General features: G+C 41.3%; 2 protein-coding genes across 4 annotated transcripts; one reads left to right on the top strand and one right to left on the bottom strand.

Moving 5' to 3' along the window:
* Positions 1-20,182: 20,182 nt before the first annotated feature.
* Positions 20,183-61,812, bottom strand: G2484-1 (protein). Of its 3 annotated transcripts, none has more exons than XM_087673907.1 (13): positions 61,310-61,812; positions 61,163-61,220; positions 35,282-37,587; positions 34,258-35,144; positions 25,613-26,160; positions 25,466-25,524; positions 23,297-25,374; positions 23,074-23,182; positions 22,807-22,987; positions 22,647-22,714; positions 22,316-22,452; positions 21,320-22,189; positions 20,183-20,988 (listed from the first exon to the last, which is right to left on the bottom strand). In XM_087673907.1, exons 3-13 carry the CDS (start codon positions 37,563-37,565, stop codon positions 20,881-20,883), a joined length of 7,329 nt encoding a protein of 2,442 aa, XP_087530033.1. In that variant the 5' UTR covers positions 37,566-37,587; positions 61,163-61,220; positions 61,310-61,812; the 3' UTR covers positions 20,183-20,880. The 3 variants fall into 3 exon arrangements, with proteins under 3 accessions (XP_087530033.1, XP_087530026.1, XP_087530018.1); XM_087673900.1 differs by having other exon boundaries at positions 61,163-61,283; positions 61,380-61,812; XM_087673892.1 differs by having other exon boundaries at positions 61,163-61,812.
* LOC148038637 (uncharacterized) lies at positions 53,847-54,652 on the top strand. The gene has a single exon (XM_087675454.1). The coding sequence runs from the start codon at positions 53,847-53,849 to the stop codon at positions 54,426-54,428; it is 582 nt and encodes a 193-aa protein (XP_087531580.1). The 3' UTR covers positions 54,429-54,652.
* Positions 61,813-72,089: the final 10,277 nt, after the last annotated feature.

The following is a 72,089-nucleotide window of genomic DNA, read 5'->3' as shown; positions in this document are numbered from 1 at the left end:
TTCACCAACTCCAATTCCTAACTTATGAGCTCTAAAATATCGAGGCCTTTTTATATCGATGATTGCAACATGGAATCTCCTTTACTCAAGATTACTTTAGCAACAAGTTGAATGCCTCCAACACAATTTGGCCAAAGTAACCCAAGTCCTTCAAGGACATGACCACCAAAATCAAGCATATCAAGTGAAGACAATCACATCAATCGCATCTTACAAGGTGTCTTCAATGCTCAATAAGCAAGGAAGAATCAAAAGGTAAGCCATATTCTTTCCATTTTACTAAATTTGATGGAAAAGGCAATGGAAAACTTGTCGTGTCTTGGTTGAGCTAGTTTAATGATTACTTTGACACAGAATCCTTCTCTAAGAAAACTGCATCAAGGTGTAACAAATTACATGAAGACAAGGCTTTGCTTTGGTGGAATGTCCTGCCATATAGCTCCAAATATCCTACTATTTGGGATGAGTTCCAAGTGAAGGTTCAAAAATATTTTTTCTACCTCTTCAATTTCATTTTCATCTAAGGTGCAATCGGGCCAATTTTTATTGGAAAGATGGTGATTCCATGGCATCTATACAAAGGTATTCTCATAAACACTTCTTTTATTGAGGACGCTAGATTGAGTTCCCTTCAAAGAAATACAAGTCAACAAGGCATCTAAGCAAAGCTTAGCATGCTCTAGCGTTATTCTCTTTATAATGCCATATTCTATGCTCATGATGTTGGAAAGGAGATCCATAATATCACACAGCTAATTGAAATCAATAGTCAAATAGCCAAGGTTGATTGTACCAAAGTGTAAGTAACAATTGTAACCTAAAAAGTCATTTCAATTCTTTGCACGCTAGTACTTTTCTAACTTCATGTACACCTGAATTCCCACCTAAAAATGGAGTTGAACAAAAATTTACAAAAGCCAAAGGAAATCCAAAAGCTACTGATATCGATGCACAACATAAAAGTATCAAGATCACTTTTTATTTGATGTGGTAAGCTTGAGCATATTCATGTCACCCAATAAGACTACCACGACTAAGATTCACAACATTAAGGAGCTATCAAACTACACATCCAATTGGACCACTTATTCTTTACAACAAGAAGTAGCTACAAAGAAAATCAATTATTAGGTACATCTATTTCTATACATACATTTCTTGGTTGTGCATGTGGTAGGTTTGCATATTTGACAAAATGTCATGTGTAGAGGAAAGTTGAGTGCATAATTGTTATTGTGCATTGATGATAATGATTTATATTTTCAAGTCTTTGCTTTAATATGGTATTGAGTAATGAGTGTCCTAGCCTTGTTTGCAATTACATTATGATGGTAGGCTTGGCCTTTTGGAAGGACTTTGGGAAATAATCTCTCCTATGAAAGAATTATTTCATATAAAAGAGTTTTCCCACTAATCAATTGCATAATCTAATATGATAATCCATGTATTTGCTTACGTGTTTCCATATTATATCTTGTATTTTTGGGGGCCATTGTATAATAGTCCTATATTTCATGTATTCTAATAATCTTGTATCTATATTGATGGAACCTAGACTATCACATAAAACTTAGTCTTGGAAAGTTAGCAGAAAAGGTAGTATGGAAGATACTAAAAAAGAGTATTGCAATGTGATTCAAAATCTACACAATGAATCACTATGTTTACTTCATACTAAAGGTTTTTGTTAAAGATTCAAAAGTTAATATACTACATGGTGATGGTAGTTTACATGACTTTATCTCAAAGAACATATTTTTTTATGACTGGCACGGCAGTAGCAATTATCTCATCTCAAAAATATTGTGGTCAGCATACTTGACTAAGTATACTACATACTCTTTCTTGAATAGTCATGTTCATGCACTTTGCAATACCATTCTTGGGTGGGTGTATGGATGGTCACTAACACTTAATACTATGTTCATCACAAAACTACTCAAATGCCTTAAAGACATATTCACCCCATTTTGAGGCCTTAAGGTATTTTAGACTATACCTAGATTGGTTCTCAACAAGAGTAATAAGCATTGAAATATAGCCATAACATTTGATTTTTACTTAATAGGATAAGCCCAAACCTTACGCAGATAATAATCAATAAATGTCACAAGGTACTTCTTCAAGCCACTCAATGATTGATAGGGCATGGAAATATATATATTGGAATGCATATGAGACAAAGGCTCATCCATGCATGTAGAGTTAGACTTTTTAGTGAATCACGAGTCTACTTGCCACAAAGACAATGATCACATGAATCAAAGCCTACTAGCCTTGGCACCTCGAGCAAAAGTAAGGCGATCATGAATAATCTTCCATGTAGAATCACCACAAGAGACATGATGTCCTGCATCATCCAAGTGTCCAATAGAGAGTAGGCTTTTGGTCAAAGCTAGTACATGACATACATTATGCAAAACAAAAGGGCTATCTAAATCAAATTTCTATCTAATATTCCCAATACCAATGATATACAATGCAATATCATTATTCAATCTCACATAACTTGTAATGTTGTGATAGGTATGAAACCAATCCCAATGGAGTAATATGGAAAGAATCCTCGAATCAAGCAACCAACACTAAGAGTAAGTAGATGAAGCATTGGTCAACCAAGTAGCATCAAGATATGAAGCATCCAAGATATAGTCATCATCATAGTTAGGTTGCATGACATTTATCTCTTCAATCTTACATTTGTATTATCCTACATTTTCCCCTTGTTTTTCTCATTGTGCATTTTATGGCACTACGGCCTAATATGATCCTTATGCCCACCAAAGGAGGAGAAGAAGGAGGAGGAGTAGCAGAAGAAGAAGATGTGTTTCATTTTTTGAAGACAAAGAACAAAATAAACCCTAGCTTGGAAGAAGATAATTAGCTACACACACTTGGCTACACAACCATCACAACTTTTCATTGGTTTTATACCCTCAACCTAACCACCATCACATTGCATGCATGTTAATAGCTCAACCACTAATGGCCTTGCCTCATCCACATAGATGCTCTAGGCACCTTGGGTACTCCATGTTATTCAGCCTTGCTTGCTTTGTGAGCTTAGGTCCGAACCACGCCCCTATCACATTAGCATACCACCCTCTCTACTAGCTCCTTTATACACTCTTTAGTGTCAGCCACCTTCTATCTAGTGGCTTCAAAGACATGATTCTGCGCGCGCGCGCGCGCACACACACACACACACACGCACGCACACATGCACGCACACACGCACACATTTACAAAAGATTAGGTTGGTGATCAATATAAGCACCATTGCTGTTTATTAATTATTTTGCTTCATCCCTCGAGTGTTACTTCCCACCGGTAACTTAGCTAAAACTATGATGGCTAGGGATCCCACAGTTGCTCCTCCTGTTAGGATTCCCTCTTGGCCACAATATTATTAGTGATAGCTCATACTACTAGAGGATTGGTGAAGGAGAAGGATGAGGAGGCAAAGGAGGCTCCTACTTTGCTAGAGGAGTGGCAAAGGAGGAGGAGGTGAAGGAGGAGGATGATGAAGAAGAGAGTTTGGGTGACTTGATGGTGATGGTAGCCTTGAGCTCCATCTAGGAGCAACATTCGAAGGAGAGGACCATGGCTGGGGATGGTATATTAATGCTTCCATCATAAATAGACCCTCGCAATAGTATCCAAGGATTAGAGAGAGAGAGAGAGAGAGAGAGCTTTGGGAAGAAGAAAAAGAAGAACATATCTAAGTACAAAAATGTTGCTAAGCACAACTACCATGTGGAGAGAGAGTGTGTGTCTGCGAATGTATTTACGTCTTAGTTGACCTTGAATGTTATTAACCCTAGTGCAAGAAAGCAAAAAATAAAAGTAAAAATACGTTGGGCAAAGCAGAAAAAGGTGGCTCAACTAAAGAAATAGGAGGAAAAAAGGCCAAAAGTGCAAGGTCAACCTTAAAAGTTTAGGGCGAGCATAAAGGAGGAAACACACATTTTAAATGCAAAGGTGCACCCTAAATTTTTGTAAGAGAGCATCAGGCTCCCTCTTGTGCAATTTGTAAATGTAGATAGGCATGGGTGAAGGCACAATGCAAATAGGAAGGGAATAGTAAAAGATGACCTAGGCTAAAATGGCTGGGCATGTAAAAAAGGGATGGGTGCCCAAAGGGAATTAGGGTTTTGTATAAAAGGCAAAAAGTGAATGAAGAAGCGATTCTTATGTGAGGCCAAAACTAGCTCTTCTCTTCTTTTTCTTCTTCTTGTTCTTGCTTGCTTGAGCTTGTGCTTGAGAGAGGGAGTGAGGGAGTGAATGTGTGAGGGTGAGGAATCGTGGTGGAGAAGCTCTCCATATTCTCCTCTCTTCTTATTCTCTTCTCTTGTCTCACGTGTAGCATCGGAGCATGGAACTTGGAGCTCAAGGATTGAGATTGCTTGTGCTTGCACCTTGGATCATGGAGCTACCAGAGTGCTTGAGGGAGGAGGCAACTCGATCAACCACAGAGGTAAGTTCACTATACTTGTAGGTGTGAGAGCACATACGACTATGTGAGAGGTAGCCATTGCACTTGGCTTGAAACGCTTGAAACAATAAGGGGTCCGTGGATCTTGGCATTGAGTGAGAAGCTCCCAATTTTTATTCTTGCCGAGACACACGGATTCAAGCTTTGAGTGCTTGCACGCTCCAAAGTGAGCATTAAAGTAGGGTTTTCCCCAAACTGGTGCTTGAGATAGATAGGAAGTGAGGGATTTGAGAGGTATTCGATCTCCTTTGCAAGTAATTTTTTCTAGTTTAGATTTAGGTAAGTAGGTGGGATTAGTGTAAGCAATTGCTTGTGATTTGGATGCATTTAGGTAAGGAAAAATTAGGAAAAATAGAGAAACAAACAAGAGGATTACTATTGTAAACAAAGCCAAACAGGGACTTCAATGCATTGAGAGAGGAAAGAGAGAAGAAGGGGAGTGGAAGAGTGAAGAACAAGGGGTTTTAGAGATAGAGAGAGCAAAGGAGAGCTCATTTCTATATTTAGAGTTGAGAGAGAGAGGGAGCTATTGGACAGGTTGTTTGCAGGGCAGCAGTCAAGTAAGGAGTGGTTTTATTCGTGTAATGGGATACATTCGCACACTATATCGATGAGTTGGTTTGATAGCTAACTTCTTGTTGTTTGATCTTGGAGCTTGCCAGGGACTAGAACAAGGCATCAAGATCATCACGATAGGTTCGTAGTTTTTGCCACCGCATTCCGACCATCTAACTGCCTCAAAGTCATCCGATTTTCAAAATCAGATGCAATCAGATTTTTCGATCAGATAAACCCTAACCATTTCAAAATTGGATGGTCTTTAAGAGAATCCTAGACACAGAGTGACCTAGCAAACAAGTAGTCTTCAGTGTGTTCATAAGCAAGATCTGAAGAAGCAAAGAGCTTTAGAAGGCCTTGGTGATCAACTCAACCCTGCAAAGGAATGTGTTAGCTAGGGTCTTCAAAGAAGCCATATGAGTGGATGACCTACTCAAGGAGAAGAGCTTGAGACCCACAACTTGAGACAACACTGTCTCTAGAACCTCAAAAAGGGCTCTACGACCATTGGTGAAAGATCTAACTAGAGCACCCAAGACAAGGGAAAGAGTGTTGACTAGAGCACAGGAGTTGGTGGACGTGAAGCAAGAGTAGGCTAGACTGCAAGAGATGATGAGAAGGCCCACACGATCTCACATGTCATGCATGCATTGTGGAGGAAACCACCTTCCGATTGAGTACTCAATTCCCAGATCCATACCTTTGAAAGGTGAGAAGGATCAAAGCTTGCACGCGAGCTATGGCGGGAGAGCAAGAGCAAGAAAAAAGAGAGACAAGAAATGGGAACTCCAACAGTCACAATGTGTGACTGGGCCTTCATTTATTCAAACTGTCACTAAAAGAATAAAGAATAAAGTGACGTGACGGGCGCCCGCCACCTGCAGTGTGCAGTGGCGGGTATTGTCAGTGTAGTAATACACGGGGCGGCACGGTGGAGGCACCTTTACCCCCAACAACCTCCCACTTAAAGGCGAATCTGCCCTAGTGAGAGAGAAAAGAAAAAGAAAAGACAGTACAAATGTACATAGGTACAAGGGATGAGGAAAGGCGACATCTCATCCAACGCCCATCAACCTCCTGAGGAAGGCAAAGCGCTCAGTAGTGAGGCTCTTCATGAGTAGATCTGTAGGATTCTCGTCAGTGGAGATCTTAACAAGGTCAACAGACTTGTCCTCCACGACACCACGTATGAAGTGATACCTCACCTCAATGTGTTTCGTCTTCGCATGGAAGATCAGATTCTTAGCCAACTGAATGGCACTCATAGAATCCGAATGCAGTGTAGGTGTAGCATCAATCCCAAGGCCAGCAACTAGACGGCCTAACCATATGGCCTCCTTGCAAGCCTCAGTGGCTGCAACATACTCGGCCTCAGTGGTAGACAAAGCCGTACACTTCTGAACCCTGGACATCCAAGAGACAGCCCCTCCAGCATAGGTGAATACATAGCCAGAAGTGGACTTCCTACTATCTGCATGTCCTGCATAATCGGAGTCAGTGTACCCCACGACCCATGTATCCTGGCTACCATAGCAAATACACATATCTGCTGTGCCCTTCAGGTACCTCATGATACCCTTCACGGCATCCCAATGTCTGCTGCCAGGTGTAGCCATATAGCGTGCCACAACACCAACTGCATGCGCAATATCTAGACGAGTGGCTATCATGGCATACATCAAACTACCCACGGCTGAAGCATAAGGGATCTTGGCCATCTCGGCCCTCTGCGGCCTGTGATACCTTCACATAAGAAGGTAATGGACAGCCAATAGGCTTTACGTCCTGCATGCGGAAGCGCTCAAGGACTTTATGAATGTACTCCCGCTGTGAGAGATACAAAAGCCCCTGATGTCTATCGCGCTTAATGCACATCCCAAGTATATGTGAGGCTTGTCCCAAATCCTTCATCTCAAAGCTCTTCTTCAGCTGAGATTTAAGAGCATCTAGCTCATCATGAGCTTTCCCTGCTATCAGCATATCATCAACATAGAGTACCAAGATAAGCAAACTTCCATCACGGGCTTTCTTCGTGTAAAGACACGGATCCATAGCACTCCTGTTGTAGCCCTGTGACTGCATAAAGGCATCAAACTTATGATACCATTCCCTAGGTGCCTGCTTCAAGCCATACAAGCTCTTCTTCAACTTGCACACTAGGTGCTCCCTGCCAGGTTCTGCAAAGCCCTTAGGCTGATCCATATAGATCTCATCATGCAAGTCCCCATGTAGAAAAGCCGTCTTGACATCCATCTGATATAGATCTAAGTCAAGCTGTGCAACCAAAGCCAAGACTAAGCGCAGGGTGGTCATCTTAACCACAGGAGAGAAGACCTCATCAAAGTCCACACCATGTTCCTGCTTAAAACCCTTTGCTACCAATCTAGCCTTGTATGCCGGCTTGGGGTGTCCAGGGGTACTTTTCAGCTTGTACACCCACTTGCATGGCAAGCCTTCTTGCCCTTAGGCAAGGCAACCAAATCCCAAGTCTCATTCTTATGCAGGGAGTCTATCTCAGACTACATAACCCTCTCCCAGGAGTGACTGTCACCCCTGCGCATAGCCTCATCATAAGTGAAAGACTCTCCTGCATCTGTAACCAAAACATAATGCATAGAGGGCTGAAATCTGTCAGGTGGACGTCTGTCTCTAGCAGACCGTCTTCACTGCAGGCTCTGCTGCCTATCTAACTGCCTGTCCAACACCCTGGCCCTGTGGAGGAACTGCTGCAGGCTGTACTACTGGCTGTGTTGGAGCTCTAGGCTCCTCCTGAACGATCACTCTGCGGATCTCAACCACCTTCTCAGGCTGCCTGTGCATCTTGTCTTCATGGAAGACGACATCATGGCTGCGTACTATTTTCCGCACCTGCGGATCCCATAGGCGATAGCCCATCTCTCCTGACTCACCATAGCCAAGGAATATGCATTTAATGCTCTTTGGATCCAATTTACTCCTCTTGTCCTTGGGCACATGGCAGAATGCCTCACATCCAAAGACATGAAGATGCACATAAGAGGGTGGCTTACCAACCCAAACTTCCTTTGCAACCTGGAAATCCAATCCACTGGAAGGCGATCGGTTTATGACATGCACTACCGTACTAACTACCTCAGCCCAAAAACTCTAGGGTAGGTCTGTATGGCTAAGCATAGAGCACACACGCTCCTGAATAGTCCTGTTCATGCGCTCAGCCAAACCATTCTGGGGTGGGGTGTAAGGGGCGGTCAACTGACGCTTAATACCCCTGTCATCACAAAACTGCTCAAAAACACATGAGACATATTCTCCCCCATTGTCAGTCCTAAGGCATTTCAGCCTATACCCAGTCTGGTTCTCAACAAGAGCAAGCCATCTCTGAAAAATTGCCAAGACATCCGACTTCTGCTTTATGGGATAAGCCCACACTTTCCTAGAAAAATCATCAATGAAGGTAACGAAGTACTTCGCGCCACCCATAGACATGCAAGGCATAGGCCCACAAACATCGGAATGCACCAATGCCAAGGGCTCACTCATGCGTGGCCTACCCGATTTGTTATGCGTAGACCTATTCTGCTTACCATAAAGACAATGATCACACGAGTCAAAACATGCATAATCCAAAGGCGAACGATACTGCAAACTAGATAACATTTTCATTACCTTCAAAGACATGTGCCCTAAACGAGCATGCCAAAGTGATACATGTGGGATAGAACCCACTGCCAAAACATGGTCAACTGAGGACCCAGATACAACAAGAGGATAGAGGCTACCAGACTTGGCGCCTCTAGCAAGCACAAGTCTGCCACGAGTAATCTTCCAAGCAGAATCCCCAAAACATACATGAAATACTGCATCATCCAGCTGTCCTGCAGACATAAGACTGCGCGTAAGCGCAGGTACATGACGTACATCCCTTAGCAAAAAGGAACTGCCAGTGGAAAACTGCAACTGAATATCTCCACAGCCCACAATATCAAGAGACCTGTCATCTCCAAGTCTAACTGATCCAGATACAGTACGGTAAGAGTGAAACCACTCACGGTAAGGCGTCACATGGAAGGATGTACCTGAATCCAATAACCAGCACTATGCATACATACTAGGTGTCTCAGTCAAGTGTGAAGCATCAGAAGAACTAGCTGCAAGTATAAACTCATCACCACCATCGGACTCCTCAGTCTGCGTGACATTAATTTCCTCAATCTTGACGCTAGACTTCGTAGGTACTATGCCGCGATCAGAGGACTTCTCCTGCACTTTATCTTTCCCCTTATCCTTGCACTTCTCATTGCGCAACTCATGACACTGTGGTCTAATATGGCCCTTTTTCCCACAATGATGACAAGTGACATTTGCATTGTGCCCACACGACTTACTACGCGACTTGCCACGAGATTTAGACCGACCCTTCTACGAGTCACAACCTCGGCCATTACCATCGTCATACCTGTCATTCCTGCCTCTAACTGTCAAAGCATGACTACCACGAGAGGCATCCAAGTTTTTGCAATTCACCTCTTCCTGAAGAAGAGCACTCTCAACATCTGCCAATTTTAGAGTAGCACTAGAGGCACATAGGGCAGCGCGGAATACATCTCATGACTCATTCAGAGTCCCAAGCAAGAAAAGAGGAGTTACTTCCTCTCCAAAGGTGATATCCTGTGAAGTCGGGTTCTTCAGTATAGCATGGAACTGGCTCAAGTGAGCAGACATAGTCGCATTATCCTTCATGCGCAGATCCATAAGCTGCTTCAACCAGTACATCTGACTTGCCAGACTTTTCTTATCATGAAGATTTTTTATCTTATTCCATAGATCCCATGCACTCTGTGCTTCCTCAAATACATTATAATGTACATGTTTAGTGAGAGACAATACAATCGTGGACTTGCATAGCTCATCAAGTTCAAGCCAGTCGTCATTGTCCATAGTTTCAGGCTGCTCCCCACTCAACCGAAGTGGCTTAATCTGAGATTTCTACACCAAGACCTGCCAAATTTGACTCTTCCAGTAAGAGTAGTTGGTACCATCCAACTTTGTAATGTTAAAGATGGCACTATCATGCGAAGATGACGCCATTATGCAGGCTGGAAATGCCCAAACAGTCCAAAAACTGCTTGCTGTTTTACTGCAGAAACTGCCCAAAAATGACCAAAACGAGGTCCAAAGGGCGAGCAAAGTGTGCCAAAAGTTGCTGCCCACTTAGTACTAGGTGCGGTACGCCAAATCAGGATATTTCAGCATGAAAAGTACACCTCAGTCCACCAATAACTGCTTGCTATAATAAATTGCAGGTATGCAATCTAGAGAGCAAACTGTCCCAAAATAGGATCTAATGTCAAGCAAACAATGCTAGGTCCAAAGCCGGCATGAAACGGACATAAGCAAGGCCAATGACAGTGAAAAGAACATGAGCTCAACACCGAAGCATGTCAAAATAACATCTGCCAGTGAAAGGCACACCCCCAGACACTCTAGGCAAAGTGTTCTTGTAACTGCCAAAACCTGACACAAATAGGTGTCTGCTCAAAGAGAAAGATCCAAATATGAGACTTAGCTCATAAGCATCCTGTGAACCAAGAGTACATCAATGCATATCCATAAAGATCGGAGTATGATCCCAAAGTCTCAATGCGTATATAGTTGCTCAAGACATAAACTGCTCCAAATACATGTAAGTGCTCCAATAGCATGCAACTGTCAAAGGTCAAGCAAGCATGTAAAATGCTCCCATTGGCACAAAAGGCGTACAAAGCAAGCTCAGAAGCTCAAATAACCCAAGAGAAAGTACCAGTGATAAGTGACCCTGTCAATGCATCAAGCGCATCCAAGAGAGCATGACATACATGAAGCACCGGTCATATTAACCATGAAGCAATACATAAGCCCAAATAAGCTCTCGGTCAACTCAATGACATCCAAATAGCAACCAAGATCAGTGATCAAGTAAGCCAGGAATGCTCAAATACATCCAAATCCAAGCTCCAAATGTCGGTATGGCATACACGAACCAAAGCATGTAATGCAAAAGCCTAACTGTCAAGCAGAGACATGAGGCATAGGCGGTCCACGAGCATGCCAAGTCGGTCCAAATGCCAGTGAAGACGGAGCTAATGTGAAGCTCAAAAGCATCCCATAATCTCATAAATATGCTCCAAGTCGTCCCCAAATGTCAGAGACATCATGCCAAAGCTCAAAGCATACATCCGGTATCGGTAGGTAAGTGCCAAAGCATGTAAAGTACCTTCAGCCCACTGTTATTCCAGCATGTATTTACTGTTCTAAACAGTAGATTTCAACCCTGAATTCAAGCTAAAATCATGGTCAAACCAAATGCATACATCCCCAATACATCCGGGTAGGAAGTAGACCGCATATGGGCATCAAATAAGGTAACCGGAGTAGAGTATAAGCATCAAATGCCAATGCCAAGTGTGGCTGCCCTGTTTCCAGCACTGTATAACAGTAAATAACAGTCCCAAATCAGCCAATATTTCAAGCCAAAATCATGGCATAATCATGTGCATACATTCCCAAGGCAGTAGGCATCATGTAGACCGCATAGGGGCATCAAATAGCACAACCGGAATGGAGTATAAGCAACAAATGCTAATGCCAATGGTGCTGCCCTATTTTCAGCTTGTTATGACAGTTTATGACAGTCCCAAATCTGAAGAAATCAACCCCGAATGATCAAGACCAATGCCCAAAGCTTGAATGACATCAAACATGAAGTCTATAGCCCTCTTGATCAAGGTAGAGAGCAAGAAGCAATGGCCAAGTGTGGAGCTGAAGTAGATGAGTGCTCACAGCCTGGAAAAAAATGATGCAATCTGCCCTGTTGGTGCTGAACTTGCTGCTACTCCACATGGGCTGAAAAGGGGGTAATGGAGGGCTCAAGAAGGGCCTATCAAAGGCCTATGACAAGCCTCTTTGAGCCTTGATAGGTGTAAGGCACAATATGAGGGGAATAAGCTTCAAGGGTTTGAAGCCATGGCTGCCCTTGCTGTTTGCAACCTGTAGACTGAAATAAAACCCTGAAAGAATGATCAAATACCTCAGTATCAATGCCTTGAAGGTGCCTCAATAGGCTGGGAAGGTGCTCGGGAAGCCGGGGAGTGACGGGAGCTCGGGGAGATCGGATATGGCTGCCGGGATGGAGACCCAATGCGTGAAGCGAGTCGATGCGAAGGTCGAGGAGCACCGAGTCGAGCTCGAGCAAGAGAATGCCAAGCTCTGATACCAGTTGAAAGGTGAGAAGGATCGAAGCTTGCACGCGAGCTATGGCGGGAGAGCAAGAGCAAGAAAAGAGAGAGACAAGAAATGGGAACTCCAACAGTCACAATGTGTGACCGGGCCTTCCTTTATTCAAACTGTCACTAAAAGAATAAAGAATAAAGTGACGTGACGGGCGCCCGCCATCTGCAGTGTGCAGTGGCGGGTACTGTTAGTGTAGTAATACACGGGGCGGCACGGCGGAGGCGCCTTTACCCCCAACAACCTTGTGCCAATTGTAGTAGGTTTGGCCATGATGCATTGCATTGATGACTACTGAGGTGATTGCCATACTATTCATAGCCATACAATCAGTCTTACTACCTAGGGAATAGACTACAAACTTTTGGGAGGGGGGCTCCACTAGCTCTCCCAGCACCCAATGATTCAAAGCTAGTCATCCCTAGGATGATGGACATCAACCCCACAGGGATACCCAGACCACCTAGACCCATCATGACCCATCCATCGAGTGATGCTCTTATACATTATGTAGAGGAGCCGAATGAAGAAGAAGCATACATAATCCCTTACGTCTCTTCGTACGTCCTTAGATAAATAAGTTTAGACAAATTCCTTAACTTATCTTCACGTTAATCTTTGTCTCTTGCTCATACAGGAGAAATTGTGTATCCCTTCTGTCCAACAAAAGTACTCGGTCCAAATCACATGGCACTATAATTTCCATCCAATATCTAGAATAGGATCTTCCAACACCCTAAACGTTGGGCTCACGACAGTCTACAACTCCGTTTGGGACTAGGCAAGGGGTGTCCAGAGCTCCACTAACCCCAAGCGACCTAAGAAGTGAGACACAACTTCTGTGGTTGGCCTTTTCACCACTCGACCTTCGGCCCGTGAATCGAGCAATGCCCTCTCAAGTTGAAACGCATTGTAACCTTGGAGATGATCCACCCTTGCAAAATATCCTTCCTTAATTAATCCAATTAAGAATCAAGCACAATCAAGGTATTCGGCCCTAATATCATTGTCCAAGAAAACATTCCTTTATTCCCATGGCAACTTGTCATCACAAACCCCTGCCATGCATTTACCATCAAACACAAGTACTTGGAATAATCATCCAAACCACAATCCAACAATCAGTTGATTGTAAAAGCATTTAGCGTGTTGTTCGATTAACCAACAAAAAAATGGTATTCTTTTCCAAGCATTGCAAGAATAGACACGATAACATTTCCATTGCACATTTGGCCTTCCCCTCGGGACCAAAGATTAAAATTTACTTAGCATTCCCTTCTTTCGGCTAAGGCATATGCTAAGGGTTCAAATACTTTACACGACATAAGTCATATCATTCCAATGCGAGTTAATCAATTTAGCAAGAGCATTTATGCCTCTTCTCTAAGTGACATTTATCTAAAGCCTTTCCCTACTATGCAGCATTTTATCTTGACTTTATCCTCCTTTCTCCTAAGGCAAGGAGTCATGTGTCATTGATGTAAAGTTCACATAATCTCTCCCATGTATGTATCGTCTATGTGCATCTGCAAACCTTAAACAATATTGTCCTAGGTAAAGATTAATCAAAGACTCATAGATACTTAATACTTTAGAGTCACATATGCTGCTTATGCTATGCATGGATTCATCGCATAGCAACTAGGTGCAATTAACTTCCCTTGATACAAGCACTTCACAAACTTCATCTTTGAATATTTGAGATGCAATTTATCCTTTTCAATGACCTACTCTAGCATGGCAAAGTATAGAGCCTAACGTATCTCATGCGAGAATCAAAGCAAGCATCTATCAAGTTGAAAATACATTACTTACGACTAGTACCGCAGTTGGATTGACAGTGATGCCTTCGCTCAAAGCTTCGTTGTTGGTTGTAGGATTGTTATCCATACGTGACATTCTTCGCTTGGGGGCCATTGTTCGCAAGTAGATTCCAGAGATAAGGAGGGAATGGATTTTGAGATGCAAGAGCGTAAGAGAAGATGGGTTGGTCAAAGACCAGGATAGGGGGGATTGAGCTAACTCTCTCCCTTGCAACCTCTCGGGGTAATTCCTCTCTCTCTCTCTCTCTCTCTCTCTCTCTCTCTCTCTCTCTCTCTCTCAAGCTCCTTCTTGCAATCTCTTGGAGGGGTATCCTTCTACCTCTCTCTCGCAGCCTCTCGGGGTCTCCTTGTGCTCCCTTGCGCCTCCCCATGCCTGATATTTATAGTGAATTAGAGAAGAGGGGATGTGGTGGCTGATCTCCATGTTCGAAGTGTTGTTTACTACCTGTAAACTGCGATCGCAGCACGCGTGCGATTTCGCCACTCTCTCTTTTTTTTCCTTTTTCTTAATAAAATCTGACATCCAGTTCTAGAAATCTCTATATCTTTTTAGGATAATATCTAAATTATCTAAAATATGCTAGTTTTTTCCCAAAAATCTAACATTTTTGGATCATCCATACTATACACATTAACACTAGTGATTAATATAGCTCATAACTCTCATTCACGTTGTAACTTCCATAAAGGGTGGCTACAATCCTTGTCAATCCGAGAATAATATCAAATTACGACTCTCATTTTTTAAACATATATTTAATTAAATAAAAATCGTTAATTATTAACATTAATTAGTTTTTACTTTACTTAGTCTTTAGTTAGTAATCTTACTAACTTATTAATTGACTAACTAACTTTCGAACTAACCAACTAATTTTTTATTGTGTGGAAATATTACAACAAGTAACATTCTAGAAAATCGATTTTTGGATATTATTTCTCTTTCGATTTAGGAATCTTCTCTTGGATTAGTAAGAAGCAACCAATAGTGGCATAATTTTCTAACAAAGTAGATTACAAGGCATCTTGTTTACTACATGTGAAGCAATATTGTTAAGGATATGAAAGTGCAAGATGAAGATCCAACTATGCTATGATGTGACAAAATCAGAGTTGCATTACCACATGTAAGAGTGCGCAATGGAAGAAGGATATCGAACACAAAGGAAGAGAGAGAGAATATGCAAGAGAATAAGAAAAGAAACCTGCACTAAACGAGAAACAAATGTTGAATACATAAGGAGGATTGATTAGTCCTTGCACACAACCCACAGCGTCAATGAGGGCATTAGATCAAGCTGATGATGATGGCAGCATCGAAGACGAAGGAAGATGACAGACTCAAAGTATGCATCTGCCAAGGAAGGAGGAAAGATGATAATCTAACTCATCACTACTAATTTGAAAATGGCTATAAATAGGTAAAAATCCCAAAAACTAGTTGACTTGAAATTTGGGGCTAAAAATATGTCGTCCGACCAGCATTTAATGTTGGTAAAAATATTAGAAATGCTCAGAAAAATATCAAAAAGGATGGAAAATGTCTGGTAGGTGAGGCATGCTGAAGAATGCAGAGACTGCCCCAAGAAATGCAATTAAAATCCTGATTGGAGGAGAAAATGCATTAAAAGACAATAAACTAAGTGATTTAGAATAAGCTACCTCCTCTGTAAAAATAAGTGATGGACAAGTTAGAGCTCCTAAAGTCCTCGTCTAACTCAGACTAAGGCTCACAGGGAGGAGATGACAAGGCATGACAAACATGACTGCTAACACCCCCCCCCCCCCCAGATCTTGGATATGGTGGAAGGCCAAGGAAGAAACTGATCCTGGGGTGGCAAGAGGAATGCCAATGTTGATGAAATCCCTCCATAAAGATTGCCGATGAAGAAACTCCTTGCGATCTTGGGAAGTCCCCCACTAAAACAATAGGGGCTAGAAAATCCACAGCTGCATCACCGAGATCGTCCCCCTCTAAAAGGGAATGAGGGTATGAGGAAACCATTGAAGAAGAGAGAGGGGGATGGGAAAGAACTTGTGGAAAAAAGGGTGCACAAGCGACAACGGGTGTAGCAATAGACAACTACCTCGAAGGACACTACATAAGAGAAGGTGAATGCAGTCTGTAAAACCCGCTCTCCTACCAACCTGTTGCAATAACAACCCCTATAGAAGAATCCTCAAGACAAATGGCCTACTCAGTGAAGACAACCCAGGTACCAAGTCTAGTAAGGCCATAAACTGAGAGGAGTGGAAAGCCCAAGTTTGGAGCAATAAGAGCTATGAAAGGGAGCTCGACGCAAGGTTGGAAAATAAAGGCAAAGTGCCAACACCACAAACAAGCACCGAAACAATGTCACCAATAGTGACTGAACCCTCAAAAGGACATAGATCCTACAACAAATCACCTCGTGGAGTCATATGACTAGAAGCTCCACTATCAACCAACCAAGGCCTCTCGGAATCTAAGGCAACCATGGAAGAGGGCTTCTCCAAGTCAACAATATGAAGGAACATTGACTCATGGGTAACCACCAAAGGAGAGGTAGAAGACTCAGATGTTTTAGCTCCATCCTTCGGTCCTAGACAAACGTGAGAGTACTTCTTCCAACATTTCTCCTTTGGATGTGTCCCCTTCCCACAATATGGGCATTTAGGCTTCTCCGAGTCAAAGTCAGAACCTGAAAAACTCTCCTGTCTTTTAGGCTATGATTTACCTTTCTTCTACGTCCCCCTCTCGAACTTGCAACGAAAGCTTTGGTGGAGGTGGATCCACTGGCTACCTCTTTGGCATGCTCATCATGCTCCAAAACAAGCAGGGCAAGCTTCTCCCATAGAAGCTTCTCATGGGTCCTCGATGTAAGAAGGCCGGTGTAAAAGACATCAAACCAGGGAGATGGCAATTGAGTCAAAAGAATCATGGCCATATCCTCTAAAGAGATCATCTTGCCAAGGGACGCAAGCTCATCCCTCATGCCCAACTTGTTGATATGGTCCTTCATGGAAGAAGAATCATCAACAATGAGCATCCGTAATTTCTTCTTGAGAGTAATCTGATGGGAAAATGTGGTACAAAGGAGCAAGCTTTGTCCACACTTCTATTGCTTTTTACAACCTGTGCACATGCACTAGGACAGAATCCTGTAAGCTCATAAAGAGGAAAGATCAAGCTCTTGAGTTGAGCCAATCCCATAAAGCCGCACGATCCATCGATGATCCAATGGTGGGATCCTCCACTGGATGGGGAACAGGGTGGGTAACAAACTCCCAAAGATCGAAGGTATCAAGGATACACTCCACCTTACATGACCAAAGTGAGTAGTTGGAACCATCAAGCTGGTCTTCTTTGGGAAAAGAAGGGAGTATGGGAACCTCTATAGAGGGTGCCATGGAAGGCATATGAAGGTCAGCAAAATGAGCCTTTTGTGAAACATGGAGAGAACGGGGAGGGATCTCGTACAAACAGGCTAGGTGACCTCCAGTCATCACGTAAAGAACTAGCACAAAAATCTATACGCCTCTAAAAGAAAGGAACATCTGAGTTAGCAAAGAATTGGTGATAAGACATATTCTTATATATCTGCAAAACACCTACAAAAAGTTGCATTTGGCTATGGACGCCCTGAGACAGGAGGAATCGGCTACACGATACAGAGAGCTCGATATAGAAGGTCTGCATGAGGTTGAAAATATTGTTGATTGCTCATGAAGGATGCAGAAGCACCAAAACACTGATGTGAATGCTATCGCTTGCTCCTAAAAGGTTACTTTTGATTGCACAAGGTAGTCATCTGGCCAGCAGACAATCAACTCCACCTAGTAGGTTCCAGATGATGATGCCTGAGTACCAGATGCAATCACCAACTACTAGAAGCTTGCATTTTCAACAAACACAGATGTGGATGGCCTCACGAAATCTGTGTTTCTCTCAGATACCATGCTCTTATACCATGTGAGAGTGTGCAATGGAAGAAAAAACTAGAACACAAAGAAAGAGAGAATTTACAAGAGAAGAAGAAAAGAAACCTGCACTGAACAAGGAACAAATGCTGAATACAAAAGGACTAATCAGTCCCTGCATGCAGCCCACAACGTCATTGAGGACACCAAATTAGGCTAATGATGAGGGCAACACCAAAGACAAAGGAAGATGATGGAGTCGAAGTATGCACCTACCAAGGAAGGAGAGAAGATGATAATTTGACTGATTGCCACTCCCAAAAACTAGCGAACCTGAAATTTGGGGCCAAAATATGTCCGATCAGCATTTAATGCTGGTAAAAATGCCAAAAATGCTCAGAAAAAACTCGAAAAGGGTGGACAATGTCCAATGGGAGGCATGCTGCTGAAGAATGTAGAAATTGCCCCAAGAAATGCACATAAAATCTCAACTTGAAGAGAAAATGCACTGAAATGCAATAAACTGAGTGATCTAGAAGAGCTACCTCCTCCGTAAAAACAAGTGATAGACAAGTCAAAGCTCCTAAAGTCCTAGTCCATTGAGGCTCATAGGCAAGAGATGACAAGGCATGACAAACATGACTACTAACATACCATTGCCAAAAATCTGGTATTTCATATATGCACCACACATTGAAATCAAGTATCATTATGCACGTGACTTGATCAAGGATGGAATATAGAGCTTGTCTATTGTCCAACGAAGAAAAATAGAATAGATATCTTCACCAAGGCTCTTACGAAAGATCTGCTTCGAGTTTATCTTCAAGAACCCAATAGTATTAAACTAAGAATATAATTCACCTGCATGGTGGACATTGAGGAGAAATGTTAAATATGCTCAACGCCCCATCCTTGTAAGGTGCTACCAATGATCCATAATGCTCTAAGTTGTAAGAACCCCATTGCGAGAAAAAGCCATGTGTGAGCTCATATATCGATTGGCTCCTAACTTGTATGTTAGATGAGATCTATATGATGAGATGACAAAAAGATGACCTTGTGGATCTAGTCTTTGGGTTAAATAAAGTAGTTATAATGGTGGTAGCTCAAGGCACATTGCATCAAGTTGCGGAGCGAGAGAGTTATCAAGGATCCCTATTTTGAGTTTCAAGGACCAGAAAAACGACCCTTAGTTGGGGAAGTCTCATGAAGGCTAATGGCTCCCCCTGACATAATATGATGTGACAAACCAACCAACCTACTTTTCCAAGTTTTTTTTTTGTTTAACCTCTTCCAAGCCAACATAAACCCATATATCAATCTGTCAAAATCCTTTCATCTAGCCTACAGCTCTTATGGAAGCGCACAGGTGGACACAACCATCTTTGCATTAATTTGATTATAATTAAAGAAGTTTTTGTTATTCTCATATTTGCTATGTATTATATACTCCTTGCTCAATTTCTATTCTCATTGCGCAATGTAACTTTTACATGAAACTCATTTTGTGATTGGAGAAAACTCAAAGATGCTTTGAACAAACAATACATTATCAAGATTTTGGTTCCAATGCACTTCAACGTCTCATTAGCACAAATATACAAAAACCTAACTACCAAAGCTCTTAAGAGTTCCAAAATACATCATGATCTTAAAGCTACTTATTGCATAGCCTTTTTTAACTCCTCTATAATGGTTATCACCTCCATGAACTATTCATTTTTCCTTTCCAAGCCAATTCCATTCATGATTTCAATTGGAAAAGACTACACACACACACACACACACACACACACACACACACACATGCACATCTTGCTATGCAACCCTATTGGAGATTTAAAGACCTACATAAGAACCTATTAACTAGGATAAATCCAAAATGCTAATATTGTTTATTGTCACCGTCAATAAGGAACAATCTAGACGGAATGGTAACATTTCACTTGTTTGTTTGCAATGGCCAAATAATCAATTAAATTATCTAGCAACAAATCTAACTCTTGTACCATAGTCGTTCATTTTCGTTCATACCAATGGCACCCCAAAATAGATTGTTATGCTGTTTTATCCAATGAAGAAGCTTTGAGGCATCTTAGAGAACATTAAATATCACTCCCATTCTCTCTCTCTCTCTCTCTCTCTCTCTCTCTCTCTCTCACACACACACACAACAATATTCCACTTGGATTCACTGGCTCTATGATATTGTTCACGTTTACAAGAGCTTGTTCTCAACGTAACAGGAACAACCAATATTCCAGAACGCTCTCACAAAATTATGTGCGTGCAATTTATCTATGGGCACTAGAGCGTCCTATTTACACAACATAAAGTTCATTCATGCCATACAGGGGACCCCCTTGCCTAACACACTTGAGGACTGCTCAGCAATGAACAGACATTCTCGTTTATAACAAGCCGCTTTCGCCTTTCGGCATTCACCTTGCAGGGCAGTACGCTCTAATGTTCAAACCATAAAACTCAAGTTACCAAAGCATTCTCCATACTGATCTCAGAATAACTTGTTGAAAGCATCAAGCTGTTACACATGAGAAACATGTATTCCTACAGCCCACTGAGAATCATTAATAATGACCTCTATTTACAGAAAAAGCACAATTGATAGGGGCTCCAAACATCATTTGCACAGTCCTGACGCAGTTTAACGCGTGACATCTTGCTTGAATTGACCCCTATCAGCAGCCGTTTGGCATTATGCAGGCACTGCATCCATGCACTGCTCTTTTTGCTAGGCCTGTACTTCAGTACTGCTGCTTCACCATGATGCAGTACAAAACATTGGCAGTGCAAATATAAGTTACATCCCTCCAAATGTACATGATTCTTGTGCTTCTAAGGTGAAGATGGTGGACCTTTGGATGCCGTAGAAACCTTCAAAGGCTGTCTGCTTGAGAAACTACTTTTCCCGAACTTGGGTGCGGTCTGGAGCCCTTCTAAGAGCTGTCAAAAGAAGAGCATGAGCATCACAAGTTTTATGAGTACGCAAGACTAGAAGAGCCCAAATTTAAGCATCCTCAACCAAACCACAGCCCATCAGACGCATCCATCTAACAGCCTGATTTCCTACTCTTCAGCTATTATGTAGTTCCTAAAATGTGGTGATGGGAAGGCAAAATGCATTCAAAGCTCGGTATTAACAGTGGTTACATGTCCATTGCAATTTCTGCACAGGAGCGCTAGAACAGACTTTTAACTGACAAAGAATAACATTTGAAACGCCAAAATGACTTATTACTTCTTCAGTATAAATCATGACTTGCAATTACTGTACCTTGGAAGTAGGTTGAATTCTTCTCACTGAACGCCTTGGTTCACAGCCTTCAGGATTTGACTTCCCATCATCTTTATGGACGGTTTTCTTCCCCACCTGATCCTCATTTCCTTTGAGAGATTCTGAGGGTGTTTCATTTTCCTTGACAGACTCCTTGCGATTCATTTTTGGATCCGACTCAGTGACTTCATAACGTCTGACAACAGGTGTTTTCCGTGTAGTACCCTCCTTCGGCTGACTACTTGGATTATTACCAATTTGTCTTTGGGGCTCGATTAGAGCTCCTGCCGCTGGGGTCTTCTTTACTGACTTTGATTCAGAGCCTTTTGAAACTGAGGCTGCTCCACGCACAGGTCCATCCCTGCGCACAACCATCCGTGACTCTGCTAAGCCCGGCTTATCTTTCTGCTTTTTGGCAACATGAGATCTTGCTTCAGCTATCCCAGTACTCTCACCCTCCCTTCTTGATTTTAACTGTACACTAAAAGGTGGTCTTTTCTTTATCTTTGATCCATCAGCTTTATTCGTTTCTCCAGATCCCATGCGAAACTCCATGCCAACCACAGCATGTTCATCATGCTTCGCAGCACCTTTTCCATCCAGAGAGCTACCTGCTGCTTTCATAGAAGTAAAATGTTTGCTTACTTCTATAAATTTCCGCCTCTTTGTTGGCTTTGGAACTCCTATCACAACCTTAGACACCTTGCCTGAAGCATCTTTAGTTGAAGTATTTGAGAAGGGCTCACCACCCTCTTCCACAGAGCGTGGATCTACAGCATCATCACGTGTGCTTACTGCAACAGGCTTTCTAATATCAGTACTCAATGGGAGATTCTCAACTTTTTGTCGCTTGGCATTAGGAATATCGTCCTGATACAGGAGAAAAAAATATCAGAAGTAGCATTAGGAATTAATATCGGGAAGTAATATTAAGCCAAAACTCGTCATACATCAGAAGGAGAAAGTTTATAGACCTGCTATTAACCAATAAACTACCTTGTGAACATCAAAACCTGATTCAACACCCTTGTGAGGTAACTCTTTAATGTCGGTCCATAAGACCCATTTGCCATCCTTCCATACTAAAGATGGTCGCAACTTTGATGTTTTAATCACTTGTGTGTCTCCTTCTCCTTCATAGAATAAAGTGAACACTTCAGGGGTAATGAATCAAGACATACTGTATGCAGGCAGGACATCATTTGCAGTGGCATGGGCTTTGCAAAGAGTATGAAGCATTGCAGACTGGTTAGCTTAGAAACAAAAGAGAGTTAAGATCCAAATCAGATTAGGTCCTTTATGGATGCTCTGAGAACAAAAACCTCACCTGGGAAGTAAATTTTGACCTTGCCCTCACCTTCCTCCAGTGTATCAACAATCTCTCCCTCCCACCACCTGCATTGATTACTGGTAAGACATGCTTGAAAATCTCAACAAGAAAGAAGGCTGTATATGGATTCCTAACAATGTGAAAGAAGTATATATACCCATCATGAATCCATGCATCGACCTGATCTCCAGTGGACCATGTATACTGGCCAATTGCTTCTCTCCTCCTTTTACGTGTACCTTCGAAAGAAACATTTATATTTGGATGTGCCAATCGCACCCTGGGCCTTGCATCAGGGGCTTCTTCCAAGCCGATCCACTCCTCTAGTCGGTTGGGACCTATTGCACGACAATAGGTGGGACAATTTTTTAGTTGGAACATTTTTCACAACATCAGTAAAAAGTTGAACCATTCTGCTACTGACCATCATCTGAAATTAGTTCATCATAGAGAACTAATGCCTTCCTGTCATCTACTTTAAGAACTCGAGCAGAGAACCACACACCACGCAGGCCCTCCTCATCTGAAAGTACCTGAAAAAAATGTGAACTTTAATCATCACTTTTGAGAATTATATTTGAAGTGATACTAGCATTTTAAAAAGCAAAGAAGTAGGTGCCATAAATGAATCAAAAACTGGAGCCAACCTCAACAATGGAGTTATTAACTATCTGGTGTTCAATTGCTGGTTCTGCTGGGCTTATTGTTGCATCCTTTTGCACATCTGCAAGTGGCATAACTTCAATATTTTGAAGCGATGACCCTTCTCCATCCGTGTTTGGATGTCCAATGACTTCTACTCCTCTAGTAGTCTCATCTGGACGTGACTCATTTCCAGAGTCCTTTGGTCTATCATTATCATTTACTGGACCCTCTGTCACATGCTCTGATGGCTGGTCTGCACTGGGTACTTGCTCCTGCATGGAAGCCAACATTACCGTGCTCTCATCTTTATTAGAAGCAGGTTTTTCAGACATCTCTAAACTATCTTCTCTTCTTTGACTCTTGCATGTAATCTGCTTGACATATCCCACCTTATCCTGGGGGATCCCAGGAGAGACCAATCTCTGTAACCCCTCACAACCCACCTCCAAGAGTGTATCCAACTTGAAAGGAACGGAGTCTCCCATTGCTACCAAGGCTCCAACTTGTGAGACAGCAGTAGTAGCTAATTCAGCTGCCCGTACAACAGACTCAAGATTTTGTGCCCTCATCATTGCAGAAGATGCAGCCTCAATACTCCTTTTTGAAGCCATTTTGGCAGAAGCCAATGCTGATTCACATGCCTTGGGCATCTTCCATGCTTGGGGCAGATTGTTGCCAGCTTCACTTCCTGATTGTATACATGATTCTGTGGCTCCTCCAACAGAATGACTGGCATACTGTTCTTCACTGGACTTCATGGCTTCTTCTCTCATCATCTTCGCCTGAATAGCTGCTTCAAAAGCAATTCTGGCCGCAGCTGCAGCTGCTTTTGCAACAGCAGCAGCTGTTTTCATGGCAATAGCTGATGAGACTAATTGCCTTTCAGTATCACAGATAAAGCCTGAGTCTGTTTCAGCTCGGAGCTGGCTCCACATGGATTCACTCTCCTTTACTGCTGAGGCCGCTAGCGAAGAGGCTTCTTCTGCATTTGCTTTTGCTTGTTCCAAATGATTCATCAGAGTCTCTGAAAGCACATACCCGCCTTGACGATTTGATTGCTGCGGTTCAGCTGTTGTATTAGGAGTGGGATTGCGTGCACTGGTTAACGGAGGAACAAAAGTGTTGAAGGTAGGTGCTGCTACTGCAGAGGTATTTGCAACAACCATGGCAAGGGTCTCAGTTGAACTGTACATTGGTGGGCTTGAAAGATTGCCTGATGCATTTGCTGCCTCAAAGCTGTTCCAAGTCAGGGTTGAAGCTGCCCCTGTCCTTTGAACATTTTGGTGTTCAAATTCTGTTTTCTTTCTCTTCCGTGGTCTTGCCTCTGGAGTAGGTTTATTAGACATTGAACCATATTTCTGCAGCAATCCTGTATCAGCTGCTGCAGTATTTAGTGGTAAACTTGAGGGTCCCATTACCGGTGATGAGAATCCAGGGACAGGTGCCACTCCTTGTACATGCGACTTGGGTAAGGAAGGTGCTGGCTTTCTCGTTGCAGATGCTTCTTGAATCAGATCTGACTGCCCTAATGTGAAAGGAACTGAACTGCTAAACCCAGCATGCGGCAGTTGTGGCATCCATGGTCCAGGAAAAGGTGTAGGAGATATCCAATGTGTTGTGCCAGGTACAAAGGGTCCTACGTGTGGATTAGAGAAGAATGGCCTGACCGATGCTATTTGTGGATCAGAAGGTTGTCTATTAGCTTGGAGACTGACAGTTTCACCCGATGGAGGCGGTAACGAGCGTGTTGCAGTAGATGTTCCAGGTTGACTGGTTTTGCTTGAAGTCTTATTAGTGACAGACTCAGTACTATGTTTTTGGCGAGAGGAGTGACCCTTTGTAACAGATGCACTGGGGTTCCTATTATCAGTTGGACTAACTGTGGGTCCCACACCAGTATTTTCGGTCAAAGGGATTGCTTCATCGGGTGTTCTCAGAGTACTTGCCCCAGCAGACTGGTTAGGCTCTCTTGGTGGGTTGACAACACCCCTGTTATTAATTCGTTCTGCAGCTAGCCGCCATGACTTCTCCCATAGGACCCTCCCCTGTGCTGCTGAGTCATTCCCTTGATCTCGTTTGGCTGCAAAGCAAAAGCAGGCAGGCTGATCACACATCTGCACATGCACTAAATACACCAAGCAAACACAACTGTTGGAAAATATGCAATGCACCTGCATTGTTATCAGAAAAAGCAGCCACCATCAATGCCTCTTCTGGCACGCCACCTTGACTGCTATGTCAAAAAAGTAGAGCATTAGCACAAAAGTTATTTGCATAGCCACAAGAAGATAAAAGAACTTTGACTTCAAAGGGCTTACATCAGGGAACCATAAACAAGAATTTGAGCACGTAATTGGACTTGCTGTGACTCTCTAAAAGGCTGTGCAGAGATAGCTGCTTCAGCCACATTCAAATCTGGTACCCTAGCAGGGGCTAAGTATGCCGTTTTACTTGTTTGAACATCCACTTGCTTTCCCCATTCTTCTCTTCCTTCCAAACCTTGACCAAAAGAGATTGTCGTACTGTGTTGCACTGAACTTTTTTTTCTTGCCTTACTTTGCCGCATAGAAGCCTGAGAATCCCTCACTTGTAAGGCAGCTGGACTATGTTCACCTTTCTGTTTTAAAGCCCCACCATCACACCCCTTCACTGATGCCTTGACACTTTGAGGTGCAGAGGATATTGACTCTTTTTTCTTCTTGTGACCTGCTTTTGTTCCAGGTGCCCCAGGACTCTCTGCATCAGTAGTTTGAATGCACTGAAAACAATCTGTGTGGTTGGATCCTACTTCAAATTGTCGGGCTCGATTTTTCCTTGCCCTGACACTATTACTTTGTACATTAGGACTGCTTTTACAGTGATCGCCCTGCATAGAAAGTCAAACATCCACCATCAACCAGGTTTGTGACTCGGAAATAGTAATCTCATATCAAAGCCATTATTCATAGATGATTACTATCAACCATCAAGTAAATAATCTATACAGATTCTTGAGCACTAAAAAAGTGTATAAGCCCCTCATATGCTCTCATTTACTGGAGAACATAAATAAAATGATAGACCAACTCGCTGTATTACATGATTTTTTAGGCTCGGTGCCAAACCAGAAAAACTTTTCTTAAAACAAAAAACCTTCTACTAGTTAATGAACTTTTATAGAGGTCATGTACAAATCAGAATGTTCTAAGATTGCTAAAGGTAGACTTGATCCAGATTCCAAAGATGCATGGGCATCTAAATAATTGAATACACATAATCATTTGCTAGCAATGAAGGCCACATTAATGGCTGTTTGCTTTGAGGAAAAATGGCCCTGAGCAGTTTTGTTGATTTTTGTATGTGTAAAAATGAGTGGATTATGGATCACTTGGAAGTGGACATGGGGAACTTTGAAGGAAAAACTGCAGGATGGCCATAATCAATCCAAGTGATAAAATATCAGGATAGAGTACTATGCCACCTTAATGGTCTGGCAGGCTACCACCACAGGGTAATTCCATGCCCAAGGAAAGCCTACATTTGGAGTGAAATCTCGAATCCTTGGCTGTTCAAGAGCCTATCAAAACTTACCATCGGTTGACATAGGGCATTGGATTGGTGTGATCAATTTGAGGAATGATGATGGTCAGGTACTCTCCTTTCCACATGTTTATTGAACACATTGACTTCACATGCATAGTAGCCAAAAATGGCAAAGGTAGGAATGAGTTTCAAACAAGTTTCCTACCGTACTCATTTTTAGGAAATGTCTGAAAAACGTTTCCAGCCGTAGAACGTGGATACATGAGATATTCAAAAAACAACCCTATTTATTCGTTACTTACGTTTCGAGTTGTCACATCCTACAATATAAACCTCCAAATAACATCAAATATTTGAGGATATAGGCATTATTTGCCATTTCCAAACCTAACATTTCTTCAAGAATCTTCAAGAATATAGGTGTTACATTGTATCTACTGTATTCTAAAGCAGATTGCGATAAACTATGAACAATCATGATTGTGATCTGCTTACTCTAAATTTTGAAGCAGCAAACTTGTTCCCCACAGCTATTTTTCACATGATAAGAAATGTCTTTAATCTGTAAGATGTGAGCTATTTTTCACATGATAAGAAATGTCTTTAATCTGTAAGATGTGTTTCTTACAGATTTTTTACATTTCATATTTTCAGAAACAAGTTTCCATGCAGCTATGTTGGCATGCATCACAGCCATATTTTGAGGAACTGTTGTTAAGCAACCAAAATCAAGGCATGCATTAACAATAAATTGCGGTGCATTAATGCCTAATTTTGTTCTTTATTAACAGCCCCAAAAAGGCTCAATTTGTATTTACTGGCTTTTATTTTACATGGTAGGATAAATGCGCAGAAATCCCCTATAAAAGGGCATGTTGCAGGCATTCATCCTCTCTCTCACTCATTCCTCTTCACATAAGATTATCCTAAATCGTTCCCATTCTTCCCGGGTCATTCAACCATTGTTCCTGAGTCACACTGTATCTGTTAGCATTGCTTGTATTTCATGCTGTTCATATCCTGCTTTTGTCAAACCCTGATGGAAACATTGGAGCTCTGACAACCCTTGCATTTCAATTTCCAGCCTTGTACTTTGTTTTTAGTGTGGTTTACTGTGTTCATACTGCCAAACAGTGATCCAGTTTGGTGCATTTCAGTGTGTGCCAGTTTTGTGGCTGCATTCACAGTGACGATGGCAGTTTTAATAAGGCAGCAGCATTTGCAGCAGGTCAGCTGCATTAAATGCAGTTGACTGCAGCCTGTCAGCCACCATTTTGGCTGGTCGGCCAGTTTTGGGGCTGGCTTGCCCCCTCTTGCTGCTGTCCATTCATCTTCTTTTGCTGCCACTCTCTCTCTCCATTCAGCATGCCATTCTCCCCCTCATAAGCCTGATCCAAAGCCCTCACTAACGCATCACGCTAGCTGCTACATGCAGGGACCAAATCCTGATCAATCCTCTTTGTATTCAGCAGTCATTTTCAGATCGTGCAGTCTGTTCCCTCATTTTTTTCCATTCATTTCAGCATTTCTCTTCCCTTCTCTGTCCATGTTCATGTTTCTCTTCCTTTGTGCACTCTCACAAGGCATCATCACCAAAGAAGAGGACTCTGAGCATCTACAAAGAGAAGATATACTCTCTTTGCTATCTTGAGTGTAGGAAATGTGCATTTACAGCCCGAAAGACTGGATGACAACAAAACACAACCTTTCACGTGACAAGTTGGCTGTTTTTGGCACAAACAAGCCATCCACTGGCTGTTTGCTGCAGCCTTTGTAGCTCATTTCGTCCCAATCCACAGCAACCCGACACCAAAACACAGCATATTTCTTTGTATGTGTTTGTGCAAATACTCCACAAGGATAGATGAGCAATTGCTATAACTAGCATGATGGTTCTGTTGGGGACCGTGATAACCAATAAAGTGCACATCACGGTTCTCGTCGAACAAATTGTCACAAAGACCATCACAATTAAGATGGTCACAAGCATCAAGACAAAGAAGTCTAAAGGTCGGATCACCAATCAAATAGAGATCAGCAATCCGATAGGGAAAGACAATCAAAGAGTTCTTGGTCTCATTCACACCCCCTCCCCCTTTCTCTTGTCATAAAGAGTTCTTGGTCTCATTCACACCCCCTCCCCCTTTCTCTTGTCATTTCTATGAGGGCTCCTATTGAAGGACTTTGCTTGGCCATTATGGCAAGCTCTGTACACGTGGATGTTCTTCCTTCACAGCCCAAGGAGCATTTGGATGGTTCTAACTACTCCCTTTGGTCTTGCAAAGTGGATTGCATCTTAGATATCTTTGATTTATGGGATCCACTATCTAGTAGCGTTCACCTTCATCAAAATGGACTCAATCAAGTTGATGTGCGATAGAGGTGTTTTGCACCTTGATCGAGGCAATGGATGGATTCACTTGTTCCTCTTTCTCATATGTACACATGCTGCCATTACTCACATCAAGCATGTGGTCGATGCCAAACAAATATGGTTGCATCTTGATCGGCTATATAACAGGATGCTACCTATGAAGAGGGATGAAGAGGGTCTCCTTTAAGTGCAAATGTAGACCTTGGACCCAAACAAGTCCACGTGTATGTGGGATCACATAAATCGACTCCAACAATTGCACATGGAGATTTTGAATGCAAGAAAGAGATCTCTTCACAAGAAATGACCAATTCACCTCCCCCCCTGGGGCGTATTTTAGTTTCTACTCTTCTTTGATTACCTCGGGGCGTATGCATACCATCAAGTGGGAGAAATTGGTTCCTATGGTTTTTGAACAAGAGGGGCAATTCAAGTCCCTCAATCCTCAAAGATCAAAAATTCTTACAAGTCAAAGTCCTAAAGACAAACAGAAGACAAAAGTCCAAAAGAAGAAGGATGACAAGTCCAAAAAGGTGAAAGACACAGCTTCCCATATATGTGTTCGAATGTAGTTTGGCATCTAATGGTCAAGGACGAAGGCACTCATGGCATAGATGAACTAAATCCACATGGTATGGATGCCACACTCATTGCTGTAGATGAAGGTGTAGACCCATCAGCAACAGTTGTTGCTGCCACCGCAAGTATAGCTAGATTAATCGCCACTCGAGCAAGTCTCGATGCAAATAAAACATCTTGACCAACCACACGCTCTAAAAGCTCCCTTCTCTTCTCTGGCGTGACACTGGGGCAAAATTACACCTCCAATCTCAGCTCGCGCAATAAATGAGCTCTTACTTTATTTGCACCACTTGTACATGGATAAGGATACAACTTCATGACCAAGCATGCAATCCACCTCAAGCTGGCCATGGAGAAGCCATTGAAATGCTCATAACTAAGTGGAAATTGGAATGGCAAAGTGGCTGAGTAAGCCCAGGGACAAGGCTCAAGTGACCAAGCAGACAAAAGAGATAGAAGAGGCAAAAGGAAAAGGAAGAGGGAAGAGTAAGAGGGAAAGAGCAAGACAGCAAGTCTGCAAGAACAAGCTGAAGGAGGGAAGCAAGGACAATGGAAGGAGGAAAAGGCGAAAGAGTTGGTGGGCTAGCGAAGCCTGGGGGTAGGATCACACAAGGCGACAAGGTCAAGGCAAGATCATGCAGCAAGATGTGGACTGTCAAACAAGACACAGGGCACAAAGAAGCGCAATTCGAGAAGCGGGGAATGAATCGATGATGCCTTGACCCAATTGAAATGGGAGTCCATCCTTGTTGCATCCATTCCCAACAACCAATATATTCCAAGGATTAGATGGGGATGGTATCTCCCTATTGGGCCATCCCCCGCTTCAACATGCAAACACGTTTCGGGACAACGTTCCAATGTCCCGAGGGCCCAAGACAGTCATCCCTTGTTTCTATAGTTATTTCACAATGTGGAAACTAGGACCCCAAGATATCAATTGTTGCCAAAGGCAAAAGTTGTAACAAGTTGTACTTGATAAATACTAGATGGTACCCGATGTCAAAAATTAGCCTAGATTACTTTATTAGTCATAAGTATTAGTAGCTGACACTATGAACTTTACAATAATAGATTAATTAATGCCATTCCAAGAACTAATGAGTGCTCAAGAATACTTGGGTGTGATAAATTAGCCCATCCAATTCATTTTTTGGCTGGTTAGATTTAATAATGCTGAAAATTGGATTAAGAAGGCTGCCACTTGGCAAAACTTACCCATGCAAGCAAAGCGATGGTTGTGGGAGGCTAGGAGGATCTCATTCTAGCTTGTGGAAAAAAAAAAACACACACACACACACAAGGTTATTCTAGGAGGTGACACCAGTAGGAAGGCCATTCCAACCCACAAGGAGCAACCATGCAGCATGCAACAACTACAAGAGGGTGCCCTACCATTGGCAACAGCATATGGCAGCACATAACATCATATTTTGAAGATCTTAACAATAATTGACAACTTCCATGGCTATCTAGATAGGGTAGCAGCTGATTTCCTCCATTTTCTCGTGATGGAAGTCTAAATTTTCTCTCATCAACATTCTCTCTCATCCTCCAACCATTGCTCATCTTTCCTCAGCAAATTCCAGCAGTTCCAACTATTGCAGGTGGAGATTTTGAAAAATCTCTATTGTAAACCCTAATTTATAGCAACAATTAGAGTTTCACAACCACCTCATGAAATTTGCACAAATTTGCAAGCAATTTGCCAGTCAAGGAGCGCAGGGGAGGCCAATACCCAAAGCAAGCCAAGGGGCAAATTGATTTGATGGCTTGCTACTCATTTATAACAGCAACAGCCATTTGGAGAGCCAAGGAAATTCAAGGAATCTCCATGTACTCCATCCAATTTGCAAAAAAAAACATAAAGAAATACCACAAGGGATGCTAGTTTTGGGGCCAACAAGTCCATTGTCCAAGGTCAAGTGGTAATGTTGCATTTTCAATTTATATGAATTTTATTATTATCGTAATTAGTGTAAATCAAGTCATTACCACAAATTGGTTTGATGGCTTGCAAATCATTTGTGACAGTAAGAGGCATTTGGAGAATGAAGGAGATTCCAAGAATATCAGCATATTCCATCCAATTTGCTATAAAAGGTAAAGAAATACCACAAGGCATGCCAATTTTGGGGCCAATATGTCCAAGATATAATTAGTGTAAATCGAGTCATTACCACCCTTTCTCCAAAAGGAAGGCTGATTTCACAAGTATAAAGCACATTGAGATCCAATACCACTACATCTAAAAGAAAATTTTGAGTGGTATTGCAAGACGAAAGACAACTTGGCAAATTTGTTCGCCAAAGCTCTTCCTTAGGCCATTCTTAAAGAACATTCAAAATCCCTTAGCCTTATCCCATGCCCTGGATCTGAGAGAGGGTGTTAGAGGATGCATCTCCTAGATGAGCAAGTGAACTAGGCAAGCAGTATGGTCAAGGCCGACACAAACATGGGTAGCACCATGAGGATGGGCAATGGGCCACCTAATCATAAGCAACGGCCAGGGCAAGAGGATGCCAAGCAGCAGGCCCAAACGGGCAGGTGGTAATCGGCCTGCATGCCTTGCACATGGCAAGCCGACCAAACCTATCCAAGTGGGACCAGCCTAGCTGACTGCATCATCAGCTGCAGCCTGCCATTCATAATGTACATAGTTTTGAGGTCTCCGGCTATCATATGCACACAATTTCTTGTATTCAGCTTTCTGCCCTGTTTATTCAGCATTCAATGTTTTGCATTCTCAACATTCTATTGCATCTTTCTATCTCTCTTCTCTCCGTATTCAGTACATTCGATCAATCCAAGCACATGCTTCTGCATTGCAGCACTCTGACAGCCAACCCTTAAGATGGTGGTTGATGAAAAAGATCTCCAACAGGCAGCCAATGAATGGTATATAAAGTCAGCTGTTGAAGATAATCAGACTGTTGCAAAAGGCAGTGATTCCTGATGATGATGGGACTCTAGCATGTAGGCGATGAAGACCAAGTGAAGAAGCTTGCTGCGAAGGTCAGAGAGCTGCAAAACGCAGGAGATGCTGGTGATGAGGGACTCCAATAAGGGACAGCTACAACAAAGCTGTTGAGCACATCATTCCATAGGGTTTCGAAAACAAGGGCAAAAACAGCTAAAAATTAAGTTTTAAAGTCTTGGCTGATTTTGGAAATGGGGGGAGAAGTTTCACATTTTAGGATTAAAACTATAACAAGTACTTTAGCATATCAATGCACACACCACCTTAAAACCATATATAGAGTTTGTGTGTACACACACAAAAGAGCAATCATGCAGAGAATCCAGTACCCCCCAAAAAAAAAGATACAATGGTCACACTACCAAAAAAAAAGGGAGTGAAAAGGATCTTCCAAAATGGCATTTCAGTGCTGTCATCTCAAGCCAAATAGCTGTACCATTTCAGAGTCCCTGAAACATCATTTCTTTTATGTGTAAACACAGCCTATCAAGTGATATCAGCAAATGCAACAACCTCCTATCCAGTAAAACGCAGAGTATGGATACCACAAAATAGGACTCAGCTGTCCTAACCTTGAAGTGCCCTTGATGCAAATCGCTAAGTCACTTCATGGCCACTGCGACCAAAGCTACTGACACCCATCCAGATGTAGCCAGGGGGACTTTGTGCGTTTGGGGTCTTTTTTGGGGGGGGCACCTAGCTATAGTATAGCCATTTATAGAGCCTTTAAATTCTGGGACAGTATTGCTATCATGGACTTATTGAAGTCACCAACTCACAGCAATGCTATACAGACTATAGCAGATAGGTCCAGCAAGATGGCTCATTTATAGAGCTAGCTATAGTATAGCCATTTTTAGAGCCTTTTAATTCTGGGACAGTATTGCTATTATGGGCTTATTGAAGTCACCAACTCACAGCAATGCTAAACAGATTATAGCAGATAGGTCCAGCAAGATGGCTCATTTATAGAGCTAGCTATAGTATAGCCATTTTTAGAGCCTTTTAATTTTGGGACAGTATTGCTATATGGACTTATTGAAGTCACCAACTCACAGCAATGCTATACAGATTATAGCAGATAGGTCCAGCAAGATGGCTCATTTCTTTCTAATCAAAGAAGACTAATAGAGCTCCACATATGGCAAAGCTTATAATGACACAACTTTCAAGACTTCTGAAGTCAACAGTTGAAGATAAAGTTTCCAGAACTAGCAATCTGTTTTGTCAGCCCTGTTCAATTATTTGACGACAAAACTCAGTCTTTCATCCTAAAGTTGTCCCTCTGCATGACAAAGATGTCTATTACAACATTTCAAATGCCTCCATGAGAACCAAACGTAATTGTATAATAAGCTGATGACTGCAGCAGCCCTCTGGCATTGCTCAATTGTCCTCAGTTTCTAAATGAAAGATTACAAAGACAACATCAGAAAGACCCTGAAAAGAATTTTGCCAGTGTCCTAAGCAAGAAAATGAACTGAATAATAAAAACATAGAAGTACCTTGGCCAGTGTGGCTGTTGGAGAGGCCACACTAATTGCAACTTTGGAGGGGTTTCCTTCACCAGCTTTCTCGTTTCCATCCATGTTGATGTTTTCAGAACCTTTGCCCTCACCTCCTGGTTCTGTACCTTCAATGGCAATCTCCCTTGCATGTCCTTTGCCTTCCTCTTTGTTAGCTGAAATTTGAGAAGGATCCTCTTCAACAGGCTTTAATGGTATATCCTTGTCGATATCCTCAGAACCCTTGCACTCGACTCTACGTTCTGTACCTTGGATACTAGTCTCCTTAACATCTTTATTGCCTTCTTCTTGTCGAGATGCATGAGGACTGCTTGGATCACTTTCATTACCTTTAGGTATTGCCTTGCCCGCTTGCAGATACCCACTATCGGAGCCATCTTTGACATAAGGTACTTCTAACACTCTATTTACTGAAAGACCTGGATCTTTAATCCCATCATGTACTGTTACACTAATATCCTTGACAAGTTTTAATTCTTGACCACTATTGGTAGCCCCATCTGCATCAAGGGAGCCCTCACTGTTTTGCAATCTTCCATTGTCTGTTTGCACTTCAGAAAGCATGTCATTATTGTCGGCAATAAGTAGCTGGCTGGCTCCTTCTACATTTCCATGTGCAGGGGCAGCCTTAGGAGGCAACTCATGTTCTAAGCAGCTATCTGCATTGTTGTGATCTTCTACATTAGCAGCAATATTATCATTAAGCCCCACATGGTCCAAACTGTCAACAACTAGTTTTCCCCCAGAAGGTAATTGAGGTGCCCCCTCGGGGGTTTTTCCTGACCTTACAATATGGCCGAAAGATGTCTTCAGTTTGCCATTGTCACTTACATCACCATCTTGAACGTCTGTTTTCATCTCCATATCTGTAAAACTCCCCCAAAATCCAGATAAAATGAGATAGTGTTGAGCAGAGAGAAGTTGGTCCAAACACGACACGGTAGAATCTACAACTTGGACTGGGAAAACAAGCATGAAACTTAAAAATAAATGCTGTTTTTACCTTTCCTGAGGTTCTCTACACTCTCCGCAGATGCCTCTCTTTCCAAATCAGCTGGCCCATTTGCAATATTGAGTACTTCACTTGACATAGGAGTATCACTCACATGGCTCTCGCCAACTTCATTTTTTAGATCATTGAGACTCACAGCTTCACTTTTTTCTTTTTCCATGGATACACATGCAGCTCCAAATTCAGAAGCACATGACCTTGACTCACTGACTGATAACCCTGAACTCTTGAGCTCTGCACACTCCAAAGTCATACTTGCCACACTTGAGACTTCACATCGGCCATCTACACAAGTAACTAGACTGTCACTTTGCTGGGTTGTTGCTGCCTCCGTCAAATGTGTGTGTGTTTGACAAGAGAAAGCACCCCTATCCATAGCTGCCAATTCTGTATGTCCAAGTAATTTACCTTCATCCATAGTCATCTGTGTCTCATTTGCTCCTTTTAAAACCAAATGACTATCAACCTGACAACCTCGACTTTGTGACTCCGATACTGCAGGAAAAATACTGATCTGCTCTTTACGAGGTGAAGCACAGTCCCGCGTATCAAGACCAATTGTTTGAGGATCGTCTCTTGGCATAACCTCATTGCCAGGGCACTGAGAATCTGACACTTGTTTTTCTTTTATAGATTCAGGTACCATCATATTCAAGCTTTTCAAATCTTCACTAGAAGAAACAACATCCTTTTCATTCATGATCTTCACAGGACAGGATATTTTTGAGCCATCTCCCTCCTGATTCTGAGGACTATCTGCTTTTGAACTTTGGGACAACAAACCCATCTGAACATGCCTGCGAGAATCTCCTTCCAACAATCTGGTTTCATGTTCGGTTACCTGAGTCATCTGTCCTTTGGTGCCAAGAGATATTTCGGTTCTCATTGCTGGCACTGACAAACCCTTTCCTGCTTCCATAGGCTTGTCAGTAATGACTGGTTGCTTTTGCTTTTCTGCCTCATTCTTTACCTCAAAGCTTGTACTGACTTCCTCGGAAGCAGCTTGAGATCCTGGACTCCTGGCAACATTGGCAGTCACATTTCCTGTTGACGAATCTATCTGGTCTGGCCCTTGTTTTGACACAAGGTCTTTGCCACTGAATCGATCCACTGCGCAATCACCCACAGCACTACTTGTGAGATGAGAACCAGGAAGAAAACCAATAGCTCCAACAATTGAAACTACTGATGCTCTTCCTCTTGCTGTCACAGCGTCACCTGTTTGTCTTGACAAACCCATCTGATTTGGAGGATGCTCTTCTGTACTCACATCTTCAGACGTTGTGTCTTCCCAATGTGGCAGGCCATCAAAGCTTTGAGCTTGGTCCTTTTGCCCACTCTTCGGTGTCTGTCTTTCCATAGATGGTTGTTTCTCCAAGCATTCTGCATAAGGTTCCTCCAAGCTTCTCTTCCCTACTGATAAAGCATCATTGGAAGTGCTCACTGCCTCAACTCTCGCTTCATTTGCAGTATCATTAGTGGTAACTGGACTTTCCATTGCCATCTTGGTTTTTAAGTGTGTGAATGTACCTGCTTCTATTGCTTCACTTTTGCTTTCTTCACCCGTGCTTGTTTTACACATTACCATCACTGTTTCACCCTCTTCAGGTCTTTGATCTTTCAAAGTGCATGCATCAGTTTCATTGTTGTCTTTAGAAAGTGTGTCTCCATCACAATCAGCAGCACAATTTCTACTGGACTTGCTCTCCATCTTCTCATTCACCTGGAAACTGGTGTCATTTTCAGGAATTCTTTTATCTAGGAGCTTCTTCTCGGTATGTTCCTTTGCACTTAAATCAAGTAAGATATTTGCTTCATCTTGATCTCCACCTGGACCTACTCGCTCATCCCTACCTTTTGCCTCAAAAGTATCTGAAATCATGCTTACATCAACTTGAGTATCCATATATAAGTGGGCATCAACTTCATCAACAGAAGACCTCGTCCATTGTTCACAGTGATCATATGATTTGTAATCATTTTGTTTCATCGAATGCTCTGTAATAGCTACATTCTCCTCTGAAGGAGGATGAAAAGCTAGTCCAGATTGTTCTTGCCTCATGAAGTCCCAGTGACTGTCTCTGTTATCATGAGAATCAAGTAGCATCTGTGTATCTACAAGGCTCAAGTCAAACCTTAATTGTACTTCTAATGGCTCATCTACATCAAATCGTGGCTGAGACTGTTCATGCCCTTCTTCCATCACACTCAGCTGATCTTTTCTATAGTCCGTGATGATATCCTTGTCCTGTATGCTATTCGTGTAGCCATCCATTGTCCTTATGATAACTTAATTCCTGGACGGCAAATTCACAGAAGCAGTTATTACATGCTGTAATGTAGCATCTGTGCACAAGCAGGAGATGATGACAGTGAAACCATCCCCACAAACAATCGACAATAATGTACAAATTCCAAGCACTATCGCAGCTCAACCAATGATAACTCACACCGAAAAAATTAACAAACAAGCATTCAGAGAAATTATTGCATAAACCAAATAATTAAATTCCTTAGAATATCCAGTTTCTCAGGGTTGAGCATCGCCATAGTTGCAGTGGGAGAAAGAGCGGTGCTAGTATTATCATTTCATTTTTGAACATCTTGAAAGAGTCTCTCAGATGGTCACCACACTATAGAGGCCTACATCAAGGATGACATCATAAGCAACCTGTGTGTCAGAAGCCCAGTTGCCACTCTCAACTCACACTTGAACATGACCATACAAAGGACTGAATTCTAAAATGAGGGGACATGTAAGGTCCTGACCTAAACCTAATGGAGGGTGGGACCCTCTGATAGTTAGCATTTGGCAACACCTAAGCTTTGTAAATTTATTCGGATACAAGCAATTGAAGGGGTATAGCTCAATTTTGCAAATGAAACACAATCATCCTATCAAATAACTCGTTCCAATATAACACTCATACTTGCATGGATCTTCAGAATGGCAAAATTGGGAAGGATTTCAAAGTTGGAATAGGCGGTTTTCACCTCAGTCTGAGATGATGGAACAGAACCAAGAATCTGCATTTATAATGTGTACACTCTACCAAGTTAGCCAAACTCTATAGTACAAGAACAAATAAGTTCCACATGGAATCAATGTCTACTTTATACTGATGCAGGAAGCATTGCTGCCACTATTTTCCCTGAGAGAAAACATCCCCATAGGTTAAGTAAGAAGCTCCAAATATAGCATAGTTTGCTTCACAAGGCTTCCAAGTATTCAGAGGTGTATTCCACTCCACCACCAATTGCCAAGGCCACTTGCATTGGTGACAATGGCAAACTCCAAAGAGCTCAAGAACTAGAGTTGAGGTAAGATCGTTTGAGCTTATCAAAGCTAGTTTGGTGGTCATCTTTGCACTTGATTTTGCATTCCTCCTCAAAAAGGTCAGTCAATGGAGCAACTGTTTTGGCATAATATTTGCAATAGTTGCAATTTCATACTAAGGTACCTTGGAGCTCCTAGATGGTTTGAGGGGGTATCAAGACCAACACATTAAACTTTAGCAAAGATCTCATCTTTTGAAATACTGTTGTCATTTCGCCACTCAATTTGCATAAATTGTCTATTCCTACACAGCCACTTTACTCTTTTCCGGCCCCTCAGCATAACCTATCTTTATTGTTCTCCATGGAATTCCTATGCATGTGATTCCTTTGCCACACATCAAACGGTCATGAGCAAACCCTATAACCATTCTACTCCCCACCCCCTCTTTCTGCCATCCGTCTCCAAGAAAGGTTGTGGGAGGCTGTTGGAGGGGCATTCCAGCCATTCTGGAGAGAGGAAGACATGAGAGACTCGAAAGAGGCTACTGGCCTGATTTTCAGCCATTAGGGACCAAGCCCAAGACAAGGCAACAGTAGGGAGAGGAATTCCGACTGCTGGCAACTGCTTCCCTGGCCCCTTCTACAGTAGACAACAGCATTCCAACCAATGTCAGCTGCAGGCGACCATTTCTAGAGCAGTCCCAAGGGTGTTGGCAATAGCTACAACCCATTTCTCGCGACAAAAAATAGGAGATGCTCTCTCATCAGCTTTCTCTCTCCTCAACGAGCTTTTCCTTAGCAGTTCTCATCTGGATTCAGCCATCAACGATGGACAGCAGGAGCATTTAGGACTATAGACCCTATGTAAACTAGAAATTAGAGTTTGCCAACCACATGGGATCCCATACTCAAAGATTGAAGGCCTAGCACTTGAAACAATTGCTGGGAATTGTGTAATTTCAGCATTTCCAAGAGATCGGTGTTAGAGATTTATTCATCCCCTGGACAAGCATTGGCAGGTTACTGTAGTACAATTAGCACTCTCGGGCACAAAATGCATTTCCTATTTATCGGGTTGGACAGCTAGATGCAGTCTACAGATCATTTCCAGCTTTACTGGGCAGTGAGGCAGGCTAGACAGGCTACGCCAGTTGCCACATGGCAGCCCCACACAATCAAATGATCGTTATGAAGCAAGTGTCTTTAGTGATTCAAATGCGGACTTTGAGTCCCGACAAGTCTTCTTATTTGCGGAAGCATGTCAATATGCTTCAGCAATCACAGATGCAAATCCAAAACACACGGAAGGTGATTACCTCAAAGGACATGGCTGGAATTAGATTGAATATACAATTGGATGATCATTATAAAAGCATGTGTCTCTGGAGGTTTAGATGCAGACTTTGAGTCCCAACGAGTCTTCTTCTATGCAGAACGGAAAGAATAACAAGAAGGAGAAGAAGAAGGCTGAGAAGACCAAGCAAGATAAAGCCAAGGAATCTACTTGTCACATTTGTGGCAAGACAGGTCATTGGAAGAAGAATTGCTCCAACAAGGACAAAAAGGACACCAAGAAAGAGAAAACCATGAAGGACTCAACAGCGGTAGTTGCTCCTTCATTGGCCACCTTACTCCATTTGGAGGTGATTGAGGATGCTCCTTCAACGGCCACTAATGGAGCAATCTTGGCCCCCCACTCTCATGAGTGGATTGTGGATAGTGGCACTTCCTGCCACATGACTCCTTCTTCAAATGGTATTGCCCGTATGCGTCCGATGCATGGGTAAATTCTCATAGGTGATAGTTCTTAAACCCCTGTCAAAGGCAAAGGTGATATGCAACTGATTCTTTGGACAGGAAACGTGATCCCCACACATCAAAAGTTCTCTATGTGCCAGGTTTAGGATATCATGTTCTTTCAATGAGTAAGATTTATGCTCTTGGTCTCATAGTCGAGTTTGATAAGGACTCTTTCCGAGTTCTTGATGGAGATTCTCGATAGGTTCCTTGTGCAAGTCATGAGGAGAATGGAGATTACATTCATTAACCTTTACTTCTCTCTTCTTAAACTCAGACTAAGCTATGGCATGCTCAATTTGGCCACCTCAACTACGAGTACCTTCAAAAGGCAGCTCATGGTCAGCTTGTGCATGGATTGCCAGAGATTGGGGTGAGCCACTTACCATGTGTGTCTTGCATTCGTGGCAAGCACCATAGCAATGCAATTACAAGCAAGGCTCTGCATAGGGCTAAGCAATCCTTGGAGCTTGTTTCAACAAACTCATGTGGACCGAAGCGGATGCAGTCCCTTAAGAGGAGTTTATACTTTATGCTAATTATTGATGATTTTAGCAAGATGACTTGGGCGTATTTCTTGGAGCTGAAGTCAAAAGCCTTCTCACACTTTAAGGATTGGTTGATCTTCGAGAAGAACATGTCTAGCAAAAAGCTCAAGACCCTACATTCCGACAAAGGAGGGGAAATTGTCTCCAATGAGCTGGCCACATTTTGTGCAAATCGTTGCATTCACTAGGAGTTTTCCACCACAAACACACCTCGGGAAAATGGCAAATTGAAGCAGAAGAATCTCGATGTGATCGAGATGAAATGAACTATGATGGAGCATCAATAAACACAATAATGTCTATGGGCCAAAGTACTGGCTACCGCTATCCACATCCTTAATCAATCCCCTATATCGACTATGGTTGGTATGACTTACTTTGGTCAAAAGCCGAATATATCTTATTTCAAGATGTTTAGGTGTGATGCTTATGTTCATCTGAAGAAACAGAGGGATAAGTTTGAGCCGGCTTCCAAACAATAGGTGCTTGTGGGTTATAGCTCGCAATCCCAAGAATATAAGCTTTATGATCCTGTTTCACAAGACATATACACGAGTCAAGATGTTCAATTCGTGGAGTTTCTAGCTACAAAGGAGGGTGTTGAGCATCCCATACTTTGAGATCTAGGTGGCAGTTGAGCACCTGATCCAGTATCTTTGGAGCCTATGGCTTTTGAGGCTCCTCTATCAATGGAGGAGGAGATTGCTTTACCACCGGATTCACCGATTGAGCTGGCACTAGTGGATATTCCAAAGACTTCAGCAAAGGCAAAGCAACGAGGAGAGTATTGATCTCCTCCTCATTGGACCTGTGATATAGTCCATGATGCAAGGATTGAGGGTGTTCCTGAGGAGTGGCAACTGTAGGATGGCCCATGGCAATCTCGACGAAACCAAGCACACTCCACCGACCATGTTTGTACTGACTATTGTTTGATGTCTCATGCCATGCAAGATAGGGAGCCCACCTCTGTGACGAAGGCTTTGCAATCACAACATTGTAAGAAGGCTAGGAGAAGAATTGGATGCGGTTGAGCGGAATGGCACTTGGGATCTTGTACCCTAGTCCACTCATAGGAAGGTGATTGGAGTCAAATGGGTCTTTATGACCAAGTATCACATTGATGGCACTCTGGATAAGCACAAGGTGCGACTCATTGCAAGAGGACGCGCACAACAGCGAGGGGTGGATTTCCATGACACCTTTGCACCTACAACTCAGATGGCTACCATTAGGGTCGTTGCCTCAACCAGGCACCATAGGAGATGCCAATTTATCACCTTGCTGTAAATCTGAATTCCTTAATGGAGATCTGAGCAACCTCTTGGCTTTTCTTCATCAAATGGCAAGGTGTACGCGTTGAAGAAGGCCCTTTATAGCCTCAAACAAGCTCCATGTGCTTAGAAAGAGAAGATAGACTCATTCCTCCAAGGAAAGTTAGAATATCAATGTTCCTCTTCCGATCCCCAGTTGTATGTTCACACCTCCCCTAGAGGGTGTCAAAAGTGGATGGAACAACAAAAGCGTATACATATGCTGAAGTAGACTACTCAACGCAAGACAGAAGAGAAAGAAAGCGACAACACTGCAAAGAAGAGAACTCAAAGATGTACTCAGGAAATGGAATCCATATACCAAACATGAGACAACCGTGTAAAACATTGAGTCGCTTGCTATGTGGGCATCCCCAGTGGCTCCTCTCTCCAATAGGAAGTCCACCTAGTGAACGATGATATGACTAAGGAGGAGCCCCAATAAATAGGTAATAAATATGCCAAAATCAGCAGCTGGTCAACTAGCATAAAATGCCTCAAATGCCACAAATAAATCGCTACAATAATGCCTAAAATAATGATAATGTGCCCAGCCATGATAGGCATGCACAAACTCACACAAGCTGAAAATCCTGCTAACAGAGGGCACCCGTAGTTCGTGCCTTATGTGGATGATCTCATCTTAACAAGTAACCATGCCCAAAAGGTCAAGCAAATAAAGAAGGCACAACACGAGATGTTCAAGACGAGAGATATGGGCCTTCTCTACTTCTTTCTAGGTCATAACATTTGGCAAACTCCGAGGGGGATTTTCACCTCCAACAAAATATGCAAGAGCTTTTGACTACGTTTGAGATGGAGTGTAAGGCTCTTTCTACTCCATTCTTCCATGGATCCAAATTGGAAGAATACAACCCATGCAGATTCACTGGCAGCAAATGCTACCCGCTACAGGTAGTTGACTAGGTCATTGATATGGCTCCTTAACACTTAGATTGATTTGTGTTTTCCTGTAGGTTTGTTTGCAAGGTTCATGAGTGAAAAAAGCCGGTTCTCCGAGGGACAATAGGCCACCAATAGCTCAAAATCCAGGATTTGCTCTCGAACATAATGATACCGAATCTCAATATGCTTCATGCAAGCATGAAACACTAGGTTCTTCGTGTTAGAATTTGCCAATTCTTTGAACAATGTCCAATGTTTTAGTTAGTTGATTTGTAGTGTGAGCACAACCACATTAATAGGTTGTGTCACCACTTCTAGAATGAGTTCTAGAGTTAAATCAACTTTAGTTGAGTTAGGGATAGGTCTAGGTTACTTAAGACCTATTGTACTTTCATTCTATCATTCTAGCACTTGCATCTTGAGTGTTGAATTGGTGCCCACTCTTGCTCACTCTCTTGTGTTCACTCTCTCTCCTCTCTCCTTCCATTTCCAAAATTTGGTATTAGAGCTAGACAAGTGAGTCCCATCTCTCCACTACTCAATTGGTGTCAAGCAAGAGGAGCTACTGTTTTGGAGGGAGGAGCTATTGTTTTGAAAGAGAAGTTGCTATTTTGGATGAGCTATTGTTGTTTGCAACCTACATGCCATCATGTGCACAATCTTTCGTACCACCTTTCACCTTCTTCAAGCACCCTATTCCTCATCGTCAAGTCTACATTTGGAGATCTTTCGCAACTAGCGAATCTTCCTCCATTGTTGGCAACATCTCCCCCATCATCTGGCGTCGGTCTTCTACATCTAGTGTCGGTCTTCTACATCTGTCATCAGTCTTTTGCATCTAGCATCAATCTTCTGCATCTAGCGTCAGTCTTCTGCATCAAGCGCCATCTGTATCTCGCATTTGGCAGCTTGGAGATGTTCTCTGTACCTTGCAACATCATTGCTAACTGGTGGCACTTTTGCAACTTGCGTTTGTTGATCCAAAGCATCAAGCATCAGCTTTTCTTACCCAAGCATCAGTCTCCACCGATTGGCTTTTAGCGTCATCATCCATCATTGTGTTTGACAATCAGGAGGCATTTGACATTTGTGTTTTGCATCCTCACCTACTTCCTAGTGTCTAAGGACTGTGGTTCGCTCCCTTGATAGCTGGCGATCATCTTCCTCATCTCCAACAGCATCAAATGGCTGTGATTTGCTTCCTCGATAGTTGTTCTTCACCTTCCAATGATTACTTCGATAGCCCACTATCCAGAGGATTGCATTTCACTCCCTTCACTATGTAGATTCCCTACAAGTGTTGCCGCTTGATTCAGGCAAGACAATGCAGTTATCTTCTAAGATTCAGCTCTGCTGTATTTAGTTTTTTTTTTCAACTCATAGCATGCTTCAATGCATCATCACCGTGTTCTTGTGTTTTTTAGTTCTCTTCTCCCTCAATGTTTATCGTACACACACTATGTTTCTCTCCGTAAACCCTATTGTCTCTCTGGTCTCTTAGTCAGCCAAGTAAGTAGCATCGTACACCCTTTCCTTGGCAGTCTATCACTCATGATGTGGAACCCCTTAGGCTCATTCATGTAGATCTTTGTGGTCCCACATCCACTGCTACCTTAAATGGCACATTGTACTTATTCCTGATAGTGGATGATTTCTCCAAATACATGTGGGTGTACTTCCTCAAGTACAAGTCTCATGCCTTTACTTGTCTCTATGCTTGGGTACTGCTAGTCCATAACCAGACTAGTCGTCGTGTGGATACTATGAGGAGTCATTCTTGAAGCAAGTTTACCTCCCACAAGTTTTCTAAGTTTCTACAAGAGCAAGGCATTGCACGCCAACTCACCTCTATCAACTCCATTGCATAGAATGCAATCGTAGAGCATAGGGACCCGATTGTCCTAAATATGACACGCTCTATGCTATTTGCAGCAGAGCTCCTTGAGTGCCTTTAGGTCGAGGCTTTCCACACTTAAGTGTACATCCTCAACCAATGCCCCATTGCAGCAGTCTCTAAAAAGAGACTGTACAAGGCATTTTTTGGTTCTTGGCCTATTCATTCTCACTTCAAAGTTTTTGGTAGTCATGCTATGCACACTCCTAAGGACAAGATAGGAAAGCTTACCCCTTGAGCTGATCTCTTGATTTTTGCGGGCTACTCTTCTGAAGCAAAAGCCTATCGTTTGTTCAATCCTCGGACAAACAAGGCGGTCATTAGAAGGGATGTTGTCTTTGATGAGAGGGACATAGTGCAGTCTTCTGCACACGACTCTTTGTCCTCACCTTTGCTCACATCATTTGAGATCATGCCTATTGAGCCGGATCTACTGCCCACTCCTGACCTTCTTACAGATACTTCAGCTCTCAAGCCTCCTCTGTGAGACCCATTACCTCGCTAGTACCAACAGACCATGCAAGATTCAAAGATTCTTACACCGGATTTCACTTCAGAGGGTCCTAGAAGGTCTGCTCGCCTCGCCCCTCATGCTTCATATACATCATTGTTTACAGCTAATTACATTGCACATTCTGAGCCGGACAATTGGCAAGAGGCTCTCCAGGACCCTTTGTGGCGAGAGGCCATGGAGAAGGAATTGGATAGCATTGATCGAAATGGAACTTGGACATTGGCAGATCGTCCTCATCACAAGCCGATCATTGGGACAAAGTGGATTTTTAGGACCAAGCTAAAGAATGGTTTTTTGGAGGAGAAAGCCTATGTGAAGCAGCCTCCCAATTTTTCTTCTGTTGACCGGACTAACAAGGCATTTTGCTTGTGGAAAGCTCTTTATGGGCTGAAGCAAGCACCGAGGTCTTGGTACCACGGGACGAGTTCTTACAAACTCATGGATACCATTCTACCCCCTATGATCCAAATCTATACCTGCGCACCACTAGCCTAGGGATCACCTATATCCTACTATATATTAATGATATACTACTCACTAGCTTAGATTCTACGACTCTAGCAAAAATTAAGACACAGCTTTGTGCTACCTTCAAGATAACAGACTTAGGATTGTTGTCTTATTTCTTGGGGATAGAAATTGTTAAATCCGAGGAAAGTATCTTTCTCTCCCAACAGAAGCACGCCCTATAGCTAGTGGAACAGTATTACACTAATCAAACATGGCCACTCGCTACGCCTCTGGATTCCATTATCCATTTGCACAAGGATACCTTGAGTCAGCCTTTCGATGCTTATACCTATCATTCTGTTGTAGGAAAATTACTTTGGTTAATTCATACTAGGCCAGATCTTGCATTCTCAATTAGTTTGCTTAGTTAGCATTTTAATGCACCTAGAATGTCTCATTGGATTACTTATCTTTGTATGTTAAGATATTTAAGGTGTACCTATAATTTTGGACTAACTTATGGTCATGGTTTATGCTTACAAGAGTACATTGATTCTAACTGGGCAAGAGATATTGACACCTACCGGAGTTCTCATGGCGGCTACCTCAAACATCTTGGGTACGACACCCATCTCTTGGGCCAGCCATAAGCAAGAGACGATGGCGGCTTCCACAGCCAAGGCGGAGCATCAAGCTCTCTTTGATGGCACTAGGAAGGCCATCTATCTGAGAAACTTGTTGGCTACACTTCAGTTCACTTGTGAGTCACCTACAGTTGTCTACTACGACAACCAGAGTGTCGTTGCCCTTGCATGCAATCCCATCATCACCCCTAGGACACAACACGTGGTGGTTCGTTACCATTTCACCAAGGAGCAGGTTGAGCTAGGCACCATTTGCCTAGACTTTGTGCTATCAAGTGACAATTTTGCAGATATTTTGACCAAGGCGGTCAACCGGCTAGTTCTCCAATATCTTCTACCACAGATCACAGCTTGGGTACACCCTCCTCTGCTTCTTCCAATTGACGGGGAGAGGGTGCTTCCCTCTTCTTACTTCTTCCAATTTGAGAGGGGTTGGTTTTCTTCTCTTGATAGTGACAATGCTGATATTTATAACTTTTTACTTTCAGATATTTATTTATTATGTATTGTATATTTTGGACATTTGTAACTTCATCCACACATTCAGAATGACATGATTGTAAAAGGGCGTTTGGACAACTACACAATTCCCGTGCAAGGGAAATGTCCAAGTGGCACCATTGCATCACATTTTGCACAAACATGAATATTTGCATCATCCGTTGCATTACCCCATGCATTGACATTCTGTTCATATAAACATGCATCTATGCGCATTTATCCCTTTTCAGTTACCCTAGGAGTGGTGTCACAAAATTGTGACAACTATTACCTTTTTGTTAATTTCTTTATTACATATTTTATTTGGATTTTTCTTTTTGGAAGGATCCCTCTTGAAATCTAAACGCCCGAGTTGCATGGCCAATATGTGGAATGGACAGGAATGTCTAATGAGTCAAGACTGGATAGTTAAGGTCCGGTACAAGTCTGGAAGAGACTGATGGCACTGTAGATTGACAAGCCTGGAAGAGACTTGTGAAAGTGTATATGGACAAGTGTCTTGAAGAACTAGCCTGAAAGAGACTAGTTCAAAGTGAAGATGAACAAATCTGCAAGAGATTAGTCCATGTGGGGTCATCAATGGAAATTCACTTTCAGTTGAGCTACATTACAGATTTGGATGTAGCCATAGTCTGCAAAGATGGTCGGTCAGAAGACTAGTGGGATGCAATGGAAGCAACTCCTAAAATTTAGAGAGTTACTATTTTTGGACCCCAGAATCTGTTCGCGTCATTATCTTCGTTTTTGCACGAGGATCAATCTTCTAGTCTGTGCCGAGGTCAAATTTCGCACCGAAGATGGAGAATTTTAGACCGGAAGGCTGGAATGGGAAATATCCTATAGTGCTGCCACTTGGCACACATGTGTTCACTTACCTCTTCAAAAGAGGGCTGGCGTGCAGTTTTTTTATGGTTGGGGGCTCATTTGTGAAAGGGAGAGAAGGATTGCTGCAGATGGAGAGCTCTTGAGAGCTGGTCTACCTTGTCTATGATGCACAGAGGGCTGAGCTTGCTTCCTACTCTCTCTCTCTCTCCCTGACAGTACGGTTATGCTACAGAATCAAGGGCTTTTCTTCTGATTCAGGTACAGCTGTGTGGAATATGCTGTTTATGCATGAGGCAAGAGCCTCCTTTCTCTAGGAACAGGAGCAGTTGTTTGCAATTCCCAGCAGGGACAGGTGGGGTGGTAACCTCACCAAGCAAGTGCCTGAAACAGCACTAAACCAGAACTGATTCTGGATTGTTCAGAGGGTATTTCAGAGTCCAATTGATGTCAGAATCAAGGGGCACTTGGTCCACATGATGCAGGACAGTGCAGGGAACAGTATGAGCTGAAAACAGGTCTCAGAACAGGTTTGAACCAGTAATTACAGTGGGCAGAACAGTGCAGGGAACAGTATGTGTTATAAACAGGTCTCAGAACAGGTCTGAACCAGTAATTACAGCAGACTGAAATGGTCAATTCTGCACTCCAACCAAAAGTTTCAGACTTGGGCAGAGTTTCCCCTCCTGGTCAACTTGATTTGGGTCAGTAATTGTATTGTTATGCTGCCAAATTTCACCCAGAATAGGTGAAAGACAGCCCATTGTAATTTCTCTCTTTCTAAAAATAAAGAAATACCGCAAGGGGCGCCTAACTTAGGGGCCAACAAGGTGTCTGTGTGGCAACAGGAGCATTCTAGCTTCCAATATTTCTTCTTGATTCTGTGTCTTTAAGTTCAAGTAGAGTGGGCGATTGTTGAATTGGGTGAAAGCATTTATATATTTTGGTTGTACACTACCGCCCTTCCCAGTGAACAGGCCGGTTTCATGGTTCCGTTGCCGAGATCGAATCACTTTTTCCCTAAAGCGTGAGCCAGGGTTTGTTTGGGTGTAAGATGCAGAATTGTGCATTATGGCCGATAGAAAGGAAGACACCAGAGAGGAAGCGTCTTCATCACAGGAGATCCCTGTTGTTCATGAGGTGGGAGAGTCTTCTAGACCTCCACAGTTTGTTACTCCTCCTGTTATGGTTGAGCCACAAGTTCTTACGGCTTCTTCTATGGATGAAGACCCTTTCAAGACTCAGTTAGTTGCTGCTGTGAGTATGTTTACTCAAGTGATGCAGAATCCAAGGTTTTTGGTATTTTTGCAGCCATCTGCAAAGATTTTGGATCCAGTAGAGGTCCAAGATAAGGGTAAGCATGCTATAGATTCAGTGGAAACACCAAGGCAGCTTGCGGAGTTAATGGAGACTCCAACTTTGGTTACGATTGTCCAGGAACAGGTGGCGGAAACGCTAGTTACGCAAGCATTGCCAGTTCAGCTCGCCACTTTACAGCAGCCAAATGTTGGTTTAAATGGACAGGGAAACAGTTTTCAGGCTTTACCACAGGTTTTCCCACCGACCTCTGTACATTCTGGGTACTTTGGAGGTGGATCTGTATTTCAGAGTATGGCTGGTCATGCACTTGGAAATCAGATTTATGTACCAAGAACAGTGTTTGGGGGTACACAAGGTTTTATGCCAAACCCCATGTATGGTAATATAGGCATGCAGCCTGGATTTCAGGGAGTTCAGGGCAGTTTTGGCATGCCACAAGGCACTTTTGGTATGGCTGGTTATCAAAATCAGCAAGCAAGTATTGTGTCTACAAGCTTTGTAGTCAGTGGTCCGGCAACTCCTATGCCATCTGTTAGTGTTCCTATGTTACAGGCATATCCTACAGATCCTTTGATGGCTCATGAGAAGCCAAAGCCATACAAGGAAGGTGGTGCAGCCGTGCAGTTTGACATCTTTCGAGGATTTGAAGATAGGACTGAGGCTCTCTCTTTCCTACAGTAGTTTGATGCCGCATTTGCAGGAGCGAACTTTACAGAGCCTTCTAAAGTCCGGAAAGCTGCCACTTTTCTTAAGGACAATGCTAGTCAATGGTGGAGTAGACTGTTGATGAAAGGACAAGCTCCTGCCACTTGGACTTACTTTAAGCAAGTATTTGCTTCTGCTTGGTTGACCAATGAATTTGAGATTGATGTTATGTCAGCTTGGCACAATTTGGATGCATCTAAATGTAAGGATTTGGAAGACTATAACAAGAAGTTTTGAGAGGCTTTGCTTCCAATCACTTCTTACAAGGTTGTGCCATTGACCGAGCAGATAGAGAAATATTGCTGTGGGCTGCCCAAGGAACTTCGGAATTATTGTACAAAGACAAAGGTCACCACTTTGACTCAAGTTAATTGAGAATGCTACCACAGGAAATGCATTATTGTTGGGACAGTCAAGTGGTTTTTGGGGGCAGCATTAAACAAGACAAATCTGAAAAATTTTCAGCAAAGAAGCCATTTGGTAAACAGGTTTCTCAGATTTCTCAAAGCACAGGTAAATCTTGGCAGTTCAAGAAGAAGCCAGCCAAGTTCTTTGGACAGCAGCCAAAGGACCAGAAGAAACCTTTTGTGCGCAAGTCTCTTGAAGAGAGAAAGGCTTTAATGGCTGAGAGGAAATGCTTTATCTGTGAGCAAACTGGTCATATTGCGTCTAATTGTCCGGACAAGAATAAGAGACCAGTTGATGATGATAAAGAGGACAGGAAAGGAAAGAAGCCCAACCTTCAGCAGGTTTAGTGCCAGATATGCTGGGAGACAAGCCACACTCGGATGCTAATGAGCTTTGCAGAGCTTGGGGTAAAGTTAGGGATCAACACGTACTCATTTTCTTTGATCTTGGAGCCAAGGCAAACTTTATCTCACCAGAGTTGGCTTCTACTTTGGGCATCAGAGCAGATGAGATGGGCTACACAACAGAAGCAGGGTTGGCATGTCCTAGCCACTCAGAGTCTGTGACACCCATTCTTGGAAAGCTGCGTCTTCATATACAATCTTATGTTGATGCAGAAGAATTTTATATCATGCCACTTGAAGGCTGTGATGTCTTGTTGGGAATGCCATGGATGTTCAGAAAGCATGGTGTGATGGATGCCTTTAACAAGACACTGACTTTGGAACATAGGGGAAAGACTCATGTGCTTGATGTGAAGCTTAAAGGAGAGTCTGTACCTGTTGTATCGGCTTCTGCCATTACATCTGTAATAAAGAATCATCTTTCTGCGTACTTGATTTTTGCACGTGATGTCAAGGATAATGATGAGTCAAATTTCTCTATGCTAAATAGAGACAAGTCTGCTTTCTTGTCTCAGTTCAGTGATTGTTTTTCTGACTCATTACCATCACAGTTGCCACCAGAGAGGTCTGAGGATCATGCGATAGATTTGGTGCCAGGCAATAGCCCACCAAATAGACCTCCGTATAGGGTCAGTGCAGCCCAACAGAAAGAGATATTGAGCCAGGTGAATAAGCTGTTAGGAAAAGGGCTGATTCAGCCAAGTTCATCTCCCTTTTGCTCACCAGTGCTTCTGGTGCAAAAGAAGGATGGCTCTTGGCACATGTGCATAGATTACTGAGCGTTGAACAAGAGTGCCATCAAGAACAGGTTCCCCACTCCAAGAATTGACAACATCCTAGACCGTTTGGAAGGAGCGTCAATTTTCAGCAGGATAGATTTGAAGAGTGGATACATCAGATCAGGATTAAGCAAGAGGATGTGCATAAGACTGCATTTAGGACCACGTTTGGTCTCTATGAGTTCTTAGTAATGCCATTTGGACTTACTAATGCTCATGTTACGTTTAATCGAATGATGGACAGGATTTTTCATCCATACAGGCAGTTTGTTGATACATTCTTTGATAACATGATTGTCTTTTCAAAGAATGAACAGGAGCATAGAGAACACTTTGAAAGCAGTCTTTGATGAGCTTCGCAGTAATAGGTTGCTTATCAATGGCAAGAAGAGTGAGTTCTTCTTGGAAGAAATCCAATTCCTAGGGCACATAGTGTCAAAGGATGGTGTCCGAAGATTTGAAGAGTGGATACCATCAGATCAAGATTAAGCAAGAGGATGTGCATAAGACTGCATTTAGGACCACGTTTGGTCTCTATGAGTTCTTGGTAATGCCATTTGGACTTACTAATGCTCATGTTACGTTTAATCGAATGATGGACAGGATTTTTCGTCCATACAGGCAGTTTGTTGATACATTCTTTGATGACATGATTGTCTTTTCAAAGAATGAACAGGAGCATAGAGAACACTTGAAAGCAGTCTTTGATGAGCTTCGCAGTAATAGGTTGCTTATCAATGGCAAGAAGAGTGAGTTCTTCTTGGAAGAAATCCAATTCCTAGGGCACATAGTGTCAAAGGATGGTGTCCGAATGGATCCTGCTAAGGTTAAAGCAATTAGAACTGCAGAGATTGCTTCACCTTTACATGCTTTACAGAAGAAAGGAATCCCTTTCCAGTGGACACAGAAAGAGATTTCAGCTTTTAATCTTCTTAAAGAAAAGATGACTTCTAGTCCAGTGATCATTCTGCCAGATCTTAGGAAGTCATTTGTTGTCCAGTGTGATGCTTGTGGCAATAGCATTGGTACAGTGTTAATGCAAGATGGCCGGGTAGTGGCATATGAAAGTAAAATCTTGCGAGGGCCAGAGAAGACTATGCAGGTCTATGAGAAAGAATTGTTGGTTGTGATTCATGTGCTTTCTAGTTGGAAACACTACCTACTTGGGGCAGATTTTGTTGTCCAAACAGATCATCAGACATTGCGTTATTTCTTAACTCAGACTAAGCTGTCAGAAAAGCATATGCGTTGGGCAAACTTTTTGTCAATGTTTCATTTTCAGATTGTGCATGTGGAAGGCAAAAAGAATGTTGTTGTGGCTGATGCTTTGTCAAGGAAGCCACAAATTTCAGCTGTGTCAATTCCTTATCATCATGAGCTTGATGATATGAAGGAACAGTATGCTAATGATGAAGATTTTGCAAGGATCTTTGATCAGCTTGTCAATGGACAACATCGTGAGCATTATCTTCTCAAGGATGGTTTCATGTTGATGCATGGTAGACTATGTGTGACTATGCCATTGAGACGGAAAGTTATGACAGAGAGTCATTCTCCACCGTATGCAGGGCATCGTGGTATTGATGCAACAGTCAAAGCAGTAGAGACATTCTTTTATTGGCCTACTTTGAGAAGAGATGTGGATGCTTTTGTGCGGCAGTGCTTGATTTGCCAGAAGGTCAAGTTTGACAGGCAAAAAGCACCAGGGCTTTTACAGCCATTGCCTATTCCAGATAAACCATGGAAAAGCATAGCTATGGATTTTATCTTTGATCTTCCAAGGACACAAACAGGAAATGATGGGATATGGACAATTATTTGCAGGTTTAGCAAACAGGCTCATTTCATTCCTGTCAGGAAGAAGATAAAACCAGATCACATGGCACGTTTGTTTATGTGCAATGTCTTCAAGTATCATGGTATGCCACAGTCTATTGTCAGTGACCGTGATCCACGGATGAGAAGTCTATTCTGGAGAGGCATATTTGAGAACATGGGCACAACGCTTAAGATCTCATCGTCATTTCATCCACAGACTGATGGACAGTCAGAAGAGGCAAATTCTACTGTCTTGGATCTGCTTAAGTGCTATGTGTCAGAGCACAAGTCAAAGTGGGAGCAGTATTTGCCTTTGGTCGAGTATGCATACAATAATACTGTGCATTCGTCAAAAGGCAAAGCCCCTTTTGAAATTGTTGAAGGTGATAAAAAGGTTCCTCCCATTTTGCATACAAAGGATAAGATCTTTCACGCAGATCAATATGTGCAGAGTATGGGTGAAATGTATCAGAAAGTTAAGCATGCCCTTGAAAGGACTCAGGCAAAGCAAAAGAAAGCTGCTGATCATCACCGTCGTGAATTGATATTTTCACTTGGTGATTGGGTACTGTTGCGGTTTGAAAAGGCATGCTTAAAGAAGCAGAAAGGCAAGGAAAGTCTTTTCCCTAATCTTAGTATGCGATACTATGGGCCTTTTCAAGTAACAGAGAAGATTAGTGATGTCAGCTATAGGCTGAAATTGCCTGATAATTGGAATATTCATAATGCTTTCCATGTAAGTCTTCTTAGACCCTATGTGGGTGATGTGCCAGAAGATATGCCAATTGAGGAACAGCCCGAAGTTGAGGAACTTGATGAAATTCTTGTTCCAGAACAGATATTGGCACACAAGGAAAGAAAAGTGAAAGGCAAAGTTGCTAGAAGGTATTTGGTTAAGTTCAAGAACTATCCAGCTATAGATGCTAAGTGGATGGACGAAGGTAAACTTGCAGAGTCACCTAATGTGTTGGAACTTTACCTTGAAGCATTTCGCTTGCAACCTACCTTGACCCCTTGTATCTCTAAGCTGAAATAGATTGTCAAAGTGACAATTGCTTAAGAAAGAAATTATGTACAGAAACAAATTTTGTACAGGTTAACACTTATTGTGTCCATATGGTTTTCTCAGTGCTAAAGAAGTAAGTATTGCTTGCAAGAATACAGTTTTTACTTCTATTGGATTCAATACATGTTGTAACAATGGTTACTCGATCGAGTATGTATTTTGTGAATTGACTCAGTGGGGATATCATTTTGATGTACCGGCCACTAGATCTCTAGTCAAGGTGATGTGGAGTCATCAAATGAGAGTCTGCCACTATGGGGATATCATTGTGGTGTACCGGCCACTATATCTGGAAACAGTGATGTGGAGTCACATGATGATAGTCTGCCATGTTTCACAGTTAGAACATACATGTGTTAACAGTGTGTTCAGTTCACAATGTTGACTGATAGCATGTATGTGTTGTACATGTGCTGCCAAGTATAAGTTCACTGGGTTAGCTGGAAGCATGTATCGCCCGAGTTGCATGGCCAATATGTGGAATGGACAGGAATGTCTAATGAGTCAAGACTGGATAGTTAAGGTCCGGTACAAGTCTGGAAGAGACTGATGACACCGTAGATTGACAAGCCTAGAAGAGACTTGTGAAAGTGTATATGGACAAGTGTCTTGAAGAACTAGCCTGGAAGAGACTAGTTCAAAGTGAAGATGAACAAATCTGCAAGAGATTAGTCCATGTGGGGTCATCAATGGAAATTCACTTTCAGTTGAGCTACATTACAGATTTGGATGTAGCCATAGTCTGCAAAGATGGTCAGAAGACTAGTGGGATGCAATGGAAGCAACTCCTAAAATTTAGAGAGTTACTATTTTTGGACCCCAGAATCTGTTCGCGTCATTATCTTCGTTTTTGCACGAGGATCAATCTTCTAGTCTGTGCCGAGGTCAAATTTCGCACCGAAGATGGAGAATTTTAGACCGGAAGGCTGGAATGGGAAATATCCTATAGTGCTGCCACTTGGCACACATGTGTTCACTTACCTCTTCAAAAGAGGGCTGGCGTGCAGTTTTTTTATGGTTGGGGGCTCATTTGTGAAAGGGAGAGAAGGATTGCTGCAAATGGAGAGCTCTTGAGAGCTGGTCTACCTTGTCTATGATGCACAGAGGGCTGAGCTTGCTTCCTACTCTCTCTCTTTCTCTCCCTGACAGTACGGTTATGCTGCAGAATCAAGGGCTTTTCTTCTGATTCAGGTACAGCTGTGTGGAATATGCTGTTTTTGCATGAGGCAAGAGCCTCCTTTCTCCAGGAACAGGAGCAGTTGTTTGCAGTTCCCAGCAGGGACAGGTGATGGTGGTAACCTCACCAAGCAAGTGCCTGGAACAGCACTAAACCAGAACTGATTCTGGATTGTTCAGAGGGTATTTCAGAGCCCAATTGATGTCAGAATCAAGGGGCACTTGGCCCACATGATGCAGGACGGTGCAGGGAACAGTATGAGCTGAAAACAAGTCTCAGAACAGGTCTGAACCAGTAATTACAATGGGCAAAACAGTGCAGGGAACAGTATGTGTTGTAAACAGGTCTCAGAACAGGTCTGAACCAGTAATTACAGCAGACTGAAATGGTCAATTCTGCACTCCAACCAGAAGTTTCAGACTTGGGCAGAGTTTCCCCTCCTGGTCAACTTGATTTGGGTCAGTAATTGTACTATTATGCTGCCAAATTTCACCCAGAATAGGTGAAAGACAGCCCATTGTAATTTCTCTCTTTCTAAAAATAAAGACGCAAGGGGCGCCTAACTTAGGGGCCAACAGGGTGTCTATGTGGCAACAAGAGCATTCTAGCTTCCTATATTTCTTCTCGATTCTGTGTCTTTAAGTTCAGGTAAAGTGGGCGATTGTTGAATTGGGTGAAAGCATTTACATATTTTGGTTGTACACTACCACCCTTCCCAGTGAACAGGCCGGTTTCAAGTGGTTTACTCTAAATCCACTATAATCGTGGCATTGCACATGGCAGTCTCCAAAGGCTATCTTTCCCTATGTTTACATGCTAGCTTTGCTAGTCTTGCTTGCTTTCCCATTTTGCCTTTCTCTACACATATTCTCCATATGATTCACACATACTTAGGTATCCCTAGGCACTTACCCTTGTAGAGTGTGGGATTGTTTTGCTTGTTGTATAAAGGTCATGGGGCTATCCATCCTTATTTTCCCATACTTTGGGACACACGGACTCGATGGGACAAAAACTGATTTGAAACTATCACTTGATGCTAAATATTTTAAACAAAACACACCAAAAGCCCTCCAAAAAATAATAATAATAATAATAATAATCAAAAGTCCATTGCTGATTTCATCCGCCTTTTGCAGGACTTAGTAGGCCCCTGGACAACCCACGCGCACCCTTGGTCTAATATCCTAGCTTCTCTAGGGTGATCACTTAGGCTCTCTTGGTAAAGATAACGATCACCTCTGTAGTCTTGGTAGGTCATTGGGTAGTTGACATGCTCCCTTTTGCCCGATACCTTGGCTGCTTTGGGATTTGGACACCTTGGGGTACAAGAAAATATATGTCAAGGGCTTATTTTTCATGGCTTAGTTTTGGGCCTAAGAAAACCTCTTATTTTAAAAAGAAACGTGATCCTAGAGAGTTATTGTATCCCACATGCAAAACCCTGATTTGGATGTCCCAAACTTTCTATAAATATGCATGCAACCCACCACTCTCTATAGAAAGTTTGGATGCCCTAAACTTTTCATATTTATAGAAAGTTTGGATGCCCCAAACTTTCTATAAATGTGCATGCAGTCCACCACTCTCCCTCAATCTCGTTTTTACAAGTTTCAGGAGCCGTAACTCTACTACCCCCATCCTATTTGTGAAGGACATCGCAGTCAGAGCTTCCACCAACCACCTGCTAACATCTGGTGCCTAATTTCAACCTTTCTTACGTGTTTGCAATTGTCGCCAAATTCCATGAGTTGTCGCCTATAGGTGGATGCTGTCATCTACAGTTGGCAGCTATCGCCATCAACTTCTCTCCTTTGAATACTACGTTTTGGTTTTTTGGTTGCCGCCCTAACATTCTCCCACCATTGTCAACTACGTTTGTACCTAACAACTATCGTGCAGATTTTCTCTCCCCTCAAGTACCTGCGTTTTTAGTCTTTGTCTCTCTTACACTGCCCTCTACATCAGATCCAACCTTCCTTGGCTACGTTTGTTACTAGTATTCGATACTTAAAGGCTAACTTTACTATGATTCGAGATCCATTCAAAGTACGACACACTCTACAACTCATAATCTCTGTCTTGATCCCAAAGATACGAGTTTGAGATTTAATATTCACTACATTAGTGTGTTTGTTGCATGAGCACTGTATATTCATTATTCATTCTATAACCAGCTTTCCTTCCGTGGATGGGTGGTAAATCCCTGATTACAACTTAATTACAGTAGCAAACAATTAATGCAAATCTGAAAATACAAATTTACCTATTGATCTTGGACAATGCACACCAGATTGGCCCCAAAACTAGCACCCCTTTCAGTATTTCTTTAGCTTTATTGAAGAAGAAGTTGATTTACAATGGAATTCTCTCGATCCCCTTCGCAATCCAAACTCCCCTTGCTGTCCAAAGTGACAGCAAGCCTTCAATCTATTTTGCCCCTTGATTCAGGCACTTAATTAGCCTTTACCCACTTCATAGATGATGGAAATGCCCCAAATTCAATGGTTGGCTAGTCCTCCATCTGAATTTAGCTGAAATTCACATTCAGCCCTGAACAATCCAAGTCTTAGAGCTTCCAATTTTTTGGCACACTTCCCGAGGCTATTGTTAAACCCCTATTTTTGCTGTAAATTAGAATTTATAGCAGAGAAATTTGCAATTTCTAAGCCTCCAAGGGTAAAAATGCTAAGATCTTCGAAGTAAGGCTGTGAAATGGTTGGGAGATGAGAGAGAAGGCTGTAAAGAGAGAAATTCACAGTTTTGTCATGAAGAATGACTGAAAATTGGTCAAATGCAGCTGCTGCCCTGTTGTTGATTAGTCTTCTCCTCCCCCTAGCTGCCTCAAAAGGTCCTCTAATGGCTGCAAATCAGACCAACACCATCTCCTCCCTCTCTCTTGCAAGCTGAATACACTAAAAATGCCTCTCTCCAACCTCTAAAGACGTTTTTCAATCTTGCATGGGCATTTTTTACAAGTGGTAGCCTTCCAAATGGTTTTTCCAGCATTATCCATAATTAAATATTAATTTTCAGTCTTTAAATACTGAAAATTAATCTAATAATTATTTCGATGCCTTGAAAAATAATCTCACTAGCCAATAATTAAATTGGCTAGGCATCTTCCACTCCCGAGTGTCTCTGCATCATCTTTGACCATCAAATTGATGTTAGGTACCATTAAACGCCACTTCTCTAGTGTCACCAACTGATACTTATGGCCAAATGAACGACCTATACCACATGTAGAAATCACAATTTTGCTTTTATGAAAGGTCAGAAAGGGTGGATCTCTTTTCACTTGTAAAAGGTTGTGATTGAAATGGCCGATCCGATTTCACTTGATCAACACTCAAAATGGTACATTTGCGGCCTAAAATAGATTATATTTTCTTAAAAGGACACAAGCTTTCAATTTTTGTCCATAGACATTGCATCCTATTCCGTGCAAACTTTTTATATCCCAAAACGTTATTCAAAACGTTTTGGGTTTAGCCTCAAACCCACATAGCACCATTTCAGGATTATAAAAATGTTTTGGTCAAGAAATGCATTTCAAGGGATTTTGATCCCATTTCAACATTTTCCCCCTTCCTAAGTGCCATTTCATATCATTTCACATAGCTATGGGGAGGGAGAATATGAATAGAAAAAATCCCCCTAAACTGACCAACCTAATTTTGGGCCAATCTATCAAATAATGCCAAGTAACTAAAATAAATGCAATCCGGCTGCACCAAAATAAAGCGCCAATGTTGAAGGCGTTATGGATACTAACGTGACAATAAGAATACTGACATGGCAGTCTGGAGTTGTTGCAATGTGGCAGGGGCAGTAAAATGACTAGAAAACTGGTATTCGTCCTCCTCATCATCTTCCCATTGCCTCACCCATCAGGCTTTCATCCATCCCATAAGTTTCCACCCATCTCCTCCAATAGTTCCCTTGAACCCCCTATTCCTTTCAAAGCAAAATACTGACATTCTTGGATTTAATCATACATCATACTCAAACGGCACTAGTCCACTATATCTCTAGCTTCCAATCTCAATTTAAGCCAAAAAAATGACCTTTTAACAGCAAATTGTCATTTTGACCACATGATTTGCTCCATAAGTGAATAGTAATGATATTTCCACAGCCTGAATGAGGGTTTGCATAGCAACCTATTCACAAATACATGCCGCATCAATTTCTCAATATTCTTATATCCTCCTTCCTACTTCAGCTTTGCATGCAACTCATTCATGATGAGTTAGTCCTCCACTACCACTCTCTGAAGTTGTGCCTACCTAGCAAAAGCATTAGCCACACCATATGACTATAGCTGACATGTAGGGAAGCTGCTATAAGAGAAAACTCTCAACTGTGGACCTTTATCGTCGCTGTCATTCCAGCCTCTTAAACCTCACAATGTCCTTCTAAGCCCGAAAGAAGTGGACATGCTACATACATCTTGATACTCATTTATAATTCTTGAATTAAAATGCACTGCATGCAGTCAGGTGATTCATCCTAAAGCAGTCATTTGTACAAGTTCCCACTTTGTAGAGTTCTAACATTAGTTTGGGGCAAAAGAAAGCTAAGACTCTCAATGGGCGACTTAAGCAAATAATGGAGTCATGGCCATTTGGTGAGTGGCTTGAAAATGAAGCCTTCCACAGCTCGCATCTCACACACTACCACACACAACATTTGAAACTTCTACAATGCCTCAGTCATTGGACTTTTGTTCATCAAACTCTAGCAATGTTAGTTGCCACCTTACGGCAATCAACATCTTGGCTTCAATAACAGCAGTCAATGTACCCTTAGACTCAGAAAAACACACAGGTGCTTCCTGTAACCTGTTTCACCTAAACCTTTGGTGTCATCATGGTGCGATTTCACCATGTAATCTGAACAGCCAGCCTGTGCAAACAGCTTAATGTTTTCATTATGAGTGAATGGAAAGCATCATGCCTCGAGAAATCATCTTGAAGACAGGGTGTCAAGCTCAGCACGACTCTTAATTTGTCACTCTGGGAGAAGCACAAGAAGCATCGCACATATCTGAAAGGACATGTAACAGCTCGTCCGTGTGGCAAATGGTTGCCTAAGCGTTTAGCAACAGCTTATCCATCTAACAGATTGTAACCAACTATGTGAGTATTGGCACAAAGGCAATGCAGATAGTCGACTCTAAATGCCGAGTCCAGCTGAGGATTCGCATGCTTGGTGCGCCCTAAATAAGTGTCAATCTTTTAAACGAACTAGGAAAGGAATACGTAAAACAAAAACTGGAAACTTGACTTAAGAGATTCCAAATATGTCCTTTGTAATGCGTGCTGTGCGCTTTCTGACTGATTATAGTGATAGCCTACCCTTCCGACACGAGAGTAATTTCTCACTGTTAACTTCCGGGCCTTTCAAGCTCAATAAATCGGCTGAATTGAACTCAGATGAGACGGGGATATCATTGATTTTATGCTACCACACACAATTGCCTCAAAGTTTCAAAAATGAAGAACGTTAAAGCTCGCAGAACCTGCTAGAAGGAATTTCCGTAGCTTCATCGCTCCTTGATTTTCGTTATCTTCTGTATCCTGCTAGAATTTTGTTTTCCTGGGCGCTAGCTTCAAATCACCGAGCTGAACCCTAATCCTGAGCTGTCGCAAGCAGAGAAAGGCATCACCTAGACAATCGCGATGTATTCGGCGAAGCTCTTTGCCATTACTGTCGTATGAGCCAGGAAGAAAAGGAGCCTGTGTGCAGCAATGGTCGCAAAGAAGCGGAAAATGCGCCCTCCGCTGTTACGTCTTTAAGACTCCCGGAAATGGCGAATTGCGCGCAAAGGCCGTCCGGGACGAGCGAAGAGTGGAGCGATAGAAGTTTCAGAAAATAAGGATGTGGCAAGATCTGCAGGCGGGGGCTTGATCTTCGGGCGGGGAGGGGGGGGGATCTTTTACGAGGGGGAGGGGTGGGCAGGGACTGGGATGAGATGTCGGAGGCAGGCAGCCCGCAGTCGCCAGGTGGCAGCGGACGCGAGCGGGGTCGAAGCAGAAAAGCGTAGAAGAAGAAGCAGAGGGATGAGCTGCTGCTGCGTCATCGCCATAGCCGAGGCACGCACTTGGAAACCCTTGTGGTTCAACCCGGCTTTTTTGGACTGTTAGGCCACGCCAAAATCGCCCACACATTTTCAACCTTCAAATGTTTGGAAATCTCTACCTCTGTGTATTTTTCCACCATTATTCCCATTACTTTTTGGTCCCGGAGTCCATAAATATGAAGCCAATTCGTAAGGACGTGTTCCCACCTCGCCATGCATTGCAACCGGGATGGGAATCAAGGGTGGACTTTTCAGTTCCCATGACCTCATGGTTTGCAATTACTTTCGAACCAGAAACCTTTCCAAGAGATGGGCGAGGACGTGGTCTTATGAGATTCGAAACCAAGTTTCTAACATAAGCCTTTTCACAGTCTTGGATAGCTTTTTATGCTCGTGAAAACGTATTTAAAACATTAAATGGTATTATCTACGAATTGTGAATCCATGCATCCAAAGTTTCATCATACCCCATATTTGGGAACCACCAAGCATGGTGGAGACAAGTCCTAAGGCACTATGAAGTAGATGTTCATGCCGTCATCATAGACCACGCAGACGAGAGCTCACACACATGAGGTAAATCAACTCAACTCATTAGCATTATTTGGATATATGCCAATCTATTTGACAAAACAAGTAAGAGCTTTCAATTTGGATTTTTCCTCCCATCCAAGCTATTGGAATGCGTTAACAAGAGAATTTATTTCTACATGTTTAAATCTCAACCATTGGAAGGTTCAAAATTGGGCATAATCCATATCAGCATGATGTGTAATCCCTGTTGTGCAAGAGTCTTCATGTGTGTGTGATAGGTTACTACAATGATGAGTTAAACTTTTGTTATTAGCATGTCAAGTTGCCAGGCTCCTCATGTGCACGCCTTTTGAGGAGCAAAATGAACATATAAGAAAATAATGCAAATATATTGTGCTTTATGGTGATGCTTCCATCTTATGTTACAACTAGGAAAAATCCTTGTAAGACTGTAAATGATCATCTTGTCGAGTTAACAAAAAGGGCTACTTTTTAGTTTGTCAATAGCTTCTCAACTAACTGCAGGGCTAAGTCATTGTTGGTCAAAAATGGTCATCTATAGCAAGGTAACACAACACCATGAGCATGACACTTGAAACTTGTTTGCCTATATTTGCAATGATGAGTCACTAAGGCACCAAACATGCTTATCATGTGCATGGTCTATCAAGTTGCAAACCAAAAACCATGTATATTTTGGCTAGATAATTTTGACACCCATCACATACAACAACAAAATTAAAGTGATAATAATCTTGGAGGAATAGGATGGTACAATGCTTTAACTATGGTGAAAGAAGCCATCTTATGCCTCAACTTCTCGCTCCAAGAAGAGAGAAAGGAGGGATCTATTTGATCAGAAGGGCTAATGAAATACCTCCAAATCTAGCATGGAAATGGAAATATAAGAGGAGCCAAACCAAGTACAAGTAGGGTGGAGTTAACCTAATCAAGTTAGAGTGATATAACTTTTGAAGATGTGCAAGACAATAAGAATGTTGAATTGATGCACTAAAGTAGAGAAATCGCATCCAAGTAAAGAACTTACGAAATTTTCAACCATGCTACTAGACATGCACAAAAAAGAATGGATCCACCTTCCACATAACCATAACTCATGGAGATGAAAGAGACAAGTCAAGCCACAAGAAGATGACAAAGACACATAGAAATGGAATATTATTTGCTTGGATAAAGGCAGATGCTATATAGTCCCACTAAAGGATATGAAGACTGAGAAGGTTGATATGACCTATGGGCAAGTCTTATATAGATTAGATCTAGGGTATGAAGAGAGTGTGTAATGTGCCCAATTTTCATGCAATAAAAAACTACATTTTTACCACTAACTCCAATCGTGTCTCAATAATGAGGATAAAAGCCACCATCAATGAGGTGTTATATGCCAATTTATAAGTGGGAGGTACTTGGAAAGCCATCCTGAAACAAGTTTATAAAAACTATATTTGTAGTGTAGAACAATAAGGACTAGCTCGATAGATAGTCACTTAGCAGTTAAGCGCGCTTGGGTGACAACACTATCCTATAAGCAAAAATGGTTGCACCTCGTGCACAATAAATAGTGCTAATGAAGCTTTCATGGCCTCTTTGCCACAAGTATACCAAGGCCAAGATGCCAAGGTCTATACCTTGGTCACCGTTTTAGTTGATACAGGGATGCCACCCACTGTCACAAGAGCTTGCCTGCTGTGCAACCTTTTTGACTCGAAACTCTTTTTGCTTTTTTTGGGTATTGAATAAGGCATCTCCATGCTTATCAACTTAGTGTCTAGAAAATATATCCCTCTTGACATCATCAATGACATAAGTTGTAAATGCTAAACACAAACCCCCCCTCCAAAAACTATATAGGAAGGGACATGGGGTGCTCCTTACCTCGTGCCAATGTCCCTTGAACTCTTGCCACCCTTGGCAACACTTCTCCTCCCCATCCCCTCTCTTCGAAGAGTCCTAGTGCTTGTCTGCTTCAAAACAATGGCCCCGAAAAGGAGAGTGCAGTCGTAGCAAAGCAAGTCCCAACCATAATGGGAGTGGAGCAAGTGACCATGACAAAGAAAGCAATTGCAACAACAAGCATAGCCCCTCTTCCACTTGCACCACTAGTTTAACAGGTGACAAATATAGGGGTAAAGTCAACATTTAGATTATTCTCAGCACTAAAAAGTGCTACATTTCTCAAATTTTAGCCATAGCAAAATCACATTCTTTGAATTGCATGGTTCACATTTTCCTGGTGGTTTAAATTATAGAAGATTGCCATGCTTTAGAAATCATTTATTGAACTTGTGTTATAATACATGAATGATCGTGCACAGTGAGATCATTTGGATATAACTTGAAATAAAGTATTGAGAGGGTTTACTTTAGGATAATGCTAAGCTTATAAAATTTGAAGATATGAAATAAATTATACCTATCTATATAACACACACGTGCATGCGTGCACACACACACACGCACAATATTATGAATAAAGTTTAGGTTTAAACTTTTTTCCCCCAACATAGACACATTCGTAATTATTTTTCTAGTCTAGACTAATAAGCTCTTCAATAAAATCCTAAGAAAGTAATTAATAGGTATCTTTTGTTTAATAATATTTTATTATTAAAATATTTTTATTAAAATAAATAAATTTCAAACCTAAATTTTTCAAGTAATAGCTATGGCAAAAGATTTTATTAGAATCACTTTATCATGTAGTCTTTTGAGTGTTGAGAGTTGCTTTTGAAGCCTAATATGCTATTTACATTCTTCCTCTACTATTGGCATGGTTGGAAGATCAAGGCTTTGCTGTAGGACAGACGATGACAATGGTGAATACGGACATTACCAATATGTTTCGAGTCACTTTTTGTGAAGGCCCACAATTGATTTCTAGAATTCCATGCATGTGGACTACTCCTTGAATTTTTGAAATTAGACCTTAGCATGTTAAAAATTAAAAATTAAAATAGCAATAAGGCAAAAAATAAAGAGTCTTCCCTTTGAAGTAATGAGTTGTGGCCTCTCGATTTGTTAGCCTGTAAAGGTGCTTATAAGCACATTAGGGGCTTAAAGAGTAGGGTTTTTTTCTTTGAATTTTAGTTTTTACTGTCACCTTTTTGGTTTTAAAAGAAAAGCATTCATAAGGTCAAAGTCTTTTGTGAAGGCTTTTACCCGACCTATATTAGATTAAAGATTAGAAAAACCTTCCATGGACTTTTGAAACTTCAACAAATGGAGTCTATTTTAATGCTAATTTTCTATGGCTTGGAGGTTTTTGGGCTCACAATTGGAATAAACACTAGTAAAAGCACTAGTATTTTCCTTGGTATATGCAAAAATATATGCTTTGGTATTTGTTTGTTGGGATATGCACCGATACATGCAATGTTATATGCAGATGGTATATTAGTGTTTATATTGGGTTGTATCAACACACAATATAACAACATCATTTTTATCAAAAAACTAAAGCAAAACTTTTGTTTCCTCTACTCATTTTTGTATCCTATGGCATGTAAATGCACAAATTATCAAGGTAAGTGCTCTTCTTTCCTTCAATTTTATACAAGTTTTTTTTTCTTACTTCTCTCTTATACCCACATACATAAAAGAAAGAAAGAATATGGTTGCAAGGTGCTTTTTGTTCTTTTTTCATCATATTTTTACTTTTGTGTGAAAGAGATTGTATTTCATTTTTCTACAACTTAACATGTTTTATGATCTCTCTCTTTTTTTTTTGCTTTTATGTGAAAACAATTGTATTCCATTTTCATGCGAGCTTAACATTTGGATTTCTCTCAAATTTTAGTCTACATTTCTCTAATTTTAATCACACAATAATCACATTCTTTGAATTGTATGGCTTGCATTTTCTTGATGGTTTGAGTCATATATGATTGCCATGCTTAATTAGCGACGTTGATAGCAATGCTTAGCGATAGCGACGCTAATTGTGACGTAAATAGCGACGCCGGTCTGAGAAAAAAAAGGGGCAAAAACCCAAGTGCGGCATTTGTCGCAAACATTTTTAAGAGAGCAAGAGAGTTTGTCGCCTTGAGAGGGAGAGGGAGAGGAAGAGGGAAAGAGAGACAAGGAGAGCTCCTTGCCGCCAAATGAAGAAGAAAGTATACAATGTTCTGAATCATTTATTGAAGATAAAGCCTTCTCTTCTTAGTAGAGTTATTGAAAGTGGATGTAGCATGCAAAATATGCAATGATGAAGCTGTGACATGCTCTCTCCAAGATTGTGTTGTAATACTTGAAAACAAAAAAGCACTTTAGAAAACATAATATCAAATATATAAATTTCATACAATAAAATATTAATGAAAGAAGTAAGTACTACTTGGGATCATGACATGATTGGCTCTAACATTTGTAGATCCATCAATGGAGTTTAGATGGAACTAGTATAAAGTAACAAGATATGGTAAATCCTGAAATTGCCACTTGCTCCAATCATTTGATATCTGTATATTAGTGTAGGAGTGGGATATAAAGTAATCATCTTTTATTTGTTTAACACAATAGCACTAAAAATATCCAAAATATAGAATTTCTATATACAAAGCAAGTATTTCCATTAGTAAATCCATCATCTAGTAATCTTTTCAATTACTCTAGCCAGAGCTCTACGGATTATGTCATATGTAGCCACAATGTGTTATGCTTCTTAAATTCTCATTTGGTAAGGTGATGTGCACGATAATATTCAAAATTTATTTGAGTCATCTAACACAAAATATAATGAAATTATAAAAAATTTAAAAATATTATTTAAAGAAGTCAATATACCTTACAATCAAAAAATAAAGCCTAAGAACAAATAAAAAGTTGATATACCTTATAATCCAAAAATAGACTCAAAGAACAACCAAGGAAAAAAAAAGAAGTTTGTTTTTAAAAAGAAAATTATTGATTTAAAAGTACTTTTTGCATAATAATTTATTTGTACATTATTATTTATATAAGAAAGAATCAAATAAAATAAGTTAAATATGATTTTATTCAAACATCAATATACACACATTTACATAAATCCATTAGTAATTCCATTACCTAGAGTTGTATGGATAATGTCATCTATAGCCTTAGTGTGCAATGCCTCTTGAATTCTGGTTTGGTAAGCTAATGCATGATAACAATAAAAAACTATTTGATCCATATAATAGTAATTTTTAAAAAATAAAAATATTTTATAAAGATAAAATATTATATAATTAAGTTAATACAACTTACAATCCAAAAATAAACTCTAAGAAGAATCAAGGAAAATAAAGAAGTACGATTCAAAAAAATGAACCAATTTAAATTAGAACTCCTTTTTGAGAGGCTACAATAGTTTTTGCAAAACTTCTTTATACACAATATTGATGGCATCATTTTTCATATCCTCTCTTTCATTAAGTAGAAATTTCAAGTTGTTTGGCAAATGTACTCTTGATAATGCAACACACAATTGTCCATGAGTAAAGACCCAAGTCTTTAGACACAAGCTTGAATATAACAATGTTTGTCATTAAGATTTGTTAATTGTCATTTGAAAATGCCAAATGAACGAGGAATTGCAAACATTTCATTGAGAAAGAAAGTTTCAATATAGTTGGGATGAAAGCTATTCTTGGAATAATACTCTATCCCCAACATTGATATATGATATTATCTCTACCTTTATCACCTTGTTGTTAAATGCCTTGCACATGAGCCTTGTACCATTACATAAACCTTTGGAAGGATTCAAATTTCTGAGCAATATTATTGGAGAATTTATCTTAAGTAGCAATAGGTGAGGAGGAATATCACCACCAAGATAAAGGGAATTAAGATATTTGACACTATACGAGAATGAGTTCTCTTTTGTCTTATTAATAAAATCATCACCATAGTATTGGTTAACCTCTCTTGGCATCAATTGCAATGCATGGTTATTCAAAATTTCCACATCATTCTTTCAAGGTGCAAGAATGGCACATTCACTAAAGAATGACTAATAATCATGTATGAAATAGACATTTTGATAGACAAAATGTATCAAGTCATGCATCAACCCTCCCTTCAATATCATTGCAGATGGAATTTGTAACTTGTTATTACTACATAAGATATCTTTTCCATCTCTGATACCTTGCAACCATATAATAAAGTGGTCCTCATTCATAGTCACTCACATATTCTATGTAAGTTTTAACACTTTGATATGTTGCCACAAACTGAAGTAGCACAGAGTTGCACTAGTAGTATCCTCATAGTTACCCTTTTTCACAATAGGCAATACCTACCTAAAATCTCCACCTAGGAAAACAACCTTACCACCAAATGACTTATCACATCACATAATATCATTGAGAGTTTTGCTAAGTATTTCAAATTTATAACGATGCATAATATCCTCTATTAGTGGTTCCAAGAACTCTTCCAAACCACACCAAGAAGGGAAGGTGAACAAAATACTAGAATACTTACAAATAAAATTCTCAATTGTACACTGCACCTATTTGTGTTAATGTAGTCTCACACAAACTCAATTTCCATTTATCAATTGTTCTTAATAAACCCTTGGCTATGCAAGCCTCTTTAAACATGGCATAGGCTATATTTTCAACCATATGCAATGCCTCAAAGGAAGTGCATCCCCTACATTCAATGAGGAGTAGATGCAATTAGTATTTCTCTCCACATATAGGAGCTATGAAATATATTCTATTGCATGTATTTCCTTGCTTTCTCTTTGTCCACAAATTTTTTCCCACATTCCAAACCCAATACATTGGAAAGTCTTGATTCAAAATGGTGTTAGTCTTAGGGTGTAGGCGATTGCAAGTAAACCACTCTATGAGAGTAGCTTTTTGAGCATTTTCATTTTCTAGCACAACTTGAATATTATCAATGTTCACAAAAAGCTAAATTATTTCCTCTAGGTAAATGTATTTGTAATCATTGAATATCAAGCTTTTCATCATGAAGTTTATATTCAAATATCCACCAACACTTTTTAGAAGCAAAAACATATCGTGCATCCAAGTATCTCTCAATTTTATCAGTATATATGCCCTATCTTTTCTATTAGATATTGATTCATGCATGCTTGTAAATCTAACAATTGCATGATCATGGCCCTTATAAATGTGCTTATACAAATATGTTATTGTAACAATTGTCGAGCATACCTCTACGTTTATATGAGGATTGTGCTCAAAACTCAAGCAAGAATTGTAGGGCACTATCCATCGATTGTCTAAGCTATTAACCTTCACATTATGCTTCTTTTCATCATCTCAACATTTATATACATGATAACCACATTAATCAGCTCTAATTTCTTACATAAACTTCTTTTGGATAGCCCTTTGTACATCCACCATTGCTCATGTAAGGAATTTTTACATTAAAAGCTCCACATGGAACATGTATATTGCATCTAGTAATAGTCTCACATAAAGATAAATTTTTTTGTTTATCTTAGGAAGCTTTGCACATACAAATGTGTTGTAATGTTATGGTTCCAAGAACTTAAATCGTGGTTCTAATATCAATAGTGTGTGTGAATGAGGTAAGCCCCTCTTTTGAAATTCCTAAATGAGGATCCACATATTTATATAAGGAACTTGAATATGCTATCCATCCACTCCATTTGGAAAGAGAAGTACATACAATAAAGGAATATAGGTCTTATGTAAGTTAGAGATAGATAACAAATGCACTTGCCTAGCGCAAACTTGAATGCTACAATATTCAAGAGTACTATCATCACCTTGCCCAAGAATAATTACCACAACTTCACTCATTGTTGGGACAAATTTGTCTAGAAGTGCATCGATTCTCAAAGATTTTTGTTCTTATTTCAACAAAAGGATTGTCTTGCAATTTGGTACCCACTACTCTAAAAACTTGAGCATAAACATTGTGGTCATGCATCATTTTTTGAAGCCCTTATTACAAGCTAGCAAAAGCCCAAATATAAACTCCACATGATTTGATCACTCATGTTCGATATCAAAAATATAAAGTTATGCAAACTCTGGCATTTGACATTTATTCTCACTTGGCAATAGGGAACCTATATGATGGTATATTGAACCATGAACTCGAAAAGTATAGCCACTTCCATATTGAGGCAAAAGCTCATCAATTTTGGCACCCATCAAGATAAAGCTAAAGTGCTATTGTATGCACGTATGTTTTTTCTAAACTCTATACTATGTGGATGTGAGCCATCTAACAAACTGCATAGAGGTTGTGGTGGTCGTTGCAAGGGTAGTAAGAGAAACTTTTTCACCTCTATGACAATGTTTTCTTGTTGAAATAGAATGCACAATTTTTGTTTCAGAGTGCCAAAGCTTCGCCATGCAATGCTCACAAACCTCAGAAAGCATACCAATAGTGTGCACACTTGGTTATTTGAGAGAGCAAAACAATTGTTGATGGATGAATTTCTAAATTTTGTGGCATTTCATGAAGGACAAGACAAAATTCACCTTTTTGAGAAAGAAACACTAGAGGATTATTCCCATGATGCACTTCTTGTGTCTCAATATTTGTATTGTTTAAGTTTGCATTGCATCACTAACCAATTGTAGGTGCAAATACTTCCATGTGCATGAATTCATGGAGGGAACAGTTCTATTGCATAGTATTTGTATTTTCTTGATGATGGATAACTCTATATCCATCTACATTTATTACAAGTTGTTGAGCATGTTGTAATAAAATGTTGACTCTTGCCACATGCCTATGCTACTCAACCCTAGTGGCATTATGCACTTAGCTATGTGAATTTAGCCCACCACATGGACTATTTGTATGGATTGTCTTGTTGATGCGGCACTCCATGTATATTAGAATACTTATATTGCTCCTATGTATCCCATTTTGCTGGATACAAAGCATATTAGTTATTGACATTGAATATTATATTGCATTGTATTGATATCTATCTCTTACAAAGCAATGCAACCAGTGTTATTGAGTTCTAACCCTTGTAGTGTGCCTATACTCACCTTGAGTAACATTGAGTCTATTCCTATGTATACTCAATATATTATTTGTACTCACAGAATGCATTGGGAGCACAATTGTAGTGGACAACCTAAAATTAAAAAACATAAAAATCTTATCAATATCAATTTTGGAGAAACCCAAAATTATATCATGCCATTGTCAAAAAGCACATCTGGTGTGCAAATTGGATATTGGATGTGTATGTAGCGAGTGCCGGAAAGGTCCCCAAGAACAAAAGAACTCTACTTAAGCTCAAAAAGAAAGAAGGAAGATTTGCACGACATAAAGAAAAGAGACAAATTGGGTACAATCTCCCCCCATGCCTTATGTGAGCACTTCACAAGGCATGTATTTATAAATTTATTCATCTCAAAGCTAAAAAATAGCCCAATTTTACAATTAGCATGCTTTAGCTTTTGTGTTTGCTTTTGTCCAAATAAAGAATAAAGCGGTTGGGTGGCCCAAGAGTCAGGATGTGCCCAAATACAATGTCCAATAATGAAATATTTAAACCGTGTCCCATGTGCATACAAAATAATAAATATTTGTCAAGTATTTCAATAAATAAGCAAGCCTAAATAAATATTAGTGCCACATCTTTAATAATAAGATGCGCACCCATAAAAAATGATAATTTCTTCTAGGTAATTTGAATACACGCAATCACCCAGTGCTTCCCAACGCCACTGCTGCCTGCTCTACACATCAACTGAAGCATTTACAATTGTTAAATAATAATAAAATTAAATTGACAAAAGTGAATACCTAGCAGTCTTCAGCTACAAAATAAATAAATAGGTTGGAACTCTGTCCTAACCTTAATTTA

Source organism: Lygodium microphyllum, chromosome 3, assembly GCF_053477565.2.
Source record: "Lygodium microphyllum isolate KBCC chromosome 3, Lygodium_microphyllum_v1.1.10, whole genome shotgun sequence".
In the NCBI taxonomy this organism is placed as follows: Eukaryota; Viridiplantae; Streptophyta; class Polypodiopsida; order Schizaeales; family Lygodiaceae; genus Lygodium; species Lygodium microphyllum.
Note: the sequence above shows the minus strand (reverse complement) of the source record. Positions and strands in the feature narration are given on the sequence as shown.

Coding starts and splice junctions, on each gene's coding strand:
- G2484-1 (XM_087673892.1), bottom strand. CDS start 37,565: ATGGATGGCTACACGAATAGCATACAGGACAAGGATATCATCACGGAC. Junction 23,183..23,296: donor TTAATAACTCCATTGTTGAG/GTTGGCTCCAGT, acceptor CATTTTTTTCAG/GTACTTTCAGATGAGGAGGG. Junction 22,988..23,073: donor TGAACTAATTTCAGATGATG/GTCAGTAGCAGA, acceptor GTCGTGCAATAG/GTCCCAACCGACTAGAGGAG.
- LOC148038637 (XM_087675454.1), top strand. CDS start 53,847: ATGGGTGAAATGTATCAGAAAGTTAAGCATGCCCTTGAAAGGACTCAG.